Source organism: Schistocerca serialis, chromosome 7, assembly GCF_023864345.2.
Source record: "Schistocerca serialis cubense isolate TAMUIC-IGC-003099 chromosome 7, iqSchSeri2.2, whole genome shotgun sequence".
Taxonomy (NCBI): Eukaryota; Metazoa; Arthropoda; class Insecta; order Orthoptera; family Acrididae; genus Schistocerca; species Schistocerca serialis.
In genome coordinates this window covers 316020944-316093032 of record NC_064644.1, presented here as the reverse complement: position 1 = coordinate 316093032, position 72089 = coordinate 316020944, and positions in this window count along the sequence as shown.

The window sequence follows — 72089 nt, the reverse complement described above, 5'->3', positions numbered from 1 at the left end:
GAGTCTATAACCTGGCAAATTACTTCTATTTTCTGTCTTAGGTATTGGTGTGACTTGTATACTTACATCGTCTTCTTTTGTGAAGGTATTCCGGAAAACCGTTTTTAGTAACTCTGCTTTAGTGGTACTGTCATCAGTAACATCACCATTATTATTGCTAAGTGAAGGTATCGATTGTGTATTTCCGCTGGTATACTTTTCATACGACCAGAATCTCTTTGTATTTTCTTCCATATATCGAGATAAAGTTTCGTTGTGGAAAGTATGTAAAGCATCTCTCACTGAAGTTCGAGCTACATCTCGAGCTTCTGTAAAACTTCGCAAATCTTGAGGGTTTTTCATTCTTTTAAATTTAGCATGCTTTGTCGTTGCTTCTAATCCATTGTCCGCCTATCTTCTTTCCAAGTTCTCTCATCACGAGTTATATATTGCCTTCTTTCATTTGCAAGATATCAGAGATTCTTTTCTTCTTTATAATAATAGCCTCACGCCGGGTAGGATTCTCCAGATTCCTTCGACGTGGTACTTCTTATTTACGCACGTTACGATGACTCTTCTTTGAGTTGGTGAAACCCGATCAGTTAATCTTTACTTTTTATCTGGAAGTGACTTCTTGGAGAGTTAATGTTCTATAGCGTCTATCGACAAGCATCTGCTACTGTGCGTTGACCAAGCGATGAAATGACTTTCTTTTTATTTTGTTGGATCTGTTTACCCGTGTTTGTTTCTGTTTTAACTTGCCTTTATAATGTATCCGAGATATTTGAACTGTAGAACTACGTTAATTTTTTCTTTGTCCGTGAAGACTTTACTAATACACACATGTCTCTTGGACGTAACTTCTGTTTTCTCAAAGGGTACTTCTTATCATATTTTAAAGCGATTTTTTGGATACTGGCTTCTTCCACGTTAGGAGCCTAGGTAGTTAGATCATCCGCTGACTAGCCAGTTTGTACTTAGTGAAGGTTTTGCTCCCCTTTGATTTTAAGTGGGTTTGCTTTTGGCTCCATTTTCATTATATAATGTAGCGTTATATTGACAAGCACTGGACAATTCTTCCAGTGGGTTGTTGGTGATAATCTCTTCCCCAGATTTTCTGTGGTTATCCATGTTTTTTATGAATCTGTTTGGTTGAATTTTCTTCTGTTTTATTTTACTGAAAGTATTTAAATTTGTACTATAAGTGTACCCATGTTCCTTAGATAATGTTGGGAAAATAAAGTAGCATCAAAACATTTAAAAATGGCAATAACTTCAAGAGAAACGCAATCTGTATGTAACTCCGAATAATAGTCTGTTGCTGGCTAGGGGACCAATCCACCTGTAGACCATTCCACCCAGGAAACGACACCCATTCACAGATGGGCCGTACCTGCCACCAACAACAGCTTTTCTTATCGGACTTGGGGATGACTGAAACAACTAGAATTGCATTGGTGCGTTTCTTGAAGTTTCCCCGCGATAATGAATATTCCATGAGGTAATGGGACTGCAGCAGAATGACGTCCACATTTTGCCACGATATGTCTGCTGAAGATCTTGGTTTAATGAAAGCTGGAGTCTATAGAATACCACGCCAGTGTTGGCAAAACTTACACTGAGCACACCATATGCACATATGTGTAACGTGCATTGAACGTGATCGTCATACTCCTTCTGAAGCCGAGCAGATCTGCCAGAGGTGTTACCTGTCGCCTGTAACATGTTACCCATTTCCCGATTCTTCTTTTGCATGAACCGTTTCTTGTTGCCAGTTGCCCATTTTCCGTTCCTCCTTAAAGCATCATCTATTGCCTATTTTCTGTTTCCCATACCCCTGTAACTGACTTCCCCAGTAGCTGACACCCCACAGAAAATGCTGGTAAATTGTGCAAAGGTGCAGGTAAGATGCACGAAGTTCCCAGAGCAACTCTCAGGTATAAAGTTACAAGAAAATATCCAGTTGAGGAACAGTAGTATCCAATGTGTGACACCTTGATTTACTATTATCAGCAGAAGACAACCAAATTTTTTACTGAAAAATAAAGGTGATAGCCTAAAATGGAGTCCCAAAAACGTTTAAATGATATTTAAAGTAAGTACTTCCTTATCGTTATAAAAGAGTATTATTACTGTACTGTAACTTGTAGCATTATCAGCAGAAGATGGCAAACTTTTTTACTGCAAATGAAATAAATACTTTAGCGTGGATTCACCCTAATATAGGGCTGAATTTGATATCGATTTTAGGGACGATTTTTTCCTCCCTCTCTCTCTCTCTCTCTCTCTCTGTCTCTTTCCTTCTGCCTCTCTCTCTTTCTCTTTCTCTCTTTCTCTTTCTTTCTCTCTCTTCCTGTTACACTTTTTTTACGTTGACCATTTTCGACACTGGGATTAAAAGTGTTTATCTTGGTAATTGTCATCGACAAGTATACTGTAACCTATGTGTTGGTTCAGCAGTAGTACTGATGTGTATTTCGCAATGTTACATAACTTCTTTTTATGACTTTTGATGAAATCAGTGCACGATTTTTTTTTTTTTTTGGTCATCAGTCTACTGACTGGTTTGATGCTGCCCGCCACGAATTCCTCTCCTGTACTAACCTCTTCATCTCAGAGTAGCACCTGCAACCTACGTCCTCAATTATTTGATTGACGTATTCCAATCTCTGTCTTCCTCTACAGTTTTTGCCGTCTACAGCTCCCTCTAGTACCATGGAAGTCATTCCCTCATGTCTTAGCAGATGCCCTATCATCCTGTCCCTTCTCCTCATCAGTGTTTTCCACATATTCCTTTCCTCTCCGATTCTGCGTAGAACCTCCTCATTCCTTACCTTATCAGGCCACCTAAATTTCAACATTCGTCTATAGTACCACATCTCAAATGCTTCGATTCTCTTCTGCTCCGGTTTTCCCACAGTCCATGTTTCACTACCATACAATGCTGTATTCCAGACGTACATCCTCAGAAAATTCTTTCTCAAATTAAGGCCGGTATTTGATATTAGTAGACTTCTCTTGGCCAGAAATGCCTTTTTTGCCACATCGAGTCTGCTTTTGATGTCCTACTTGCTCCGTCCGTCATTGGTTATTTTACTGCCTAGGTAGCAGAATTCCTTAACTTCATTGACTTCGTGACCATCAATCCTGATGTTAAGTTTCTCGTTGTTCTCATTTCTACTACTTCTCATTACCTTCGTCTTTCTCCGATTTACTCTCACACCATACTGTGTACTCATTAGACTGTTCATTCCGTTCAGCACATCATTTAATTCTTCTTCACTTTCACTCAGGATAGCAATGTCATCAGCGAATGGTAACATTGATATCCTTTCGCGTTCTATTTTAATTCCACTCCTGAACCTTTCTTTTATTTCCATCATTGCTTCCTCGATGTACGGATTGAAGAGAATCTATCCCTTCTGCCTTATTTGACCGTAAGTCCTCCAAAGCTCTTCTAAATTCCGATTCTAATACTGGACCCCCTATCTCTTCTAAATCGACTCCTGTTTCTTCTTCTATCACATCAGACAAATCTTCACCCTCATAGAGGCTTTCAATGTATTTTTCCCACCTATCTGCTCTCTCCTCTGCATTTAACAGTGGAATTCCCGTTGCACTCTTAATGTTACCCCCGTTGTTTTAATGTTTGTACTTCCTCCTTTCATCAATCAACTGAAGTATTTCTTCTGTTACCTGTGGTTCCTTCGCAGCTACCTTCTTTGTACCTGTGTTTTCCTTCCCAAATTCTGTGATGGCCCTTTTTAGAGATGTCCATTCCTCTTCAACTGTACTGCCTACTGCGCTATTCCTTATTGCTGTATCTATAGCGTTAGAGAACTTCAAACATATCTCGTCATTTCTTAGTACTTCCGTATCCAACTTCTTTGCGTATTGATTCTTCCTGACTAATGTCTTGAACTTCAGCCTACTCTTCATCACTACTATATTGTGATCTGAGTCTATATCTGCTCCTGGGCATGCCTTACAATCCAGTATCTGATTTCGGAATCTCTGTCTGACCATGATGTAATCTAATTGAAATCTTCCCGTATCTCCCGGCCCTTTCCAAGTATACCTCCTCCTTAAGTGATTCTTGAACAGGGTATTCGCTATTACTAGCTGAAACTTGTTACAGAACTCAATTAGTCTTTCTCCTCTTTCATTCCTTGTCCCAAGTCCATATTCTCCTGTAACCTTTTCTTCTACTCCTTCCCCTACAACTGCATTCCAGTCGCCCATGACTATTAGATTTTCGTCCCCCTTTACATACTGCATAATCCTTTCAATATTATCCTCATACACTTTCTCTATCTGTTCATCTTCAGCTTGCGACGTCGGCATGTATACCTGAACTATCGTTGTCGGTGTTGGTCTTCTGTCGATTCTGATTAGAACCACCCGGTCACTGAACTGTTCACAGTAACACACCCTCTGCCCTACCTTCCTATTCATAACGAATCCTACACCTGTTATACCATTTTCTGCTGCTGTTGATATTACCCGATACTCATCTGACCAGAAATCGTTGTCTTCCTTCCACTTCACTTCACTGACCCCTACTATATCTAGATTGAGCCTTTGCATTTCCCTTTTCAGATTTTCTAGTTTCCCTACCACGTTCAAGAATAGGAGTTTACACAAAATTGAACCCTGAGGTACAGCTTTTGTGATTTTATCCCAATCATTAAAATTTTCCGCCAGTCTCAAATTGGGTGAATTATTCAGCACAACCTTTGTCACTTTTTTGCCATGTATGATTCAAATCAGCTGTGTGTAAAGCTATCGATTCCATGAAATTTGAGTTTTACTAAGAGAGTATCCTGATCTACACAGCTGAAGGCCTTGTGGACGTCACGAGAAAACAGGAACTGGTAAGACTTTTACTATTTGATAAGTGAATGTTTAAACAGAATGCTCAGTCAAGCAATCTTTCTGGAATCCCAACTGTTATATGCTACGTCAACTGTATCTACCTAAGTGTGCGACTGCTCGGGAGTATATTACTTTTTCGAATATTTTGAAAAAAGATATCAGTAAGGAAATTAAACAATAACTTTTTAACACCTTATGAAATAGTTTAGTAATTGCGTATTTGAACCAGTCTGGACATATTTGTTGTGTGAGTGTTGTACTGCATATATCACTAAGAACATTACTTACTAAGTTGGAACAGCTTTTAAGAATTCCTTTGAAGTTCGGTCATATGTGCAAGAGGTCTTATTTTTTGAATTCTTATTATTGTATTAATTTCAGTGAATTTCAGTTGCTCTTGGTATTGTGGAATGACATTTTAATACATTCTCTTGCTTCTTCAGCTGAACAATTCAGTTCTATATTCGCTGCCATGTTTAGAAACTTATGGTTAAAGTACATGTTACTTGCGACTTAAGTCACAACGTTGCAATTTATCTGAATCGTTGTGTATCTTCTACACTTAGTCGCTGTCCTGTTTCCCATTAGATAATGGTCCATATTATTATCTGCGTCATCTGTTTCTGTCAAAATGTTCCTACTTCCAGAGACTTTAATGTCTTTCTTTAAAATACTACAGTATTTTTTGTATTATGCTAGTAATGTTGGTTCTTTACTTGCTCTTGCCTTTACATAAATTTCAATCTTCCTCTTATATTGCAATTTAACTGTGTTAGCTATCCACTGCTTACCTGTCTTTTTTTTATTGATGGATGTTTTGGATAATTTTTTAGGAAAGCAACTTTCAAATGTTGACACAAATTTATTATGGAATAAATTCAGTTTCACATTAAAATTTTTTCTACATGTACCTCATCCCATACCACACCTTTTAGTGCTCTTAAGGCACTATATCCTACACTCTTTAATAAGCCTCTCTGCTTCATATGGGCCTGTCCCCAGATAGCAAGATGTCACAGTGTTTATTTCCATTAGTAGTGCGAATAAGTGAGCTGTGCAGATTTTAATAAGCTATGCAGACAATTTAGAAGTGGAAATATTTCATTTGAAGGTTTGTTGTACTTGCAATGCGCGGTACAACAACATTAATTTGGTTGTTAAGAAGTGCTGTTTAAAATACAAGTTTTGTAAATAGTGCCAGTATGCATGCCAAATGAATTTAAAAAAATTATAGAGCAATGAAATTAGAACAGAAATTCCCTGTATATTTTTTCCTGTGAAACCTGCATATTTTGAGAAATTTGGATTTTAAATTGCCCTCCATTCGCCATGTTTGATTTTTAAATTTCCTGCCTCCTGCTATTTTGATATCAACATTAGCTTAAAGTTATTGATGACGTCGTTGCCCCTATCATGTAGGAAAGCCCCTGCCCATTTTTGCAGGCAACCCTATGGGCAAGCGTTAAAGTGGGTCAGGTTGTAGATGGATATATTACTATTTTTGATTAAGTCATCACGAAACTGCACTCAAATTTCACCCATCTCTCACCTTAACAAGAGCTACAATTCTCCATTAGTACATTACACAATAAAAATCATTGTGCAATCCTACCTTTTATAGAAGATGTCCAAAGTTTTGTCCTTACTGTTAGTTCCAAATGTGTACTCTTCTCTGCAGTGAAATAGAATTCTTTCAAAAACCCCAGGATCATCCTGTTAATTTTCCACCTCGGTAGCTGCGCGGTTATCGCTGCAGATTGCTAAAGGAAGAGGGCCAGGCTCGATTCCCGGCCGTTTCTGAGAATTTCTTCGCTCGGGGAATGGGTGTTGTATTGGTCTTGAGTTCGTTTTGTCATAAGTGATATTACTCTGCTGAAATGGCTGAAAGGACACGACCTGAAAGTCAGTAAACTGAAAAAAAGGTCTTGTACAGCTGAGTAAAAACTCAGCTGTACAATTCTCTGTTCCAGTTCACCCACATTATAAATGGAAATCCTGTGAATCTGACTTTTGTGATTACTCCGGACAGATAAAACCATACGATTGAGGTCACGAGATCTTGGACGCCAATGGACAGATCTTGCTCAGTGAGTTCATCTTGGACTGTATTATCGCGTTGGATTTCGTCTTGTATGCGCAGCGAAAGGTCATGTTTACCCCATTGTGTACATACCACTTATCCCTACCAAGAGCCATGGATGAAAATTGACACCAGTACTATACATACTTAATCGAAAAAAGTCAATTTCAAACCCCTTCTTTCTAACTAGCCCAATACTTCTCACTGAAACCACTGGTTGTTCGTAACCAAACAAATGTACAATTATCTACCAAACGCCTCACTTGCAGACGCAAGTTTAATGGAAAGTCTTTGCTAGTACTATTGCATACTTTCAAGCAGGAGAAGGGAAGTCTTGCATATAGACGTATTGCGTAAAACCAAACAGAAATTATCGTTGATCCCTTCCTAAACGCCTCAAACTGCTTCCTGTTCTCTACTTATGCATAGATTTTCTAACTCTGGTCAAACGCCAGGAGGATCTGATAACTATCGAATGAAATGCGTAAGCAATATGGGCTACGACTTTGCTTAGCCTGGTCTACTTTCTTGGGAGTGTGCGACAGGGCGATGTTTTTATGTATTACTTCCGGGTTGGCAGCACCTGCTATACCATGGACCGAGTCGCTTCATGCACGTCCTCTCACTACTGCTTGTGTATGCACTCTTCGTTGGGTAGCATTATGTATCTCTGGGATTCTTTTATTGTTCGATTTAGTTATTCCAATTCAAAACAGGTCGGTGGTCTTTCTTTTGTTCTTCTTCATAACACAATTAAAAATTTTGTCCTATAGATTACCCTATGTAGGTAACAAAAGGTTTTCTTTGCGTCCTCTTCAGTTGTTTGCCACCTGAAGATGAGACTTTGTAGTAACGAAACTAGGATATCACTAAATTTTCTCACGGCGGTTGTTGCGGTTGGTTATTTATTCAAATGAAATGATTGAGTTCTTTGAAGAAATTGGAGCTATACCGTATAAATTGAGGGATATTTTGTTTCCCACAGCAAACCATAGTCGTAACAAGTGACAATAGGCCAGTTTCAGCTATCTTCGTACATAGGTTGTAGTGCATCCTAGACAGCCTATCTGTACAGTAAGCAAAAGGTTACCATTGAAATAAAATATCTGAATACCACTGGATTATCACGAGCATTTATGTGGGGTACTGTTACAGTATTATGCGATCGATTGAAAAAGTTAAGTTGGTAACACATATCACTTATTAAGCATTTCTCATTACATCATCTGATGTAAATGCTAACTAATCCCCGCAGCACTGTCCCTGATGAGAGAGGAATATTCCCTTAGGTGGCAATAGATGAGACGAATCTACTAGATTTGCACTTATAAGGATATCCTCCTACATAGTACAGGTGGGCAGGAGTAGTTATTGGTAAGGATCTAACAATTTCCAACAGAGCAGCAAGAGCGAGAGATACAGGATGGAAGGTGCTAGTTAGTTAGTTAGTTGGTTGCATGTTCCATTTATCAATCGCACGGTACGGTAGCCGTTATGATGTGGAATGCATCAAGTGCACAAGACATGCACATATGAAACAATATTTTACATATATATATATATATATATATATATATATATATATATATATGTATATAATTTATAAAATGTATCCACTGTTTAAAAGTCCATAACTGGCAAATTAATTGACAGAGTTGGCTCATTTTTGGTGAAAGCGTAGCTTACAGTCCAACTTAAAGATATCACTGCAGCTTACAGTCCAACTTAAAGATATCACTGTAGGTGTTCGAAATGGTCACCATTAACATCCACACACAAACGATGCCGCCGAACTGCAGCATGAACTACTGACTACAACATGTTTAGCTGGATATTTGCCCAAGACATCTGTTGATATGTTATATTTATTGAAGGAACTTGTAATTTTTGCAGCATATAATTGGATGTACTGTGTTTTTTCAAAGTTTAGAGCAAGCCCATTTGCAGAAAACCAAATAACAACTTTTCTAAAGACCTTATTTGAATCATTTTCAACTGGACTTCCTTTTACTGGATTAATAATGATGCTTGTATCATCAGCAAACAGTGTCAGTTCAGGTCCCTGTTTCAGATAGGATGGGAGGTTGTTCACATATATCAGGAACAGAAGGGGACCCATGATTGAACCCTGTGGAGCACCTGATCTAATTTCGCCCCAATTAGATGAAGTGGCAAACTTATTCAAGTCACATGTCCAATATAAGGAAGCTTTTGGCTTCCAGTTCTGTAGATATGACTTATACCACTCATATGCTATTCCATTTATACCACAGAATTGTAATTCCTGTAACATAATGTCATGGTTCACACAATCAGATGCTTTGGACAAGTTAGAGAAAATTCCTATTGATGACATTTTACTATTTAAAGACTGTATTATGTGGACAGTGAAGTTGTGTATTGCTGTCTCAGTGGAATAGCATTTTTGGAATCCGAACTGTGGTCTACTAAGTATCCCATTACTGTTGAGATGGCTAACCAATCTTGAGTAAATTACTTTCTCAAAGATTTTTGAGAATGCTGTAAGCATGGACACTGGCCGATAATTATTGACATCTGTGGTGTCCCCCTTCTTGTGGAGAGGCCTGACAATGTTTATTTTAACCTGTCTGGCAAAATACCTTGAGTTAGTGATGCATTACATATGTGACTCAGAACATCAGCTGTAGTTGCTCCACTTTGTTTTAATATCTTATTAGAAATGTCATCTACTCCAACAAAACATTTATTTTTTAGAGATTTAATAATTTTAATTGTTTCACAAGAGGTTATTGGGTGAAACTTAATCAGACTAAATTTTTTTTCAAAATAGACTCCCACATTTGTGTGCTCAGTTTCTGCTCCTATTTTATCCATGTCACTCCTAATACTATTTCTTCGATTCCTAGCCAGGCTGTTTCCTGCTCCCCAAACTATAATTACCTGATCTTCCTTCTCAAAGTCTCTGCATACCTGACCTAAGTTTTCTGTCACCTGGCTAAGGCTAGCACTTGGTTTCACAAAATTTATGACCTGGTACCCTGCACCTAATTTCTCCTGAAGCTGCTGGCTCACACCCCTCCCATGACTGCTGCCTATAAGCAGAATTCTTCTTTTCCTATTCTGTTTTGATCCTGACCTGTCTTTTTTCTTTAAGCTAATATTCTGCTTCAACCTACTTTCAACTACATCCACTTCACATAGCAAGCCAAACTGATTTACTAATTGAATTTCTGGAGTTTTTTCAACTGTTTCCCTTTTTCGCCCTTTGCTTGCTACCTTTTCCCAGTTCCCAGTCTCTTTTTCCTCCCTTAACCTACGTAATTCCAAGTTCACGTTTTTTAATTCAGCGTTAAGGGCATAAATTGTTGACCCTGTTTCGTGATTTTTCTGTCCTTTTTACATAACCTACCCTACCATGGAGTACCCTCATTTTCTACCCTCGTACTTGACTTCGAGCGATAACAACATAGCCTAGAATGTGCCAACAACAACATTATGGCACCGAATACAGTGCAGTCTACAACTATCGATGTTGATAAAGCGTATTGGGAGGACTTTGTGCCGATGTCGATCAGCTGATTTAGGTGGAGAACTGCCTGCACAACACATTCAAACATCTAAAAAGCGTACATTGCCAAGAGAGAGGTGGTATACCGGCTGAAATACCACACGGGACAGATCTTCCACATGTAAGATCGAGGCTTCTGACAAAAAGGAGAATGTACCAGCATTCAATAGGACAGGGAGAAAATATTAGAGTATGAAGCTTTGCATAAGAACTAAAAACATCGATTTCTGAAACCAAACTGACACACTGGGTAAATTATATTGTGGACAAAACGATGTTCGATATTCTTAACAACTCTATATGTTATGCACGGGAAAAGAGGTCCATCTCTGCTGTCCAACCTCAGAAGAGCAGAAGGCAATAGAAACTAACTGAAAGGACTCAGCAGAGTGTCTGCTTTGCTCACTTGTATCTGGCGATGGCACAAACACAGACAAGGCCGATCATGTTAGACTCAGGGAAGCATTACAGCTGGATTATAACCGGCCAGCTGTAGTAATAGTAGAAAGGAGACTTGACGGATAGAAAGAGGGGAAGACGGAGGGTGGGGGGGGGGGGGGTAGGAGCAGACAGGGAGAGGGCAGGAAGGTGAAGATTGAAAATGAAAGGGGGAAAAGGTGATGAACAAGGAGGGGGGGGGGGGGGAGGAAAGAGGGGCAGCGGTAGATTGAGAGAGGTGTGGAGGGAAAATATACACAGAGAGAGGGGAGGAGACGATGAACAGAGAGAGTGGGTAGGAGATGGAGATGAACAGAGACAGGGACAGGAGGAGATGGACAGGGACAGTGGAGTGAAAGAGACTAAGCTGGATGTTCAATTCACATACATATCACAGACTTGTGCTTTGTCCTCTCTTTTCTTCATTTTAATCAGACTGAGCTACAGCAACGCGTGGCTGGGAACAGATAGTGGTACTATACAATAATAAGATGGCAGGTCTAGATTGTGTGACATTACGATGTCAGTTTCACTAAAAATTATATGAATGCTGAGTTGAGCGCTTTGTGGCAGTTAACCTGCATAACGTTGTCGATCCTGGTGAGTCATGGTAGATGCTGGTTAGTGGAGCCACGCGGTCGTAGCAGGGCTGGGGCAGGCCTGGTGCTGGGCAGCAGGTAACAGCGAGTCGGCGACTTGGAAATACAGACGGCGCTGAAACGCTGCGTTTCGCTAATGGGGTAAGATGGTGAAGTCACTCAGTGTATAAAGCCAAAACGTGAGACATTCACTGACAGCACGTGTTACAGGAAATCATAAAACGTTCATTTGTAGAGGTGAGTCGAACTTACTAAACTTATTACCATACTCATAAAATTATTATTAACAAATTTATTTATTTTTAGGTTATAATAGCTTATAAAATTAATAATAAATGATGCAGACATACAATGTATGAATGTGGTATGACTGCTGGAAGCTCTTGATGCCATTTAGGAAATGCGTAGTCTCTGTTATTGTTGAACAAATAAGCAAATAACTATAAACTGTCTTATCGAAGAACATGAACACAGCTGTCTAAACCAAGTTTCTCGCACATGAATGCAATTTTTTTAAGAACTATGAGAGTCCCATCCTATAATGACGTCAATTCTTACGCTTCTTTTGTGACATTTCAGCAATATTGTAACCTGTCTAGTGTAAGACTGCAGTGCCAAGATGTATAAAGACATTGCCTTGAATAGTCTTAGCTACAACCCCGGGTATAGTGAACAAAATACATTCTTGCCTCTAAATTTAGAGACGACGTTAGAAAGAAGAAACAACTTGCGTTAGACTGAAAACACTATGAAAGCTAGCTCTCCTCTTATGTACATTTCTTGATATAATTTATGATCTCTCATTAAACTTTTGAATGAATTTGCAAATAATCTCAGTGATCATTACTCACAGTGATGACTACCTGTGCTGTACTTGACAGACTGGCCGACTCATGCTGTCCTACTTTAGATGCCCGTATGCCGTTTGGTCATTCAAACACAAATCCATTAGCTATAATCCAAAGCTAACCAACAAAAATAAATTTCGCGCAACGAATAACGTCTTTTGGAAACAATTTTCTTCCAATGTCGGCAAACAAGCGAATCTCCAAGTTAGTGTCATGAGCAGTGTAGAAATGTTAATTAATAATTAAGGAAGAGACTGGACAGTTCTCACAGGTATTAGAGCTCAAGATCGTCACAATTAAAAGAGCCCTGATTTGTTGTACGTCACTGGGATTGGCAATAGGTGGTTAAACAGTTGGCGTAAGAATTACTGCAAAACTTTCCGTTAGTATTTCTGATTTCTTACTATTTCTGCACGATTCTTCTACAATTCTTAGCACTGAACAAATCCCATTTCTTAGCTCGAATTGATCGCGATTTGGGAGTTGATATTGTTTACTGAATAAAGTCATAAGCTGTAAAACAGGTGATAGTGTTTGTCATTTCAGTACTTATTCCAAGCCTTACCTTTTGTAATAAGATAATTTTTATAACGTAACCAGGTCAAGTCTTCCTTTCAATTTGGCCATCCGACAATCACTCTTCTTCCTGAATACTGTCCCCCAATGCCAAACAACACTCCCGTTTGGGGCGTGACAGGATTCTTATCCAATAGCAATGGCAGACGCTACATGGGAGTTGTTTTTCATTACGATGTGTCCTACTATTAAAATTTCAGTGGCGTAGTTACCCGTAAAACCAATGTGTTGCACATGCATTTTGTCAAAAACACATTGATGGTGAAGTTAGAAAGATTCGAGCTAACACACAGGCTTGCCAACAACAGCTCTTTCCGCAAAGCATGAACGACTTGAATGGAAAGAAGGTAAGCGACAGCAGTACAGAAGTCTCTGTAAGTCCGTCTTTACTTGATGGTTGTGAGGCTTCGGCTGCTCAGTATCAGTTGTCAAACCAAAACACACTCAGCGATCTAAATTTCCACTTCTATTTCACTTTTGCCACCAGCTTCAGCGTTACATTACGCCGTCTTCAGACCCACTGACCGACATGTAGGAAAAATACCACCTCCTGTACAACGGAAATAGGGGCTAGCATACAGTCACTGGTACCCGAGTATTTATTTTAACAAATCTACCTCTTCGATCATCACCTGCAGATCAAGGAGTGCCCTATGCCACATACCATGAGATAGCTTTCAGAGTATAGGCCGAGGGGATCGACCGGAGCAAGTGGTACCCATAGTTTAATAAGGATTAGTCTGATAACTGTGCCTGCCACGTTTTTGGATGCACCACCTGGTGCAAACAAGTAGTCTCTCACATATTACTAGGAAACGGTATCTAGATACATACAGGGTGCGTCAAAAATGTATACACACTTTGAACTGTCATAGACAATTCCCTTTCTACAAGGTTAAATATCTGTGAGAAAGTAATGTTATGTTTCTTCAACAGGTGGCAGCAGTGGCAAGGAAGCAACTGCAGCATGGTGGACGTGCGTTTGAGCTTTGAAGCGCGGAAGCAGGTAATTAAGTGGTACTGGAAGTTTGAGAATGTAGCTGCGGTTCGAAGACAGTGGAGATGTGAGTATGGTACAGAACCACCTTCAAGATTGACAATTACACGCCTACGAGAGAAATTCGAAATTCATGGAACAGTGTGTGATGTGCATAAAGGTCAATCAGGGCGACCTCGTACAGCTACAAGTGATGGTTCCACAACTGCGGTCTTGGAACTGTTTCAGTGTTCGCCTCAAAAATCTTCAAGGCAGGCGGCACGTGAGACTAATGTAAGTGCTAGTAGTGTGCTACGCATTCTGAAGAAAGGCAAGTCTCGTGTGTACATTCGAGGGCTGGTGCAACAGCTAAGTGACGAGAATCCAAATCGAAGGTTAGAATTTTGTGAATGGGTTCAGGAGATGGTGAGACGTGAACCGGGATTTATGGGTAGCATAATTTGGTCGTATGAATCCTAATTCAAACTCAATGGAACTGTCAATAGGCACAATTGTGTGTACTGGGCTGAAAATAATCCTCACATCACAGTCGAAAAGGCTGTGAATTTGCCTGGTGTAAATGTGTAGTGTGGTTTGTTTGCAAGGGGACTCATTGTGCCTTTCCGCTTTGAAGGTACTGTTACTGGAGAAACGTACCTAACAATGCTTGCTGACTCCATATTCTCTGCCATTCGTGCATTATACGGTAATGATAAGTTTTATTTCCAACAAGATCGTGCCCCGCCGCACTATCATAGGGACGTACGAACATACCTGGATCACAATGTGCCAGTCCAGTAGATAGGACGCAGGAGACCAATCGAGTTTCCTGCACGCTCTCCAGGCCTCACGCCGGTGAATTTCTTCTTATGGAGCACAGTAAAAGATGAGTTGTACAAACGTAAACCACGTAACCTGGACACACTTTTGAATGAGATTCAGGCAGTGTGCGCAGAAATCTCATTGGACACTTTGGTACGATGTACGGAATCAGTGGTGACTCATACTCAGAAATGTATTGATGCTGAAGGCCACCAGTTTGAACATTAATCACATTCGCAAAATACATTTATTTTTCCAATTGGACTTTAAGCTTTCCATTTCCAGAAATTAGCATTGTAGAACGGGAAATAATTTTTCTGTGACGCTTCAAAGCGTGTATACATGTTTTTGACGCATCCTGTTTTCTTCTCTCTTATTGTATGTGTGTTATTGTCTTTGAATTTAAATGAACATGTAACTCAAATTGCTCTTCTATGGGTTAGAACATTCTCTGCCTACTGCTTCCATTAGACGCAGATCAAGGTTGAACGGCGAATAATACGACCACTAATGAAGCACCAGAAATAATGGCGGTTGTATGTGACAATGTAGCATTCTGTTGTAAGGATGTTTCTAAAGTTGTGCAAGTCATTATCAGCGCACGACGTACAAAAGGACGTGAATGGGCTTGTATAGCACATCGACACATGCGTGAACAGATGGACCGTTGCCGATTGTTCATGTGGAACAATGAAAGCGTCCCAAGCGTCTACTTGTTTGAGTGAAACGCGTTTATCAGCTGCCGTCACCCGTCCCCATGGCGGGACCATAATACATTTAGGAAAACAAAGGAGTCCGGCAGCACGTCATTTCGGGCATTCATAGCTTCTCAGGGAACACTCAGCAGGCGAATTTGCACCGATAATTAGTTGGCCATTAAATTGCCTTCCCCTAATTGCGTTCGCGACTAGCAATTTTCATCTCTTGTTTTGTTTCAGTTACAGTTCCGCACGGCTTTCCGACTAATTGTCTGTCCTTTGGTTGTGGGCGGTAGCGTCGGCTCAGCGCAACGCGAATAATGAACGAACCGGAGTGGAATTCGCAACTACGCGAACAGTCTATGTGTATACTCCATTTCTAATTATACATATGTATAGAAAATTTTGTAACAAAAACATCTAACAAGATTCTATCAATTTGTTGCCTGATAATTTGCAAACGTACCGGTGTACCGAATTCCTCTTCCTTTAAAATTACAGTTTATAGTGTATTTATTTGTATTACCTTACGGTGTCTCACTCCTCCTGTCTCACGATTTATTATCTCATGTTCTCTCTTTCCTAAAGGTGATATTTATACTTCAATGTCTGTCAAAAATTTTAATGGCTATTTCATATTTTTATGCATTTATTCTTAGATCCCAGAACGATTTGGTTTTACTTGAATTACAAGTACTAGGTGAAGTACCAAGGTCTCGCAGATATAGTATTCACACTCCTCTTAGTTTGGATGCTGTGGTCGAGATAGTACATGTCAGAGATTCGCATCAGAACGCCAGTGCTAAGTCGCACTGATGGTGACACAAAATGAAAAAGGACAGTTTGCATAGTGTTATTTGGTCCATGTGTTCCAAAGAAATATTTGTGTCCAAAAGAAGATACTTCGGAGTATTGTACAAGCTGTTTCTCGGTTTAGTATGGGATGTAGGGAGACTGAAGAGAGCAGGAGTCCTAGCACTCTTTATCATCCTCCAAGAAGAAGTCCTGCTTATCTAGAGATCTATGAGGCCGTCCACGAGATGCTGTCTGGAGAAGGCAAAATTCATGGAAAAGGCTACCGTTGTCTTGAAATTATAAGAACAAGATTCCTGATAGCAGCAGGATGGAAAAACGTATGATGCTGGTAAATTTTAATGGGTACGTATCTTGTATTAGCGATCACTTTTTGATTTTCCTGTAAGTTTGTTTACCTATGTTCAGTGCCAACATTTTATCGGAAATATTAACCAACCTCAGTGAAATTTTTTTAGGACATAGTCTTGTGGCATCAGCATACTTTTGTGCAGTAATGTGATGGTAAAGATGGTGTGTCCATTTTATTATCATTTATGATAGGATAATTGAAGAAAATTTAAGTTTGAAATTTGAAAAATTTCTGATAGCAGTTTAATGACACTCCTCATAAAATGAGTTCACAGTGCTATTGAACTATGTGTTGTGAATGCACCTATAAAATCCGACATGTAAGATTGTGGTCTTGGCACCAATAGTTGGTTTTCAAACGTACCATCAAAAATCGCAATAAAAATTAAAAAGCCAATGAAATTATGTACTTCAAAAATTGATTATTGTCGCATCTTTACAAGATAAAAATAACTTTAAAATTTCATCGAAGTTGGTGCGATAGATGAAAAGTTACATTTTTGAGCGGAATCTCCCCCCTTAAACAACAACCTCTCTAACATCATTTAATGCTTATCACAGATTTATTCCTTATTGGCTTGTGGGGGTGGGGGTTGAAGGGATCAGACTACAAAGGCCATCAGTCCCTTATTCCACGACCATGAAACACGCACAAAGAAGGGAAAAAAAGAAACGGAGATGACAAGGGACGATACAGAACAAGAAAGACATAGACAAAGACCAGAAAAGAGGAATTAAAAGCACACAGAGTCTTACAGTAGTTGGTTGACCATGGAAACAAAAAAAGGAAAAGCGAACAACCAAGAGACACACTAAAAACCCCAATCTAAAACCGTAGGCCAAATGCCAGACTCAAAACACAGAAGAGACAAACCCTCAGATTGAGCGATAGAAGCCCTCTGCACGAATAAAACTCAAAACTAGGCCTGCCAGTGCAGCGTCATCCATTAAAAGTGCAGGGAGCGTATTACCAAGCGCAAACTTCTGCCTGACTTCAGTTAAAATTGGACAGTTCAACAAGATGTGGACCACTATCAACACTGATCAGCAGCGCCGTAGAGGTGGGGTCTCGCGGCGCAATAAATGAGCGTGTGTCGGCCAGGTGAGGCCAATGCGTAGCCAGCAGAGAACAACTGAGTCCTTGTGAGAGGCTTGCATGGAGGAGTGACACACACCTGTACTCTTTCATTATGACCTGAAGTTTTTTGAGTGAAGGCAGGGTGCGCCATTCATCATCCCAAGTACCAAGGACTTTCTGCTGCAGTACTGAGTGTAGATCACATTCCGAAAGGCCAGTCTCCAGAGCTGGTTCACTGATAGCCTGTTTGCCCAGTCTATCAACACGTTCATTAGCCGGGATGCCAACATGCCCTGGGGTCCATACAAAAACCATAGAGTGGCCACAACAGGCAAGAGTATGGTATGGATGGGCTCCTGGATAGCTATCACCAGACAAGAGCGATGATAATACTAGTCGATAGCTCGTAAACCGCTGAGGGAGTCACTACAGATGACAATGGACTCACCTGAGCAGGAGCGAATATATTATAGGGTCCGAGAGATTGCTACCGGCTCGGTAGTGATAACACTGCTGCCATCCAGCCATGAGCGTTGTTAAGACTGATCCCCAAGGGTAAAAGCATAACCAACTCGACCAGCAACCATCGAACCATGGGTATAGTCTATGTCAGAGCCATGAAACACGTCAAGGATGGTAATAAAGTGTTGGCGGTGGCCCCAGAAAGGACTAAGTCTTTTGGGCCATGCTCCAAATCCAGCTGAAGTCATGGTTGGGGCATACACCATTGGGGTATACGTAGATGGGCCTGCAAAAGAGGTAAGAGAGGGAAAAACTCAAACCAAGAGAGAAGAGACTGGATGCGAACCGCAATCGTACACCTTGACTGGAGCCGCCATTCTGGAAGATGGACAACCGAGTCGGGGAACAGGAGATGGGAATTGGGATGCCTGGGCAAGCTACAAACATGCACAGCATAAGTTGCTGGCAGTTGTTGGCGAAGGATCCGCAATGGAGGGACCCAGTCTCCACAAGTAGGCTGGTGGCAGGACTCATGTGGAAAGCTCCAGCGGCGAGTCTGATCCGGCAGTGAAGTATGGTGTCAAGGCGAAGACGAACCATAAGTCAAGCTCCCATAATTGAGATGGGACTGAGCCACACAATCGGAGAAGGGTAGACCGATAAGCATCCCGGCTGGTGTGACTCAAGTAAAGAAGAATATTAAGATGGCGCCAGCACGTTTGTTTAAGCTGAGAATATGAGGAATCCAAGTCAACTGGGTATCAAAGAGCAAGCCCAAAAACCAATGCTCCTCCACCACGACAAGAGGTTCGCTGTCAAGATAAAGCCGTGTCTCAGGGTGAACAGTGCAACACCGGCAGAAATGCGTGACGGAAGTGTTGGTAGCTGAGAACTGGAAGCTGTGTGTGACAGCCGAAGACTACGCCCTGCAGATAGAGCCCTGTAGTTGGTGTTAAGCAACCGCAGTGACAGTGGACATATAATACATGCAAAAGTCATCAGCATACAAAGAAGCCAATATGGATGTTCCCACAGCTGCAGCTAGCCCATTGATAGCAACTAAAAAGAGGCAGACACTCAAGACAGAACCTTGCGGACCCCATTCTCGTGGATTCGGAAGGAACTATGCGAGGAACCAACTTGCGCGCAGAAGGAATGAAGCGACAGAAAACTTTGAATAAATCTCGAAAGTGGGCCCCTAAGACCCCACCCATGAAGCGTAGTGCGGATGTGATGGAGCCATGTTGTATCACATGCCTTCCACATGTCAAAAATGATGGTAACCAGATGCTGACAGTGGGCAAATCCCATACAGATGGCAGACTCCAGGCAGACCTGATTATCGGTGGCATTGCGGCCCTTACAGAATCCACCCAGAGCCAGAAGTCCCTGAGACTCAAGTAGCCAACTCAATCTCTGGGTCACTATGTGTTCGAGCAAATGGCACAGAACATTGATGAGGCTAATGGTGTGGTAGCTGTCCACCTCCAGTGGGTTCTTGCCAGGCTTCAACACTGGTATGATAACGCTTTCCTGCCATTGAGACAGGAACTCTCCTTCAACCCAGATATGGTAGAAAAGGTCTAAGTGTCGCTGGTAGTCCATCGAGAGGCGGTTGTGCAACTGAAAGACGATGCGATCTGGCTGGGAGCCATATCAGACCAAATGGCTAGGGCACTTTGGAATTCCCACTCACTGAATGGAGCATTGTACGATTCGAGGTGGTGTGTATGGAATGAAAGGCTCCAAAATTCCAGCTGCTCCTTCAGGGAGCAGAAGGCCAGAGATTAATTCATAGAAGTAGAACTCTGAGCATAATGCTCTTAGCGGAGCAGAGCAGTTCTGGAATCTTGTCTGATTCAGTACAGACTGCTCCATTCACAGAAAGCCCAGGTATGCTGATGGGGGTCTGATAGCCACAGAGTCGCCTAATGTTGGTCCAAACCCGAGATGGAGAAGTGCAGATGCCAATGGGGGAGACATACCTTTCCCAGCACTCCTGCTTCCATCGGCGAATAAGGCGTTGGGTGCAGGCACGGAGCCGTTTAAAGGTAATGAGGTGTTCCAGTGATGGGTGCTGCTTATGACGTTGGAGGGCGCACCTGCGATCTCTAATGGCCTCAGCAATCTTCAGTGACCACTAAGGGACAGTCCTCCACTGAGGGGACCCAGAAGAACAGGGAATGGCAGATTCCCCTGCAGAAACAATGCCAGTGGTTATCGCATGAAGCACTACATCAATGGCATCATGACCCAGAGGCTCAGTACTGGCAATCGAGATGAACAAGTCCCAGTCAGCCTTATTCAAAGCCCACATGGAGAGGCTCCCAGAGAGTGACGCTGTGGCAGTGACAGAAAGAACAGAAAATGGTCACTACTATACAACTCGTCAAGCACACTCCATTGTACAGATGGTAGAAGGCTAGGGCTGCAGACCGAAAGGTAACTGGCTGAGTACATGCAATGTACAACACTGAAATGTGTGGGGGCACCATTATTTAAGAGGGAGAGGTGGAGCTATGCCGACACTTGCTCAATGATAGTGCCATGACCCGTTGCCACCAATCCACTCCACAAAGGGTTATGGGCATTACATTCGCCCAGTAACAGAAACGGTGGTGACAGTTGGGCTATCAGTACAGCCAGTGCATGCTATGTGACATCACCATCCGCTGGAAGATAGATACTGCAGACAGTAACAGCCTGAGGTGTCCACACCCGAACAGCAACAACCTCTAAAAGTGTTTGAAGAGGTACACGCTTGCTGTAAAGAGAGTTAAGGCAGTAGACACAGACTCCACCAGATATCCTTGCATGAGCTGCCCAGTTCTTACAGTAACCCCAATAGCCATGGAGGGTGGGGGTTTGCATCGCTAGAAACCTAGTTTCCTGGACAGCAGTGCAGAAGGAAGGGTGAAGGCTGGTTGATGAGTTGTAAGAGCTCAGCAAGGTGGAGGAAAAAACCACCACAATTCCACTGAGAGAAATAGGTTCTTGAGGCTGGGAAGGCATTGAACATTCAATGAGGCGGTTTACGGCTCAGGTTCACCTGCTTCCATCGACTTATTGCCTGAGCACTCTATGTCTGCTAAGGATCTGGCGAAATCTAGGTCCTCAGTGGACGCCAGAATCTCCACCTCATCCTCAGACGCAGAGCTCATAGGTAGTGGTGGTGGGAGTGCGACCGCAATTTCCTTGTTCTTTAGGGTCTTCGGTTTCGATTTCTCGCGCTGTTCCTTGAGTTGCTGTAGCTGGGAGGACTTCTTTGATTCAGTGTCTGGGACTGACTGCGATGCCCTATGACCAACTACCTGCGGCTGCCACAGCCACTGGTTGGTGTCCCCTTTGCCACTGGTAGGAACCTGGTAAGGCAGTGAACCAAGGGGCTCCTTCCTAACGAGATAAACTGAAGAAGACTTATACTTCTTGGGCTTAGAAGTGGGGACTGATGTATCAAATGGTTGGGGGGCGGGGGGATTCTGCTCCTTAGGTAGGTGGTGTGGGAGCAACATGGAGTAAAGTACCCCCAACCATCAAAGGGGCAGGTGTAGTCTTATGGCTCTGAGAGGTGACTGGAAATGGTGCAATGGATGGGGCTGTACCAGTAGTGACAGCGGCAGTGTAAGATGTTGTCATGTGCATGGGATGGAGCCTTTGAAATTTCCTTTTAGCCTCAGTGTAGGTCTGCCGGTCCAGGGCCATGTATTCAATTATTTTCCTTTCCTTCTGTAGAATCCTACAGTCCAGTTAGCAAGGGGACTGGTGATATCCCCAGTTGACACAGATGGGAGGTGGAACACATGGAGTATTGGGATGGGATGGACGACCACAAGTATTACACATGTGGCTTGAAGTACAGCATGAACTTCCAGCTTAAAGCACTGCTTCTGGGGATGGATATGTGGCTTCACATCACAGCAGTAGACCGTCACCTCCACCTTCGCAGGTAATGTGTCACCCTCGAAGGCCAAGATGAAGACACCGGTGGCAACCTGATTATCCCTCAGACCCTGATGGATGCGCCAGACGAAATGGACACCTCTTCGCTCTAAGTTGTGTGCCTCCCATGGTGTGTCCAGGGAGGGGAACGATTGGGGGTCGAATTTCTTAGCATTAACTCATCATCGGACTGTAAAAGAAAATCTCTGTGGAAGATAATACCCTGGACCGTATTTAAACTCTTATGTGGTGTGATAGTAACAGAAACATCCCCCAGCTTGTCACAAGTGAGTAATGCCCGTGACTGGGCAGAGGATGCTGCTTTCACGAAGACTGATGCAGACCATATTTTCGACAAGCGCTCCACCTTCCCAAACGTGTCCTCTAAATGCTCGACAAAGATCTGAGGCTTCATGGCCACAAGGGATCCCCCATCAGTTCTCATACATACCAGGTACTTGGGAGAGTAAGATGCGCTGCCATCCTGAGCCCAGTGTGTTCCTCCCATGGTGTGACCAGGGAGGGGAACGATTGGGGGTCGAATTTCTTAGCATTAAAGGTAGACCTCGACCGTTTAAAGACTGCTGATGGTGGACCACCAGCAAGAGATGACGTACCACACTTCATTGTGTGTCATCCACCCTGATGCCACCCACTCTGACCAAGGGACCTCCCCATGGGCGCCACCCAGCCACAGCAAGGGAGGCCTGGCAGGATGGCCATTGTTGGGAGTCCCGATGCCCCAGGGAGACAGGCATCTGCTCCTTGGAATACGTGGGTAGGTAACGGCGTAGGCATCATCAGAGTGATCCCATTGTTGTCAGGGGGCTACAACCAACAGGTTAGATGGCGGACCCACCACAATGGACAAGCTACCATGTTGGATATCAGGTGCAAAGAAATCCATAGTCGTCGTCGGTGCAGAAAGCGACACTGCATAGTGCATGACAGAAAACGCACCCAGGAATGGATCCTCGCCCAAGAGATAGAGAATGAGAGGGACTGCAATGCGACGACGAGAAAGGGGGCTTAAGATCTTAACCCACTATGCACATGATGCACTATGTAAGGCGCCCTTCTCCAATTGGCTCACTCTTTGAAAAATTTTGAAGGATGGAGGTCAAACTCCACAGGTGACCAACACAAAAAGACTGAAACGTATGAGACTCCCTTTTAGTCGCCTCTTACGACAGGCCGGAATACCGTGTGCCTATTCTTATCGCCGGACCCGCAGGGGAGAGATTCATTCCTCTAAGATGTTAACTATCAATATCAGTGTTATCAACTATATTTCCAGTCTTAAATTTACGTAATATTTAATTTTTCCTGATTTATCAAGTACGGTATTGCTGTTTATAATATCTTCCTTTTTCGCGCTGTATTTATCCGTTCTTCTCAATTATACTATTTCTTTTCTTTCCTACGCAGTAACCTGTGGGATTTCATATTAATGTGTTACATACTGCTGCCTTTTATAAGATCTGTGACAGCAACAAGCTGGTTACGTGTTGATATTATCTTCGGTTAGTTACCGTAACATGAGAATAAAAGATGTGCAATACACGATACTGAATAGGTAGAGCTTCTATCTCATTTCAGCAAGAAACTTTTGAAACTGGCAATTTACCATAACTGGCCTCAAGGGCACATTGAAGTACAAATGAAACCAGCAGTCGGGAAATCAAAATTTTTTTTGATTCTTCACATGGACGGAAAAATATATATTGTTATAGAGCTGTCGAATTTTCTAATACGTTGGAAAAGTGGATTCTACCGCAAAACGTTGTGTAATAAAATCGGTATTTGGTGCGATGAGACAAGCTTCTTCTGTGAAATGAAATCTGACAGAGAAAGGAGATAGGATATCTGAGAATTCGTTTTCATAATTACCTAATTAAAAAAATCAGTCAGTATGACTGCAAACTTACAAAAGGCTAAGTAAAAGGAATGATATTTAGGTAGATAAACGTAGAAACGTTACTCTTTCAGGCAACTTATAGACGTAGTATATATTTATCTCGAAACAGTTTGTGGGTGAGTGGCCATATGTCAGTGTCCAGCGGGAACAATAGTTTCGTAAACGACCACATTATCATCAGGTGGAAATAGATCATGGGTGAAAGGCCGTTTGTCACCGTCCAGCAGACACGACAATTCATCGCTGTGACTTAGTGGAAGAAGTTATTTCTCTTTTCCCGTATGCGGTATAATCCTCCGATACGGTGCCTCATCAGATACCACATTCTTTGGCTACCATGGATACAGAAGCACCCACCAAACGAACGCCAACAATCTGCCCAAGTTTGAATTCACTTGGTTCAAAAATATTGCACTCGCACCTACACAGAACACTGTATGACTATGACTAACACTTGCCACTTATTGAGGCACGCATAAGCTTGCGTTTGTGGTCAAATGCTGTAGTGTAGTCTGTATGCTTGAGTACCATTTGCATTTATATTCAAGCATGTATATCTCGCGGTGTCTCCTTATTTTTCTTCACCCTCCGTGTATGCAGTGGATCTCTATTGCAGAAAGAGCGTGGGCATGGGGATTGACATAGGGAACCAGTGTATGTATATGCTTTTCTATGATGATTATCATGTCTTCGCAGCAAACGACGAATCCTCCCTCAGGCATGGATGTGTGTGGTGTCGTTAGGTTGGTTAGGTTTAAGTAGTTCTAAGCTCTAGGGGACTGATGACCTTAGAAGTTAAGTTCCACAGAGCTCAGAGCCATTTGAATCATTTTTTGCATTGATCGTCAGAACGAGGTCATAGAAAGGGAAGCAGCTGTAAGCTTGAAGACCAGGCGGCATTGAGCAAGAGGCGTATTCAGAGCGAAAGAACACCCATTCGGAAAGGCGAGGCCGAGAAATATGCTAAACAGCGTCCATGAAAGTAAAAGTTGGAACATTTTACACCTCCGGTAGTGCTTCTGGAGGAATGACTAAACGAGAAAACCTGAACAAATGAAGTCGTCACAACACAATAGCAACTCCCATTTTAGAAACCTGCCGGCTCACATATATAACCGCCTCCCCCCCCCCCCCCCTCCCTAAGCGAAATTATTAATCTCTCATTCTCTGATGTTTATTGTACCCAGCAGTATTCGTGTTTGTAAGTATGTTATGCGATGCTGTATATCACAGCTAATGAATACGTCATGGGGAGACCACTACCAGTACCAGACGATGCGCTATACGACATCCATGGACACCACCAGTAGCTGCAGGGTCTTGCCTTAGCTGAAGTCTGCTTGCGGTCAAGTTAGCGCTTCTATTCCGCTGGGTCACCTGCTATCGTGGACGACCATTCTCGTCGGCCATGAGTTAGAGCCTGAGCAAGTTTGCTGCCCTGCTACACTGTCACTTACAGGGTGGGGCAAATAAGAGTTCCCCAGAGAACACAGTTCCAGGGTACAAACAAACACCGCAGAGGAAAGGAAATACGGTATGAACCTGACATTGTCACATACTGAAAGTTACCAACATTCATCTCTGGGCACTTTGGGGCCCTGGTCAGCAATTTTCTGAACGCGGATCTGGAATTGCTGCAGTCTCATCTAAATGTTCTGCTGAAGTTCTTAAAGACTATGGGGGTTGTTGTGGTACCCCTTAGACTTGAGTGCTTCCCACAAATAGTATCTGCACACTTTTAGATCTAGTGACTTGTGCGCCCATCAAGGGCAACGGCCAGACTGACTGCAAACGACTCTGTCAGCTGTGAAGATTGTGTAAATGTGCTCCAAGGTTCGGGCAGATGTACGTGCAGTTGCTCCATCCTCTTGGAAGTAGCTGTCTTTTCCTCATCCAATCCTGATGTGAGCCACTTTTATATGTCCCACCCTGTATGAATAATAAACGTTCGTATCACAGTTTTTGATTACCGACCACCAGGTTAAATCTAAAATGGAGGTCTTCTTCAGGTATAGGTTGAACACCACAAGATAATCTGCAATGTTGGTTTATATATTACTAGCTGGTACCTGCTGCTCTGCACAAGTATCAGTAGTTTTGTTACGATGAATGATGATGAGGAAGTAAGCAACTGTACATGCAATAGCGTCAGCTGCTCTAGCGCACCTGTGTGTTCATGTAATTATAGCTCGTGATGTGCATCCTGTTCTGTCCCGACCAGTCAGATGTACGGCTTCACTACCAGGCAGTGCCTACACAGGGGTATTGGTAAGAGAGCGTATCTATGGAGTGTGCTGCTCAAGTAGCTATTCAGTATACAACGCGTGAAAGTAGCGATGAAACATACTGAAGATAGTGTAAGCATTGTTTACATTAATTTTAATCGTATCATGTACCACCTATCAATCAATAAATACTTTTTCTTAAATAGGGTAAAGATATAAAGTCAAAGAGCAAATAGATTTTTCAAAGAGTAAATATTTTTTCCCAATTCGCATAATATCTTCCTTATCAATACATATCTTGTACTACAAACTTTCTAAAGCAGTCTTTGTTCTGCATCACTGTTCAAGCTATCCCCATACCATATTTATTCTAAATCAGTACAGCAGGTGAATCATAAATTGTAACTGGCAGAATTACTTTCGCATTTGTAATGTTCGTGTGGATAAATCTGTAATTACGATGTAATTTTTTTCGTCATCCAATTTTGATGACGTACGTTTCCCCACCCTCTGCCCATGTTGCCAGTGTAAATCTCATAAAAAATTGACTTGCAATTTTGAAGATTTGTGTGTTGAGACGGAGAAACATATACTACGGTTTTAGGTAAACCTTTAAGTCACGATGTCTTTAATTTTGTGATCCAATTTTGATGATCTAATCCCCATGCAGTTTCCCAAAATATGCTCAAGTGACCTGCAAAAAATAAAAGTATGTCTCGTAGTTTCTAAGAGGGTGTTCAAGCAGTCAAACAGACACAACCGTTTTACGGATTTATTATTAGTATAGGTATAGCTACCAAATGAAATCACGGCTCCTGCAACAGAACGTTAACTGTAAGGTACACTGTAGCTGCCAGTTGATTCGTGCGGTACTACACTGTTGCTGACGACTGCCCAGGCTGCGTGGACTTCAACTTTGGTCACGGCAGGCGCTCTGGTTTAACGCTGTCTATGTCTGTATGTTGTCGCTGCATTTACGGAGGGGTCGAGCAGTAAAGGGACTGGCGCTGTCGTCCGTCACGGATAGCACGTCGCTTGTGTGAGGATTCTACGGCTGTGCTGACGCCAGCAGCTGATGCTTCCCACAGCGTTCTCTGCCTGGCGGGCATACCGCTGGCGCAAACACACTGCGCTGCCAAGGTCATTTACCTCAGAGAGGAATCACACCTTCTCTCGAGTTGTAACTCCTTCGCTGTAACTGACATCAATAACGGACTATCACAACTAAGGATATTTTATTGATGGTTCACCATCAGATTAAATTATATAAAATTTCTAATAGTTTTAGTTCAGCAGATACAAATGCACAAGGCTGAATGAAACATGCTTTACACTGAAGTCTCCATTTAGAGACTAATGACCTGGTAGCGAAGTGTTTACTTAAGACCGGTGTTCAAACGACCTCTTATTTGCACAAATTCCCAATGCGACGCGCTTTCTAAACGATCTACAGACGAGATATATTGTTTCTGCAAGCAGTGAGAGTCATGTTTCTTTGATACACTTTGGAATCATATTCTGTTCGTTTATGAAATGCATCCTTGCACTAGTCAGAACGTTCAAAGAAACAAGGTTCAGTCGGCCAGGAGTACTAATATGGAATAAACATGACATACCCATCTAACGAGAATGTTGACACGCTTATGATGTTCATCGAACGCCAACAAGATGCTAATGAAGCACAAATTGCTAATATCCTGGTCGTATAGCTCTATCAATGGTTACGTTTTTCTGCGTTGATAATTGACTTACGGAAGCATATTACGTCAGGGGTAGCGGCGGTAACAGACTATTACCAGCAAGATGTGAGGATATGGAAGTTTCAGCTGTGAAGATCCACTTATCAGCTTCAGGATGACGCGGCAGTGACTGTGGTCAGCCTTACATCTGTGTGATGAATAGTATATGATCACGTATTTCACAATACCACATGTCACTAAAGTGGGGATCGTGGTCCAGTGGAGCTAATACCAACACATGATATCATTTCCTATTTGTGCATACAAAGGCTACCAACCCAAAGCCCATGCCTTTCTGTCCTTTATCTCTGTCTGTCTATCAAGTTGTGAGGGTGTGTAGAATCCGTCTGTGAATGTATAACACTAAGAAACTCATTAAAGAACATTTTATAAGGAATTATTCAAAATACAATTTAATTATTTAAGTAGGGCACCTATACATAATATGAATTTGGCATACGAGTGGCCAGCCGCTGTGACCGAGCGATTCTAGGCCCCTCAGTCCGGAAATACGCTTCTCCTGTGGTCGCAAGTTCGAATCCTGCCCTGGGCATGGATGTGTGTGTTGTCCTTAGGTTAGTTAGGTTAAAGTAGATCTATGTCTAGGGGACTGATGAAAAATGTTCAAATGTGTCTGAAATCTGATGAGACTTAACTGCTAAGGTCATCAGTTCCTAAGCTTACACACTACTTAACCTAAATTACCCTAAGGACAAAACACACACACCCATGCCCGAGAGAGGACTCGAAGCTCCGCCGGGACCAGCCGCACAGTCCATGACTGCACCGCCTGAGAGCGCTCAGCTAATCCCGTGCGGCGAGACTGATGACCTCAGATGTTAAGTCCCATAGTGCTTAGAGCCTTTTGAACCATTCGCATACGAGTGGACACTATCACACACACTAACTGCTTAAGATAAGTTTTACAGGATATGTCGAATTATTTTCGGCCAATTAATGCTTTAGCAGCTACAGGTGTCCTAAATTCGCTATAGCACAATAGGAACTATAAATAATTTAGTGAACTAGTGAGATCTTGCAAATTATATTGAAACGCCCGCTAAACCCGCTGGGCAGAACAGGTGATTAGGATTGTGGAAAGGGCCAAATAAGTTGGGGTCAGTTTCACATTAAAATCGATACTGATTGTAATTTAATAACACATTTACATCCAAAGCGGCACATAGCCAAACTTTCCAACTACGAGTTTCAAACTTCAAATCTTTCACGGCTGAAGGCCTCCAAACAAGAGGTCTTAAAAAGCAACAAGATAAAAATGCAGTTAAAATTGCAAATAGAATAATTAAAATATGTATATTTTTACAGTTACGCTGATAGCCTCAAGGCAAGGGTGGATAGATAAACATAAACCAGATGCAATACCAACGGATGAAGGCCCACAGTAAAATTTTGAAGTTTTTAGCAATACATTATTGTATCCTTGCAAAGGCAGAAGACCGCAATGTTTAAGGTTGAAAAGTAATCTTAAGAATAAGGTTCCAAGGCTGAAGGCCCACAGTTAATTTTCCAAAATTTGAAAAAATTATAACCATAAGCCTTAAGTTTTAAGTAGCTGAAACTGGACTAAAAGAAAAGACAACACAATGGAAATAACCTTTTAGCAAGTATCCACTTGCTGGAATTCAAACTTACTTACATAAAACGAAGAATTTTTCTTTTATCACTGTCTATGATAGATTATAAACAGACAATTAAACACCGGTGAAAAAGACAGTAAAGACAACAATACTCAGAAGCTTCCAGGGGGTCCGTCTGCCCTCCCTCGTTCACTTAGGTAAGACAGGTGGTGGTGAGTCCAACTACACTTGATCCGTCGGAACCCAACAAAGGGACAGCCACGGACCAACCGACAAACGACTTGCTTGCTACCAATCGGTACACAAGAATTCAAACAGAAAATGTTAAGGGCGTGATTAACCACAATCAAATCTGTATATGTATTAAGCTGTCAAAAGTACACACTGTGTTGGACAGCAAAAACAGGTGAAGATAGGACACTGTCTGAAATTACGTTAGTGGCCAGGGCAGGTAACCGGAACAGTAACGGTCACAAGGCAGAAAATTCTGCTGGTACACTTGAATTGTAGTCAACCAATATAGTTAGTTCCACCGCATGGCGGCTAAATTTCAGCAACACAAACACTCGGTGTTACTCAAAGGAAAACCTCCCCAACAGCGAACCACGAAAACGAACCACACAACAGGAATGGAAGTCGCTTGGGTACTTGAAACCACTATTCAACTTTGACGTCCTGGGTCGGTGAAACACGAAGCTCTTAGTGATCGGACAGCTCCACACACGCTCCGACATTGCACAGGGACCACCAGCGGACCCTGCCTACTGCACTGCGAGTAGATAACTTTCCTGGTCCCCAGCAACCGACCGATTGCCCGCAGGCCCCCTAGCCGGTAACTATATGCACAAAACCAAAGATAGTACACTGTGCAGATATCGATACACATCGCTGCTGCGACACGTAGAAGGAAGAAGAACCACGGCGTAGCCGCAACAAGGGCGGGAAACCAAACACAGATAGACAGCCAAGTTCACGAGAACGCATAGTTGGGAGTGAGCACGGCTCATATATTTTTATTAATTCTAGACTAAATGTATATTACACAACTAACATGAACATTCTGAATTAATTAGTACAAAAGCGTGTGGCCTCAAGGGCAATTATACAATAGCTTCCTTTAATAAAATAGAAATTATAATTTTTGACTGCGATACATTCTGAGATTAATGACAGGAAATTGGGGAAGTAAAGACCAAGGGCAGACTTGATTCTGCAGAGCAGGCAGTTTGGAACCAGACCAGGAGCAGGAGCTTTTTGCAGTGAGTCGGCCACTCGTTTAGGTGTGAACTTCGAATCAGATACATGTGTGCCTTGAGCACTTGTGAAAATTCCCCTTCTGGGTCGTAGTTTGAGACTATGTTTATTTGATGATTTCGTTGACTTTACCAATTCCATTTAGGAAAACTTGGAACATTTCAGTTCTAGTAATTATGGATGCTGGTCAAGCGTTGTTCTTTTCGCCAAAGTCGGTTATAGGAAGTTGATACTTGAGGAACAGGCAGAATGTGTATGCACTCCGTTGTATCAGTTGAGTCTTGTAATTATTAGAATTAAACGCAGACGCGACTTGTATATATTGCTGTGATACAATGAACAGTCGGGGGTCGTATTTACTCTTCGTTTGCCGAACAGTGATTTACTTGCAACATCAGCGTTCACATATCACAAACTTTATAGTGTTATCCAGACTGTTTTGGCGCTCACAAAGTCAATGTATGGACTTAAATATTTTGATATTAGGATACTTGATGCAGGACGTGGCAGGTAGTACCAATACAGAGTCATAATGAGCACAAGTGTACAGGTTTTTGTAAATATTTTAAATAAAATTGCAGTTTCATTACAAGCAAATTACCTTAAATGCAGTTATTTATAGTACTTCGTCACTGAACTGAAAAGGGCGGTTGAAACCATTCACCTACCAGCGTAGAGCCATCGAGAACTGTTTGGTTGCATTCCAGTCCAGCCGTATTCCACGAGACAGTTCAATTTATTTTTAGGAACATGAGTCATTGGAGCGTGGTGATTCCTGAGAAGGGCGAGTCTCATAAATGGGGAGGTAATGCAATCGATATAAAACTGGTTTATGTTGGTGGGTGAGTTGTGACATAACGTATCTTTAATCACGTCACCTGTAATACCGAGCCGTATCTTTTAGTGTATGTTTTTTCATATATGACCAAATTGCTAACAAAACTAGCCGATATCTATACCCATCAAAGGTCTGAAAAACTGCAACTTCTTGTCCAACCGCACTCTGGCACCAGAAAACCGACCCCCTCAAACTCCACATGTCTCACTGGTCCCAGCGAAAATTAAACAATGTTGTCAGTAGATGACGTTGTAGGTTTGTATGGTTCTGTTATAAGATATGTTACAGAAAACAGCTACCAACCTTGTACATCATATTTTTCTTAACAATATATTATTGTTTCTTGCAGTTACAGGTTTCAAATGCTTTCTTCGTCTTCAAATGGCTTACTGGTAATAAAGGGACTAACTATTTATCAGCTGATTAATGCCTTGAGTGCCACAACGAAAATGTATCAGTTATAAATTTCCTAAAAGGAAATGAAAATCTAGGATAAACTCAGGTTTAAATTGTATAATGAACATAAAGATAATATAATTACAGTGAATGTGTCGCAGTTGTTTTCAATGCTTACAGCTTTTTCGTATACAGTATATACTGTATCGAATAAATGTACAGCTACGTTCCAGGTTTTTTTTCACCGCTGTAACGAGTGTACAAAGTTGAACGTGGATCAACATTTAGACCAATAAAGTGATCATTCTGATTTTATGTTGATATCTGTATTCTGCAAGCACTGGAGACAAGCAGATATGCCACAAGGCAAAGATATATGTTCGGTACGTTAGTTATGAAGAAGTGAGTTTAAAGAACTAACAATAATATCGTTTTGCTGTCAAAAACTATAGTTATATTATTTAATGAATAACAGAAAATAATTAAACATACCTGAAAGGGGGGGGGGGGTGTTAGCTTGATACATGTGATGTAAGCTGCAAGTAGTACATTATTCTTGCATCTTCTTGATCAGAGTCATTTATTTTGGTATTCTGAATGTGGACTTGCGAAATTTCTTTCCATAATTCTTTTGCTGCTTATGGTTTGCGTAAACTATTATGTAGTATCTAAAATAATGGAAATTTAAAAATATATTTTCCATAAATTATTAGCTCTGTATTTCAAACAGATTTTAATGCAAACAATTTACACTTCTGTTTATATTATAAATCGTGAAATTTGTTTTTGCCTCCTATGAAATTACATTTTATAGAAAAAAACCTATTAGTTATTTTAAGGTTTTTCGTTGAGAATTTTGGATAGTGGTATTTGTTAATAGTACTTACCTGTATTTCTTCTAGGGTAGCCATAATATTGCCCTTATCTGCATAGTAAGTGTTCTTCACGTCACTTTAAAAGTTAGTTTGTATGTACCAGGTCCTTTACAGGGGTGCCTGGGGTTATCTATTTACGACCATATTCGTGTTGCCGCTTATTGTCTGTGAAGACAACTGTTTTATAATGTTTGCACTTTTGAAGATAGTGGCCAACTTATGATATAGCCTTCATAGAAACGGCACTGCTGTATATTTGGTACTGTTTTTACCTGGAAGTCGACAGAGAGATGGTATATGTAATGCATGCCGATTTTTTATCTGGAAGCATGGAGACTAGGCGAATATTGTAACCATTATTCATCGCAGATGGACGAAGCTGGTACTGGAGTGTAATCTGAGAGAGCATCGGAGCCTACAGGAAGACCACCTGACAGACAGGACACCGATATTGAGAAGATGGCTGGTAGCACCTGGCAGAGAACTACCCAACATCGTTCCACTTGGAGAGGACTGCTGCAAGCCTACCTCAATCCACGACTCGAAGAGGCCACATAATTTAATGATTTAACTGGCTCGTTGATGATGATTATGTTCATCTTAATAATATATCTTAATAATATTAATTTTTTTGTTCTTCTGTGTTATCAAATGGCATTTTATGATACGATTTGGTATTTTTACGTTGACCTGTGCTAGAGAAACTTATGTTGTTTATGCATACATCACAAGGAAACCAACTACATAATCTACAGGTAATCTTATCTTGAGGCGGTTCCGACTGGACAAAGGTTTACCGCAGCCACAACCAGCGTCTTCTCTTACTTAAACCTACAAAACTATAGCCTCGATATCACATCCCTTGAGGAGTAGACTCATAAATTGATATCACTGTTACACAATATCTTTATCCAAAGCTATATCTACATCTACATTCGGGATTAAGTGCCTGGCAGGAGGTTTATCGCATTACCTTCAAGCTAAATCTTCCCATACGAAGTCTGATCTCTCTTGTTTTATTATGATGATCACTCATCCCTACTCACACGGGCACCAACAAATTATTTTCGCATTCTGAGGCGAAACCTAGTGATTGAAATTTAATGAGAAGATTATGTGACAGCGAAAAACGCATTGGTTGTAATGGCAGCCACCTGAGTTCCTGTATCATATCCGAGGTATTCTCTCCCATATTTCACGTTAATACAAATTGTATGAATACAAATGAATCATTATGTGTAATATGAAGGCGGATCAATAACTGAGAAAGAAACCAATTGGTCAAACCCAGAAGGAAAAGACTATTCATTAAAACTTAAATCAACTGAAGACGAAAATGAAGAAAAAATTTGCTGATCTGATTGATATATCTTCTGCAAAGCTACTGTAGGTTTCAGAAAGACAGATGTCAAGCACGAAAGCTCATTAGCTGCAGTCGACTCTAACAAAGATCATCAAAGAATTGATCCTTGCAATGCTACATCATGAAGGGAACAAAGTATTCCGCCTCAGAGACAACTGTTTTCTACAAAAAAGCGGAGAAAAATAGCGCACCATAAGCATTTCGAGAAACCATGTCTAGCCAAGGAACAAAGCATTATGTTTTTCTACTACAAGACAGGCAAAACACAAATTGTGTTTCCCTTCTTCAAACTTTGTCGACATGCTCCCTTTATCTTATCTGACAAAGTTCCCATACTGCGCAGCAGTACTACAGAAGAGGACGGGCAAGCTTAGTGTAGATAATCTCTTTATTAGACCTGTTATATTACTCTGTTTTGCTAACAAATGGCAGCCTTTGGTCTTTCCATAGAGGATTATCTATGAGATCATTCCAATTTTAGTTATTGATGCCACTCGTGGTAGCTGCGCGGTCTTAGGTACCTTCCACGGTTCGCGGGCCTCCCCCCGGCGGACGTTAGCGTCCTCGCTCAGGCATGTGTGTGTGTGTGTGTGTGTGTGTGTGTGTGTGTGTGTGTGTGTGTGTGTGTTGTCCCCAGCACAAGCTAGTTTACATTAGATTAAGTAGTGTGTAAGCCTAGGAAGCGATAACCACAAATTTCCAAATTTTAAGTTACTCGTGACTGTAATCCTTACGCGATTAGTTGAATTTGTTGTTGTTGTTGTCTTCAGTCCTGAGACTGGTTTGATGCAGCTCTCCTTGCTACTCTATCCTGTGCAAGCTTCTTCATCTCCCAGTACCTACTGCAGCCTACATCCTTCTGGATCTGCTTAGAGTATTCATCTCTTGGTCTCCCTCTACGATTTTTACCCTGCACGCTGCCATTCAGTACTAAATTGGTGATCCCTTGATGCCTCAGAACATGTCCTACCAACCGATCCCTTCTTCTAGTCAAGTTGTGCCACAAACTCCTCTTCTCCCCTATTCTATTCAATACATCCTTATTAGTTATGTGATCCACCCATCTGATCTTGAGCATTCTTCTGTAGCACCACATTTCGAAAACTTCTATTCTCTTCTTGTCCAAACTATTTATCGTCCATTTTTTACTTCCATACATGGCTACAATCCATACAAATACTTTCAGAAACGACTTCTTGGCACTTAAATCTATACTTGATGTAAACAAATTTCTCTTCTTCAGAAACGCTTTTCTTGCCACTGCCAGTCTACATTTTATATCCTCTCTACTTCGACCGTCGTCAATTATTTTGCTCCTCAAATAGCATAACTCCTTTACTACTTTAAGTGTCTCATTTCCTAATCTAATTCACTCATCATCACCCGACTTAATTCAACTACATTCCATTATCCTCGTTTTGCTTTTGTTGATGTTCATCTTATATCCTCCTTTCAAAACACTGTCCATTCCGTTCAGCTGCTCTTTCAAGTCCTTTGCTGTCTCTGACAGAATTGCAATGTCATCGGCGAACCTCAAAATTTTTATTTCTTTTCCATGGATTTTAATACCTACTCCGAATTTTTCTTTTGTTTCCTTTACTGCTTGCTCCATATACGGATTGAATAACATCGGTGAGAGGCTACAACCCTGTCTCACTGACTTCCCAGTCACTGCTTCCCTTTCATCTCCCTCGACTGATAACTGCCATCTGGTTTCTGTACAAATTGTAAATAGCCTTTCGCTCCCTGTATTTTACCCCTTCCACCTTCAGAATTTGAAAGAGAGTATTCCAGTCAACATTGTCAAAAGCTTTCTCGAAGTGTACAAATGCTGGAAACGTAAGTTTTCCTTTCCTTAATCTATCTTCTAACATAAGTCGTAGGGTCAATATTGACTCACGTGTTCCAGTATTTCTGAGAATCCAAACTGATCCTCCCCGAGGTCGGTTTCTACCAGTTTTTCCATTAGTCTGTAAGGAATTCGCATTAGTATTTTGTAGCTGTGATTTATTAAACTGATACTTCGGTAATTTACAGTCTTTAAATTGTATGATTTATCGAGTAACCTAAATGTAGTGGATTATTTTTAGTGCTCATGTGGATGACTTCACACTTTTCATTATTTAGAGTCAATTGCCACATTTCGCACAATGCTGATATTTTGTCATATAGATTTTGCGATTGGTTTTGATCAACCGATGACTTTACATGACGTTAAATGGCAGCAGCATCCGCAACAAATCTAACAGGGATGCGCATATTGTCTTCTAATTCGTATTTGTTGATCAGGAACAGCGGAGGGCCTACAACACTTTCTTAAGGAACACCAGATATACTTCTGTTGTATTGTTTTATTCGTCGAGATTTCTCCACTTACTACGAACTGTGACCTTTCTGAGAGGCAACCACGAACCTAGTCTCACAAGTGAGACGGTCTTCCGCAGGCACGCAATTTGATTAGAAATCGTTTGTGAGGAGGAGTGTCAAAAGCCTTTTGTACATCTAAAAGCCAAGAATCAATTTGACATTCCCTGTCGATAGTACACATTACTTTGTAAGAATAAAGAGCTAGTTGTGTTTGACAAGAACGATATTCGCTGAATCCATGTTGGATATTTGTCAATAAATCGATTTCTTTGAGATAATGCACAATGTTAGAATACTGTAATGGTTCCAAAATCCTAATGCAAAACCTCGTTAATTATATGGGTCTGTAATTCAGCGGATTACTCCTATTTGCTATTGGTGTGACTTGCGCAACTTAGCCGTCTTGAGATATGTATCTTTCAAAGTGCGAAGGGTTGTGTAGGATTGTTAAGTATGGGGCTGTCTACCAGTGTATTCTGAAAGGAATCTGACTGGTGTCTAATCTGGTCCGGACGACTCGCCTCTTTTAAGTGATTTAAGTTCTTTCACTACATCGAGGGTATCTCTCTGTAAGTTGCTCACGTTGGCAGTATACTTGATTCGAATTTCTGGGCCAGCCGTTGTGACCGAGCGGTTCTAGATGCTTCAGTCCGGAACCCCGCTGCTGCTACGGTCGCAGGTTCGAATCCTGTCTCGGGCATGGATGTGTCTGATGTCCTTAGGTTAGTTAGGTTTAAGTAGTTCTAAGTCTAGGGGAGTGATGACCTCAGGTGTTAAATCCCATAGAGCTCAGAGCCATTTGAACAATTTTTTCGAATTTCTGGAATATTTACATCGTCTTCTTTAGTGAAGGAATTTCGTAACACCGCGTTTAGTAACTGTGCTCCAGTGGCACTGCCATCACTGAGATCATTGTTATTGCGAAGTGAAGGTGCCGATTGCGTATTACCGCTGCTGTACTTTACATACCAAAATTCCATTGGATTTTCTGCTAGCTTTAGAGTCAGAGTTTCGTTGTGGATATCATTGAAAGCATCTCGCACTGAAGTTTGAACTAAATTTTGTACTTCCATAAAAGTTCGATAATCTTGGGCTATTTGTCATCCATTTTTCGTTGCTTCTGAAACAGTGTTCTGACACTGTATTATGGATCACACTCGACACAGACATACGCACACACACACATACACACGCACACACACACACACACACACACACACACACAGAGAGAGAGAGAGAGAGAGAGAGAGAGGGAGAGAGAGAGAGAGAGAGAGAGAGAGAGTAAAGGGGGGGGGGACCCTACTGTCTTAAATCACGATTATAAAATTAATGAAGCCAACTCCTTTCGCCTTGAGCCTTGAGTATATTCTATTACCATGTAAATCTGCAAGACACATATCTTGAGCATTGTGAATATTTTAAACTGATAAGATATATATCTTCCTTTACTCTGATTCCTTTTATAAGACACTTGCCGCCAGTGTGCATTCACCTACGGCTGGCTGCTGACGACGCCACCCTGGGGCTCTACTCGGCAGTTGTCTGGCGCGGCGGCAGACGCAGCCTCTGCCTAGTGCTCGCCTTGACGCGCCCTGCGGCCATTCCCAGCCCCAGGGCGCCTGCCAGAGCCCGCTGCCGCCGCCGCCACATTTCAAACAGAGAGCCGACGAGTGTACGCGGCTCGCTCCACCCGCTGCTCACTAACTCGCCCGCTCGCTACGCAGTTGTTCTGCTTCTCTGCGCACAATGATGCTTCCTCACTGCATAGCACTCGAGTCCTCGAAGTACTCCAGCCGCCATCTGGAGAGCACTCAGTTTATTTCGGGCACTCTGTTCTCCACAACAGTAGTGGAGTTGATGTCAAACATTCAGCACTTAACCCCTCCATTTCAGCCACTGGGCTTCAATCTACATCTACGTCTACATGCTTACTCTGCAATTCACAATTTAATTTTTGTCAGTGGGTTCATCGTACCGTCTTCAAGCTATTTCTGTAGTGTTCCACTCTCTAACAGCGTGTAGGAAAAACTTGTAAGACGTGTATATTTCTATTGTCTATTGTCAAACCACAATTTATGAAAGATGTTTATATTTTATTAATAGGGTTAAGTAGGAATAATTAATATTTGTCATTTTGGAAATAATTGTGGTAGCATGGAATTTCTGCACCAAAGTATTGTTGGCGAGAGAGATCGCACATTGCTATAATTTTATAAAGAGCGGGAAAGACCGCGCATTGATACATTTTGTCATGGTAGCAGGGATTGTCTGCACCAGAAAGCATTATTGGTGGGAGAGACCGCACTTTAGCGTTCGTAGGAACTCTGTAGTAAGCGAGATGTCAAGCGAGTCGGTAGTAGGTCTGAAGCGAGAGGTTGAGAGGAGCGGTGTGCCTGCCAGCCACCAACTACGACTTACAAGAGATCATAAACGGATGTACAGAGACATCAGCTAACTATTATGATAAGAGGAACTAATATAATTGAATATATATATATATATATATATATATATATATATATATACATTTTTTTTTTTTTTTTTTTGAGAAACAGCAGAAGGTATGTTTGCGCAATGCCTGTTGTAAGATTATTGTAAAAAGTAAGTCCCATTTGAACGTTTGTAAAATCATTTCATTACCAACAGTAAATAATTGAAGAATCGTTTTCAGAATGTAATTAATTTTTGCCAGCAATATTCCATTACTGATTATAATCCATCCCAAAAACCAGCAACGTAAAACTTTCCGAAATTTTATTGTTGTCAAGAAAAAGTTTAACTATGAATTACGTAAGTTCAGTCAAATGAATTAAAGAATAACGTTAGCTTTCCTATTAAAGAATAACGTCAGTTTTGGTAATAAATATAGCCACTTATTATGACAGCCCACCAGCAGCTAATAGCGTATGGTAGAACAGAGTAAGTGTATTCATGTCACAGTTCGATGTAGCAGCCAGATGGCGATCCAGTAACATCACGGGCGGCTTGGGAATTCGTGTGTATGTTTTATCCTCAGCATTGCAGGTAACGACTCAGGGCCACGACTACGACACATTCCATGTTTCGTCGAAATAGTCAGCAAATCACTTTTAATAAGCAGCATTTAAATTTGTATGTGAAGATTGCACTTGTTTTTATTGAGAAAGAGAGTTAATTTCAAATGGAAGATATCATTTGTTATCATTAAGCAAGAGATAGAAATCCTAAGGGAAGGTTTCATAGGTTATTGTAGAAGAGAAGGTTGCGTAACAAAAGAGATATAGAGGAGAGGGGAAGGTTTCAAACTACCACTTACATCTTGAAGTACGAGCTCTGATTGCTCTTCTTTTATTACAATTGTCGTTTTTCCCTTAGCAGGTGGGCTCCAAGAAAATATTTTACACTCCCACCCCTGTCCGTTTCAAATCCATGGCACTCTCTCCCCTGTTTCGTGATACAAAACGAACTGACGCCCTCTGTCAGTCACATCCGAGGTGGATCAGACACCGCACATCACTCCAGAAGTGGGCCGACAAGCATAGTGTAAGCAGTCTCTTTAGCAGACCTGTTGCATTTTCTAAGTGTTATGCCAATAAATCGCAGTCTTCGGTTAGCTTTCCCCACAACATTACCTGCGTGATCGTTACAATTTAAGTTACACATAATCTAATTACCTCAGCAACACCTGATTTAGTACTACTACAGTCCATTATTCTTGTTTTGCTTTTGTTGATATTCATCTTACATCCTCCTTTCAAGAAACTGTCCTTTACGTTCAAACGCTCTTCCAAGTCCTTCGCTGTTTCTGATATAATTACAAAGTCACCGGTAAACCTCAAAGTTTTAATTACTTTTCCCTGTATTTTAATTCCTACTTCAAATTTTCCTTCTGGTTTCTTTACTGCTTGCTCAACGCAAGATTGCTTAGCATCGTGGATAGGCTAAAGACGTGCCTCACTCGCTTCCCAACCATTACTTTAGAGAGTCGATGTAGATTGTAAAGTCTACGTAGTTTCAACTTTCTGCTTTAAGAGAGTCAGCAGCTCACTTACGATGAGCGTTGTCAACTGTCGATCACGGGCGGGTTGGGAATTCGTGTGTATGTTTTATCCTCAGCATTGTTTCACCATCATCGACGTGCAAGTCGCCGAAATGGAGTTGACTTACACCTAATGTCCGAACTACGCACTCCATGCCATACGCACACACGCGTACTTTAAGAGAGTTGAAATTATGATCTGCGAGATTACGTCTATTGTAATGTATAAACAAAAGACTCATAGCAGAAAATTACATGTAAAATAAGTATGTCCATTGACAGCATCAAACGTTACATCTGTTGAGGGTGGGAAAGTTTAAAATACACGTACGCACGTACGTATGTATAAATAGCCTGTCTCAAGTATAGTTTCTAATTTATACAATTCCGGGGGGAGTCGTGTCCGTAGCTCTTTTACTTTTGAATGCACAGGAGCAAGTATTGGTCACCAGCGGCCGTAGTTGGATGGAACTTGGTGTCAGCGAACACGTTATTGGAAACCGTAGCAGTCTGTGAACATTAGTATTAGCAGCCTTAATCCTCCCAATAAAAAGAGGGGGGAGGTCCTTTATGCGCAATATTGTCATTTAAATAATTACTTTATATTTTAAAATTTTGAAACAAATTTTTATTGTCCTTCTACCTGCTTCCGTAAACGTTTGAAAAACTTTTCAGCTATTCTTGACTCAAGAGTTTAAGTCTCTGTGCGGGCTCGAAACTCTCCAATTTCATCCTCGTAGTCCCCTTGCAGTACATACATGACAGGAATCAATAAACTGATTGATAGTCCAGGAACGCATGCCCTCGGAACTTCAACAACAGACCATAACATGACGCTGAGTGCCTGTCTTGCAGTGTCTGCCACCGGAGCCGGCAGAGCATCTCCACGACGCCGTCGCGCCCATCAAACGAACCAGCACCCAAACGCGCCGCTTCTCCTTAGATCCTTCCCACTTATCTGGCACGGATCCAACACACACGAGTAACACTCAAGCATTGGTTGAACGAGTGCTTTGTATGCTACCGCGTCCCCCTCCCCTCCATGTTGATGTACCACTCTTCCTGAGGGCTTCTCAAATGAATTTCCGTCTGACATCCGCCCTGCTTGCGATTAACTTTATGATGTGTTCCACTTCAGATTGCTGCGAACGCACACTCCCAGGTATTCGACGGAAGTAGTAATAGTTCTGTAGTTTTGTAAGCAAACAGTCAAGGGTCTTCCGTTCTAACTTCTGTTCTGACGGCTATCTCTTGTACCTGATCATAATCCTGTCCCAGCAACTCACTATGTGTAGATCAGCCATTTCTGTGTTATTTAAGCCTTAGAAATCAGACGACCACGTATGGTATTCCGGACTCCTTTTCAATCTCCTGATGTATGCACTTCAAACAAACTATGATCGTCTTACTGCGTCGCTCTTATCCAAACGCCCATCCTGTATAACCTCAAACATCTTATCTTTCAGATCTTCCGTTTCGATCCAGACGTTCATTAAAGTTATGCCAATTTTCTAGTCTCCTACAGCTTTTAATCTGCCAATATGTCTAAATCCTCATCCTACCCTGGAGGTACTCTTGCGGCGCTCTACCTGAAAACTAGGAATTTTACCATCCTCTTCTAGTGTCTAGCAACTGGACGACGATCCGCCTCACTAATTACAATGGAAGGTAAAAATTCGTACCACTCAGTCACGTTGTAGGTAAGGTGTGAGGGTGTGATTCCTTCTAATCATGACCCCGGTAAAAGCGAAAATATATGTGGCAGTGGGGCGAACAATAGCTCGGAAGGATGTTAATTAGGTATATGTGTATATAATAGATAACTTCTAATTGATAATTACTTTTGAGTTGAGGAGACGTCCAGCAAAATCCTTTTATCTCTTGACTAGTAGACAAATGCACTTGGTGACAGTTTGTTCCAGTTTCAGATACAAAATTGAATCAAGACTCACGTCACTGACAAATTACGACACAATTGACACAGTACGTAATTCTAAAACTCAGTCAAGGCGCAGTAAGCGTACCTCAATATAACGCGCGCTGCTCATCTCACATTAATATTTTTCAACAGGTACCGAAACTGCATTACTCCGTGCCTCTCTCTGATCCTGCCTGACACACATCCGTGCTCCGTACGCTTTGAAACGTCATCCCTTAATCCTTTATATCCATGGGATCAAGTGAGGTCTCCACGCCTAAGTGCCAACTTTGTGTCCACCCACGCAGCACCAGCATAACTTATGGGAAATCCCTGAAGCCTCTCGCAACTCGCGGTATCTTGGAAAATCCCTTCGCTGTCTCCGCAACAGTTTCCTGAACTGAGGACACTGCCTAAGTGCCGTGCTTTTAGGCTCAAGACCTAAGCTAACTCACTGTTCTTGTTGTTTCAACACTGTCATCACTTTTAAATATATAAAGGTCTTGATGGCACAATTCTTTATTAAGTGTTACGTGTTTCGAAATTTCATCATCATACTGAAATTGTGGAATAAAGTGTACAAAGAAATTAACATAGCAAATATGACCATAATAACGTAAGTACTCATCTTATTAAACAAAGTACAATATTTTCAGTAATATGGTACTTTCATTCAAATAAAACTTTAGTAAGAGGTTCACAAAAGTGAAATTATGGGTTGATTATAATAGAGATGTCATCTCGAATACGCATATTTGACAATGCCGTAGTCTATTCCAAGAGAACCAGTCCCAGATTAAGAATTAAACGAGGGCCGGTAGGTGGCGCTAGCATAGACCATAGAAATGAAACCAGAGATTAAACAAAGAACTGTACATTGTGATGAATAACTTGACAAAGATACATTAATGCTAGTTTTAGGGAGGAGGAACTCATAGCAGGCCGATGTGGCCGAGCGGTTCTAGACGGTTCAATCTGGAACCGCTCGACCGCTACGGTCGCAGGTTCGAATCCTGTCTCGGGCATGGATGTGTGTGATGTCCTTAGGTTAGTTAGGTTTAAGTAGTTCTAAGTTCTAGGGGACTGATGACCACAGATGTTAAGTCCCATAGTGCTCAGAGCCATCTGAACCATTTGAAAAATTCATAAATTGATGGTAAGTAAAATTTACAGAGCACGAAACATGCACCGTTAGGTAACATGGGAAAAACGTAACTCAGATAAGTCGTCAGTCAGTAATCAAAGATCGATTAACGGTTGCCAACCTGACGCCTGTTTTGATTATTGACTAACGACTATCTCTGTTAGGCTGTTCACATGCTACCTCACGGCGCACGTTTCATGCTATGTAAATTCTACCTAATGTTAGCTGATGATTTTTTCCTCTATAAAAGTACCTTAAATGTATCTCTGTCAAGTTTATCATCAAAATGTACAGTTCTTTCTTTACTCTCTGATTTCATTTCTATGGTCTGCGCTAGCGCCACCTACCGGCTTTCGTTTACTTCTTAGATACCTTAATCGCCACGGACTGTTTGGCAGTGGTTCTCTTGGAAGGTACAAAGGGATTGTCAATTACACTATGTGACCAAAGTATCCGGACACCTGGCTGAAAAAGCCTTTCTAGTTCGTGGCCCCCTCCATCGGTAATGCTGGAATTCAATATGGTTTTGGTCCACTCTTTGCCTTGGTGACAGCTTCCACTCTCACAGGCACGTTCAATCAGGTACTGGAAGGTTTCTTGGGAAATGGCAGCCCATTCTTCACGGAGTGCTGCACAGAAGAGAGCTATCGATGTCGTTCGGTGAGTCCCGGCACGAAGTCGGCGTTCCAAAACATCCCAAAGGTGATCAATAGGATTCAGGCCAGGAGTCTGTGCAGGCCAGTCCATTACAGGGATGTTATTGTCGCGTAACCACTCAACCGCGTACCGTGCATTATGAACAGTGAGAAGCAAAAAGGTGCTTAAAACATCAATGTAGGCTTGTGCTGTGGTAGTGCAACGCAAAACAACAACGGGTGCAAACCCCTCCATGAAAAACAAGACCACACCATAACACCACCCCCTACAAATTTTACTGTTGGCGCAACAGACGCTGGCAGTTAACATTCACTGGGCATTCACCACACCTACACCCCGACATCGGATAGCCACATTGTGTACCGTGATTCATCACTCCACACAACGTTTTTCCCACTGTTTAATCTTTCAATCTTTACGCTCCTTACACCAAGCGAGGCGTCGTTTGGCATTTACTGGCGTGATATGTGGCTTGTGACCAGACGCTCGACCATCCAAGTTTTCTCACCGCACGCCTAACTGTCGTAGTACTTGCAATGGATCCTGATGCAGTTTGGAATTTCTGTGTGATGGTCTGGATAGATGTCTGCCTATTACACGTTACGACCCTCTGAAACTGTCGGCGGTCTCAGTCAGTCAACATACGAGGTCTGCCTGTACACGTTTGTGCTGTACATGGTCCTTCACGTTTCCACTTCACTATCACATTGGAAAATGTGGGCCTATAGATGTTTAGGAGTTTGGAAATCTCGCGTACAGACGTATGACCCAAGTGACACCCAGTCACCTGACCACGTTCGAAGTCCGTGAGTTCCGTGGAGTGCTCCATTCTGCTCACTCATGATGTCTAATGACTACTGAGATCGCTGATATGGAGTACCTGACAGTAGGTGTCAACACAATGCACCTAATATGAGAAACGTATGTTTTTGGGGGTGTCCGGATACTTTTGATCACATAGTGTATATTTATATGAGACGAGATCTGTATTATACCCAGTCTATACGCTCACTTTTATTACTAACGTTTATTTGTAAGTAAGCGCAACATAACGGAAAATTGCATATTTGGTTTGATAAGAAGCATACTTACGCTGTTATGTCAATATTTGCTTTCGCTAATTTCCTTTGACATTTTTATTCCACTGCATCAGCCTGATAACCGAAATTTTCAAAAGCGAAACTCTTAGTAAAGAAATTTACAATCAAGACCTTTCTATATTTCAAATTTGTGCCAGATATGAACGGTCGCGCACCTCCATCAGGGATTTCCAGTCAAACTTACGTAGCATGTATGTTTGTAATAAATCTGCTGCTTCCCTGCGCCAGTGACTGTGCTTCTGACACAAAGCCTTCATAAAACTTTTAAATGCCAATATTCTGACATATTTTTTATTATTTTATACACATACTACCTGCAATAAATGACTCACGGCAAATATGCAACTGATATATGTCGCTTCCACACTCTACACATCCTATCCCAACGAAACATTAGAGGCCTGACCAGGTAATACGTACAAATTTCCCATGTTGTTATTGAATGTTAAAAATTAAAATGATGAGAGGGTATGCACATGCATTCACCTTCCAATCAATGCATCATGTTGTAAAATACTTTCACTACGTTAGAAAAACGTAGTGCTGCAATACAATTTTTAGTCGACATGAAAGCACACTCATCAGCTAAGTATCGTGCCAATACCTGCTCCCGTTAATCAGTAATTTCAGCAATAAAGAATAATTATCTAACCTGCTCCCGTCACTTAACAGTAACAATGTAAAATACTATTAGCACAGTCAGGCAGCTGCAATGGGCCGAGACAGAAGCAGCCATAGGTAAGTAACCGATTTTGTGACATTTCCAAGTTCCTAAACAGGAGCGAATGGTGTAATTTCATCTGAGTGCTTCGGTAGTTCGGGCTTTGAATCTCTGCGTATTAATCTAATTTATTAGACACAGCTCTTACTTTTTTTGTCGGGGTCTAGAGTAGAGTCCCACAGCTCGTATTCATAGCCCGTCTCGTTTCGGTTACACAGCTTGAAGCTGCAGCGGTTGGGCACCACAGCTGTGCGCCGGCCGTTGGGGATCGAACGGACGTCCAGCACGTCAGAGTCCTCCGATGGGTCCTCACCGGTGGCCTGCCCAGTTACTGCTCCCAGTGAGGTTCACCCCTCACCGGTTGTTGAGTGGGAGGGCGCCTCGGAGCATGGCAAGCGGCGGAAGACTTCCTAGGGGGCCGAACGTAATGTCTCCCTTGTTAGTGTGACAAATAGGTTCCAGGTGCTGTCTACGGCTGACACTGCCGCTCAACCAGATGCACTCACCTGTCCTGTTTTAGAGGAAACCTCTCAGCCTGCAACATCCAAGAAATCACGAGGGTGGGATTATTCGTAGTTGGGAGCTCCAATCTTAGGCGTGTTATGGGGCCCCTTAGGGACATGGTTGCCAAGAAGGGGGAGGAAGCCAATGGACACTCCGTCATTACAAACATGGAACGGGTCCTTCTGGATGTCACGAAGAGTGCATGGTTCTGCCAGCTGTAGGTGGTGGCTCACGTCAGTACCAATGATGACTGTCACTTTTGATCGGAAGATATTCTCTCTGGTTTCGAGCGGATCACAGAAGAAGAAAAGGTTGCCAGTGCTGTTTGCGAGATGAAAGCAGAGCTGACCATTTGCAGCATCGTCAACAGGGCCGATTGTATACCTCTGGTGCAGGGCCAAGAGGAGAGTCTGAATCAGAGGTTCATACGGTTCTGCGACCCTTGTAGGTTGCAGATTACTCTACTTGTGCCACAGGTTGGTTGGGTTTCGGGTTCCGCTGAATAGGTCAGGAGTACGCTATACGCAGGAGGCGGCTACGGGGCTAGCAGGTGCTGTGTGCCGTGGACTGTCCGGGTTCTAAGGTTAGAGCGTTTCGGGAAAACACAAAAAAAGGTGCAGGCCGAACACAGGAAGAACGCAAATACAGGAACCATCGATATAGCAGTTGTAAACTGCCGTACCTGTGTTGGGAAAGCACCAGAGCTCCAAGCTGTAACAGAAAGCACTGATGCTCAAATCGTTATAGTCACTTAAAGCTGGCTAAACCCTTAGATAAGTTCACCCGAATTTTTTGCGAAGAACCTACCGGTGTTCCGAAAAGATTGGCTAAACACAGTTGGCGATGGCGTGTTTGTTGCTGTTACTAGTAATTTAGCTTGTTGCGAAATTGAAGTAGATTGTTCCTGTGAGTTAGTATGGCCAGAGGTCATTATTGGAACCGGAATAAAATAGTAATTGGACCATGTTACCGACCTCACAATTCAGATGATACAATCACTGAAAGGTTAAAAAAACTTGAGTTTGGTTTCAAACATGTATACGACTCATACAATTATAGTTGGTGTTCTCCTTAATTTACTCTCGATATGTTGACGAAAATACATGTTTCATTCCGGAGATACGCATGAAACATCATCTGAAATTGTGCTGAACCAGTTCTCTGAAAATTATTTCGAGCAGTTAGCTCATGAGCCCACGCGAGTAGCAAATGGATGTGAAAACACTCTTGAACTCTTAGCAACGAATAATCCTGAGCTAATAACGATCATCAAACCGGATACAGGGATGAGTGAACATAGGGTTGTCGTAGCGAGACTGCATATTTTAATCCCCAAATCCTCCAGAAAATACACATATAGAAAAACGCTGATAAAAATTCACTTGACGTTCTCCTGAGAGACAATCTCCGCTCCTTCCAAATTATCAATGTAAGTGTAGCCAAGGAGCTACCTGTAGTGTCTTCTCAACGACAGCTGAGCGGCCGTTACCTCGTATGGGGCTCCGCCGCAGGCGCAGGCCAACGAGATGTACGGACCCTGCAACGAAATTGTGACGTAAGACTAGTCGGCTTGTCTGCACACTTCGGAAACATTCGGTTACTTGCAGGGCCCACAGGAAACCAATATGTAATATAAAATGTACGCATTGATGGCCTTGATTTTGTCGTGGGCTATCGAGAACTAGCCTGCATTTAAACACACAGTCAAGAGTTATTAAACTCGTCTGAGATAGATACTCTCTCGCCGCCGGAGACGGCTGTTGGTACTCTTTAAGACCTGCAGTGTCACGTGCTGCGACGCACGCGCAACGTTCTGTTCCTCGCGTAGGAGCCTTGTTCATGCACACACGCTGACTGCTGTTCGTCGGCGACGAAGGCTGGAATTTGCACGCCAATGCCCCAACTGGACGTCCACTGAGTGGCGACAGGTGGCCTTTTGAGGCGAATCACGTTTTTCGCTCCACCGGACAGATGGCCGTTGGCGTGTACGGCGTGAAACGTCTGAAAGGAAACACACTGCAACAAGCGTCGTAAGGGGCCAAGCAGAAGGAGGACGCGCGGTCTAGAGAGTATTTTCGTGTAATTCCTTGGGTGATACCGACGTTCTGGAAAGAACAATGGATTAACACAAGTATGCATCTATCCCTGTAGACCACGTCCATACTAAGACGCAATTTGATTTTATTAATTATGTTAGACTCTACGAGCAGGTCAAAGCAACGTGTCACACAACTCGAAGTATACGTGCGTGACTCGAAGAGCATCAGGGTGTTTACCGTATTCTCCTGGCTACGAAATTTGCAGGATGTTAAGCCAATCGAAAATCTGTGGGATCAAGGCCTTCCCTCAGCCAAGAAATCGACCGCACCAGGGATCGGCGATGGAGTCGTCAGGGCTCTACAACCCTTTCGGTATCTTCCCGAAAGTCAATGACACTCTTCCTGTTCGTCTCGCAGCAATCTGCGCTGCAAAGGGTGGTTATTCGGGCTTTCGACAGGTGTTTACATTAATGTGCCCGGACAGTGTATAAGTAAAAGACGACACTTAAAATGAAACAGGCGTTCTTAACAGATTATTGGGCAGATCATAATAAGAAAGTGGCGAACAACGTGTCCTTACACTAGCATCTAAATTTATTTTCTGCACGGTAGATACTACTTGGGAAATATTTTGAGATAAACTGGAGAAATCATCATCGTCATGATCTTCACTTCATGCATTAGGCTTTGCTTTTCTTTTGCCTGTTATAGTTTCATAGTTTCCTTGCTCTTAGAAACGTCATCTCCATTGCGTATAAGCGACTTTCTTGATCATTTACTTCTAGCACACGATTCACTTCTCTAAACAAGCATTGCAACTGCCTTTGCGTTATAAAATTTCGGTTTTATTTCTTTCTTCGTTTTACTATTAGTATCCCAAAACTTTCCAATATCTTCTATATGTGTTCGTCATATTGTAACCTCCCTCTTACTAATTGGCCTATCCTTCTTGCGACGTAGAATGTGACCGTGGATCGCATGTATGCCTAATGGATTTTTTCTAATTGGATGAGGCTACCTTTCCCGAGGATGTGATACCGATGAGTAGGAGGAAACTGTACAACCGACCCTTCTGATGGAAAGTCTACTAAAAACAAAAAGTAATTAAACCGAACAGGGCCATAATTTGGAAAATGAAAGTTATTTTGTGCATTCACTCACGAACAACACTGGATAGAAAAGGGGTACCACTGATGATGAACCCAAAAGTTACAGTAATGAACAAACCGGAAATAATTAACGGTCGCCAGCCCACTAGGGCAATTTACATCCAGAATCCTGTACAAGATGATGGGAAAGAAAGACATGTATTACTAAACACTGACGTGGTAACTGAAGGTTGTCACGTTTTTTTGTCTTTTTTTAACACTAATTTTTAGTGAGTATGTAAAGATAAAACAAACTGAGAAGTCACTCTTACGTTATGTTTGTCATTACATTTTGAAAAAGGAATCAAGTAATGATTTGAAAATATGCATTTAAACTGTGTGTTAGTATTGAGTTTCGTTACGTGAACAATGACTCTCAGTGACCTCAACATAACATCATGAAAGAAATTTAGAAAAAACAACAAGCACATTTTATTTTGCAGTTACCTATTTTGCAAATTGGATTTCATATTATTGTCTGAACAACTGAGCTTTTTTTATTGACTTGAACAGAGTTAAATATTAGAATACATACCAAACCAAACAGCCATGCGTTCCAAGCTATATGTAAAATAAATAAAACTTCTGCACTCTTCATTTGTGTATTTCTTTAGATTTCGATTTTTTCCAGTGATTGATTCTCAAACTTGAAAAATGAAATTACTTTACTTTAGTCATATACAGAAGCCTCTGTTGTACAACAGTTAATTGAAAGTAGACTGAGGCTAAAATTCTTAAAAGTGAAAGTATTCATTAATAAACTGGCTGTAACTATTCAGTTTGTTTCTTATGGCACTCAGTTAGCATATAGGGAAAATGAATCAAGTATCCTGCTTGGTAACAATGTCTGGGGGCAATAAGGACACAATCGCCCTGAGTTTAACTGATTATTATTTAAATAAGTTTTATCAATCAAATCACATTCAATTGTGCTGCTGGGTTAGCTGTTAATACTTTCTACCATTGAACAGTCTTACTTCAGCGCTGTGCATACGACGAAACTCGGAGCCGACGAAGAAACTGTGTTGCTGGAACTGCTACTGTTTTTGAAGATGCTAGCATCTTGTGTAGCCACGGCTAATTACAGTAACGGGCAATCGTAATTAATATAGCCTCTTCCGCCCGTCCACTGTCGGTACTCCTGCTACTAGACATCTGGCTGGCGCGCGTGCATGATGCCGCCGAAAATGGTACTCTCTACTGCGAGAGCGTTAACACCACACTACGGCACACTACAAGCGCTCCACGCAACAACTCCCTACCCCAAGATTCTACAACGCACAAGCACTGCAACTATCGTTGCTAGTCGATGCAAACAACAATTCCTTTTGCTTTTTCCCATAGCTTATAAGTTTCACAGTAAGACACAGATAAATACGATGAAATGTCAACAGACTTCTACCTACATTTACACATACAGTGAAGCAATGTCCTTACTTATTAAAAGAAAGCATTTAAATTACAAATTTTTACCTACAATTCAGAAAAAAATCATGTATCTGTAGCAGGCGCCATGCATCCTGCACTTCCTGTGTTACAATATTCACACGTGATGTCACAACCCAATTAATTAAAACGTCTTACCTGTTCTGCTGTTGATCAAAATTTTTGTCCGTATCGGATTTTCCTTTTAACAGCTATTTATTTTGTCGTATTTTATGAAATCGTCAAAGGGTACTTCTCACAAACCGTAACTGAAAAGTGTATTCCTCTTTCTAGGTCATCTTCATTATCCGCTAGCGGTGTGGCGTTGTCTGTATGTCAAAGACAATTCAAGCAGGAGTAAATGTTAATTTTAATTACCCTGTTAAAGGTCTCCTTCCGTTTCGAAATTGCTTTATCCAATTAAAAGTAAAAGCGTGTTGGTAAAACGCTGCACCCTTGTCTTACTGCTTTGTTTGTGGCTTTAGGCCTTGTGAGAGAGCCGCTTATATCTGAAATTACAGTTGTGTGTCTGTAGAGACATTTTAAAACGTTTATTAGGTGTTACAGATATGCTCTTTTCCTCATAATTTTCCACTCGTTTTCTTTATGTACATTATCGAATGTCGTAATAAAAGGAATGAGCGCTAAATTGGTTTCCATAATATACTCTCTCTGTTTTTCGATTAATTGTTTTATTATAAATACCGTTTCTGTTGTTGCGATGCCTCTCCGAAATCGCATTTCTTCTTTACCCGGTAAACTCTCAGCTACAACCTATAACCTCTTGTTCACTATTCTTGCATAATCTTTGTATGCGGCGTCAAGTAACCTGATTCACCTATAGTTCTTGCAGCTATTGTGGTCTCATTTTTTAAATAGTGATATCACTTTAGCTTGTGACCATGCTTTTCGAACAGCTCCCTTTCTCCAGCACATAGGGAGCTATTCCAAAAGCGTAGTCACAAGCAACTAGAGGGGTAAGACATACAATTGAAGTAATGAGAGGTCGAAGTATGTTACGAAGGGAGGTAACTACGTTTTCTTACCACAAGGCGACGTTGAGGTTGGTTTGGAGCATCCTGTACGCTGCTATAACATTCCTACCCGAAACAGCTTCCCGCTCCACGTAAATTCTGTGCCGCTTTGACAGGGGCGTCATTATGCGTGTAGTCAGCTGCTAAACTGTAACGTCGCTCTAGGTGACAAGTGCCTAGAGCCGAATGAGGCTCTATTTCAAGAATATTAGAAGACAAACACGCGAGAGAGAGGCCGTGCAGACCAACATCCAGACTAAACATAATCATGACACGAACTAACTGTAGTAATTATACGGAAAATGAAACATCGCATCAGTATGATGAAAGGTTATAAATATGTTTTTCGTAGCGGACAATCCAATGTGTTATTTGGGAAAGTTTCAAGAGTGGCCCATTTTGTGTATAAGTTATTGCATGTTTGTTAAATTTATTATACTTAAATGATTTAGGCGTGCCAGTGATTGGACTACCTGGGAAGATCCTGTACAACAGCGCCTCCAGGACTGCGAACTCGTGTCACGTTTGTTCTGCGCACATTCGCATGACTGTAAAACGGAACTCATTAGGCTTCTGCTGGCATAACATGTAACATAAACATAGCTGCAAAAGTACACAAATGTAGACCAATATTAGAGACGGCCATACATACATAGGAACTTACGAATAAGGAAAATACGGATCAGAAATCTTTAATTCGGATGACCAAATCCCGAGATTTAAGAATACAATCAATCAGCACAACTCATTATCTATACAGAATTGATTAACCGCAATATACAGCCAAATTAGATAAATATTTGTAATGTGAAACTCGAAGACAAAGGATTTATGCAATTCAAGGACATCCCCTATCGATGAATGACGGAGACGGGCAACCATCTTATCTACCCTTTTCCATCTTTCTTTTACCCTCCGCTAAAATGCTAACGTATTTACTCAACACGCCTCTTATTCTTTTACTTTTTCTTTTTTCAGTTTCCCTAAGCGACTGGCATTCTTATACAACGTATTTGACAGTGCTAGCGGCATCCATGACATCACCAGTCCCCTCGGGAAGTAATTTGTGCAGCCCAGTTGTCCGAGTTTAGCGTAGATCTCACGTTTCGTAAGTGTTTGCATATCGTGTATCCGACACGATACGTGGTTTTCTGCACCGGATTTAACTAGGTGGATGTGAGAAATCGACTATAAACTGCATTCCGGCTGGCTGGCTCAGTAGATCTCGCTAATTCAATTCAGGGCGGGCTTGCTTGTCTCAATAGCGTATGCGTTAGTGCTCTCGGCTATGTGGACATATTAGATCACTTAACACCCTCCGTTTCCTTTAAATAACTTGCATCTCGTGTTTTGCTCTATTTTATTTGCAATATGATTATTAATTTGATTTTTACCTTTGTGCTGAAAATAATATTTACTTGTAATATGGTACTGCTAATGTAATTACATGGTGAAAATTGTTAAAATACTGTGTAGCACATCTCTAATCGTGAAATACACGAAAATAAAGATAAAAAAGACATTGGGCTCTACCAGACTTAGCACACAGATGAAACCGCTAATGTTCGAAGAATAAGAAATGAAGCGCTTAAAAAAAAAAAAAAGGTAAAAAAAGAAAAAAAAGGCCCACTCGGACTCAGGAAGCAGTTAATGCCTTCCTTTTTTCAGAGGAGGTTGTTTCCATATCAAGGTGCCTGTTTCAAGCAAAATTGTCGATAGATCCTGTCGATTGTCACCATTTTGGAGAACCTGCTTACTCACATCATGAACATATCATACATCAGTCTCAACGACACTGCTCTGCAGTATGTAAGGAACTGGTTATGATTGTACCTTTACTCGTCGATTTTTCTTCGAGGAGGAAATCTGAATACAAAGTATGTAAGAATCTACATGAAAGTAATATTCAAATAATTAAATGCGTCAGGATGTTGCTTGTAATGAGGGTATCAATATTCCGTAAGCATATAAATCTGACTATAATTAACTGAAACTTATTTCTTTGTTGTTTCATCTCTCGCGAGGCTTATGTACGCTATTCAAGATGTGGCAAGACTGTCTTGAAGTAGAGTGTCACACGTTAATCCAATTTGCGGATCTAGCCCTGTCTACGTACCAAAGAAGTAACTGCTTTGGTATCATTCTTGACACAATATAGTACATGAAATGGTCAGTGAGCAAGGTGCTTGGGGAGAGGTAATGTAGGCCGTCAGATTCCCGTGGATCGCATAACAATAACACTATTAAGGTGTACTAGAACTGAGCCCATGAGTAACAAAATACAAAAATATACCAAGAACGTACAACACAATTATAAATACCAGTAGAAGCCTAACTAGTTTCATTTCACAACCATGAAAATGTGGACTGGACAAACATGACATGAGTTCGCGGCCCTGTAGGCGCCGTTCGACAGGTTCGCCCAGATAGTATAGTCAGTGGTACTTTTAGATCACATAAATAAAATAAATTTAATAAACCAATCCACAAAGTGGACCAATCTTCTAAGCTCCCCCAATAACACATTGTATTGACCACCTCCTAAAAATATATTTACAATAACCATTTATGATATTGATACATATTCTAAACCACACAACTTAGTCTAAAAGTGCATTACAACAATTGTACTGGTACCTGATGACAACGGCTCCTAACCTTTCAATCATCAACATCCAACAACAAGTCCCGGTGAACCTAGTACAAGCGTAATACAGCTAGGATCAAACATCCAAGAACCAATGCAAATCACGGAAGTCCAACCAAATAGAATCAAACAAAGGTACAGTATCACCTAAGACAAGTTACAAAATATTCACATAATAAAAATCTTGAAACAAGTCTTATTCAGAGAGCAATATCGAACGAGAGGTATCACACACATTCAGTCTCTCCGTCGACCTCGGTATTCAAATAAATAGGCATTTTGAAACTTAAGACAAAACATTTAATTCCGACCAAGGATTTCAAGAACAAATTAAACTAAGGAAGCCATTTGACACGAAACAATAAACAATCCACTCCTTTCAAGTCTCTCAGAACTAATAATAGACACCAGTCAATAGGATCAGAGTTCAACTCAACGTCCATCAGAGAGCACTAAACACATTGGAGTGTACTTTGAAGTCGATTGTATGGCACAAGTGCAAAACAGCAGATAATGTTCTGAAATATGCTCAGCAAGTTTAGTTTTTCTGGTTGAAAAGAGGATTCCCCAAGTGGCAGATGGTACATCAGTCTTGCTTTGACCACGTCCCACAAACCGAGGATTCCTTTGCCCGATGTATGGATGTCCATTTCGCCTACTGTCAGTATACTCCCATAAGCCCCCGACGTCAACTTTGGGCACTCATTCACGCGCGTCGTTGAAGATGGCCGCCCGCTTGTCAACTGGGAGTGGAGGAGACTGCGCTGTTTTTACAGCTTGGAACTGCCCTCTTAACCGCTGGACCAAGACTCCACCACGTGAGCCCGGTAAGCCTGAGAAAGTCTTGGTAACAAACAGCGTAACTACGTGCAATACTGATACGAGCCCACAGGGCTCACTCTTCCCCCTTTCAACTAAAATCCCACCAGGTAAATTTACAAAATATTTTGTACCGGCATTATCTTACTCCACGTGTCTTACCCATAAACTGGCTCTCAACCAGATGGTTATCTGAGTAAATACTTTGACGATCTTACAATGTCTCAGGAGAAAGGTGTAGCAACTTACTACACATTTGCTCATCAGCGTTTCCTTGGCAACTAAAATTCTTCATGAATGCTACGTCCCAGTTACACAATTCGACCGTGTGCCTATCCTGACTCCGTCGCTCACCCTCATTTTGAAGTGTCCACTCACTATTAATCTTTGCCCACCTCCAATTACTCTGAATGCCATAAGGAGTAACCTGCTCCTGGAAGAGGTCGTTCATTGATCCACGGCTGCACAGGAATCAATGTAAGACTAAGTAAACATTAAATCTGCCTGGGCCATCATATGGGCCTCGTGAGTAGCGGTGTTAAAAGCTAGATTCAATCAAGAAACAGACCTGTTCCATTTTATCTTTACTCTAGAATGGAATATTGATAGAGCAGACTTCAAAGTCCGGTTTACTCTTCAACGAACGAAGGCTGAGCGTAGTAAGGGATGGTCGCCATATGAGATATACGGCTCTAAAGTAAAATCTCTTAACCTCTGTCGAAACAAAAGCATGTGCATTGTTATTCATTATACGCATAGGTGGCTGAAATATGCTTTTGGAAGATGTCTAATCGTTAGTCCAGCTGCTACCACTCCGCTGGTGATCATCACTAAAAACGCAAAATGGTTTCAGTGACGCCAAGTACATAATTATACACTTCTGCGTACAAGGCTGCAGCCCTGTAACCAATAAACATCTTGACCACCAGTCTCTAAGTCAATATGGTATGAAGTAAGTCCTAGCATGTGTTGGAAATAGGGACTGATTCGACAATCTCCTCACGCCTTAGTTCAGGGATGACCAAATGAGATATTTCAAAAACTTCTTAATTGTGTTATATATTCTCCGCCAAGCACGAACCCTCGAAAACGTCTGAAAACTATCACCAGCTCCCGCAGAAGAGAGATTTTCAAACTGCTATTTCAACGAGTGTAGGTGGTAACGAAGCACTACCTCGTCAGTGACAAGTCTGTGTTTCACCTCTCGATGTCTAGAGATCTTGTTCCCGTCTTTCTTAGAGATCTCCGAATGACGAGGGTATCTTAGCTAATGCAATGGAAAACCAAACCTTACCCATGGTGTCTAAGGGATTACAGGTTCGCCGACATACTCTTGAAACACGCGGCTTAGAGCATCGGCCACCGGATTCTTGGAGCCTCTTTTATGTTTTTAGCCCATTGGGAAATGCGACCTGTTGTACATGGTAGAGCACGGATCGAGGTTATGGGCTGTTTATGTGTGCCAAGGAAAAACTCTAGAAGCTCAAGAAGAACTTGAAAATAAATAGCGTAAAGATGACCGCCAACGCTAATTCACAAATGGAAAATTTTACCTCGGCAGTAGAAAAAGAGCTGGAGACTTACGCTACAGGACGTCTGTGACCGTCTTGTTCCTGCAGCAAGACTGCCACAAGGCATCAGTCTCGACTATGAATGCCCGATCGAAATTTGGGATAACCAAAACAGAGACGTTCCTTCTGGCTGACTTCGATGCGTCAAAAGCTGCCTGTTGGCTTTCAGTCTGGTGAAACGTCCCCCATTTCTTACGTAACTGATTCAACGGTGTGGCCATCTGGTTCAAAATGGTTCAAATTGCTCTAAGCACTGTGGGACTTATCATCTGCGGTCTGGGGTCATCAGTCCCCTAGACTTAAAACTACTTAAACCTAATCGGGTACAGCGCGCCGTGGAATTTCATTCCCCGCCAGACGTCATGGACGTTGAACACCCCTAGAGGTGTCTGCACCATCGCGTCGTAAGCTGTGGCGGCGCACCCCTCCTGGCCCGCATTTAGTGTGAGGGCGCCACAGTGGAACACGTGGTTTCATCGGCCAATTGCCGTTCTCCTGATAGAGTATTTAAGCACCTACCTCTCGCTCAGCCAGTGACTCTAATCGTTGCGTGAGTCTTGACATATCGCCTCGACCACAGCAGCGTGTTTGACGTTCTTTGTCTTCATTACTAGTGGACGTTTTGGATTCGTTTAATTGTCTGTGTCACTCCGTGGCTTCTTGCGTGTTGTCGTAAGACCTCTCTCCATCGTCCGTCGTTGTTTCGTGTCCGTCCTTTCCGATCATTTCTTTGTTCGCGGGCAGCTCTCCGTTTGGTCGCCCCTCGCATTCTCGGCCACCCCGCGACCGTTCCGTCAGCGGTTACAACAGGTTACAACACCTAACTAACCTAAAGACATCACACACATCCATGCCTGAGGCAGAGTCGAACCCGTAGCCGTAGCAGCAGCGCGGTTCTGGACTGAAGCGCCTAGAACCGCTCGGCCACAGCGGACGGCTGTGCCATCTTGGAAAATTTTGGAACCAACTTTCGGAAGCAATTTACCATTCCTAGCAGAGGGTGATTCCTTTCTTATCCTTAGGTGTCTGGAACTTCTCGATAGCTTCAGTTGGCTCCTGGTCTACATTAACCCCACAGGCCGACACTAAATGCTCTAAGAAGGCGACAGACGATGAGGGACTTGGGGCACCGGCAACTGACCTGACAGCTGTGTGATATACTTTATTTGTCCATTACCCATGCCTTGTCATCAGTAAACTCCGTGAGCACCCGGAGTCACGACTACACCTCGCCAGGTTGTAAATGACCAGGTTCAAATACGGTAGGTTGACTGGACACATTACACTCCCCTTGAACACCTCTATGTTCAGATAACTTACGCAACTTATCGGGTCTGTAATCTAAAACAAATAAAGTATCCTGAATAAAATCATAGTTCTGTGGTATGTCCCTAGCCACGAATAACCTTACAGGCCGTGACAAGCCATCAATTTACAATAGGCTCGTACCCACACCAGTAATGATAATAACTAACGGTGCGACTACCCGGATTGACGAGTTTTAATGAAGAAAACGTACTTGAGTGACGATTTGTTAAATACCAGGTACAATCGAGAAGAGAGACGCTGCTCCCAAAGCCAATAAGTTACATACATGTTCTCGGATGAAGAGCGCACACACAATTCAGGTCTACGTTTCGTCACCAATTCACCGTATTACATCCTCTTCCCAGACCCAACGCAGCGGTAAGAAGCTCCTGTAGCCGAGGTAGCACTACCATTAGGGTTGCTTCGCGTGCTCAACGGAACCAGAAGCATACCTGTGATCACGTCTTTCATCAGCAGACTTGATATTTTCTACGGAAGAGGCTATATTAGCCAAAAGAGTAAAGGTTACAAGTTTCTAAGAAAATAATATTCCGGAACCGTCATCCTGCCGAATCTCCTCTAAGACGTTGTTTACAGCCTCGTCCTCCTTAACCTGAATATTCAGAGCCACACTGGCCGAACGGACTTGTTGTACACACTCTGCTAACGTCTCGTTAAACATCTGCACTTGATAGAAATATCGACTAATGAAGTCATTCCTAACCCTATAAGACAGTCCCTCCCATTCAATCATTTCTCATAACTCCCCTAATGTGCGACAATCTCAGCGGTACTAATCATTCTGCTCACAGACAACCACGACAGAAGGGATATAAGATCTGAAAAATAGCTGAGGGCTCAACCTAAAAAAAAAAAAAAAAAAAAAAAAAAAAAAAAAAAAAAAAAAAAAAAGTCCGGTTTTTTAAAGTAACGGAAAATCACAGAAAACGTGACTGTTTCTTGAACATTCTAGACTGAGAGACTATCAGCATTGAGGACCATCGTCAAAATCTGACGTCCTACATATTTAATAAGACTCACTCTCATCGCAGTGTTAACCTCAGCCGTGTGCTCACGAGAGAGAGGACCTCCCCATTGTCCTCAAATGAAGAGTCTCTTCTCTGTAAGGCATTTAACTTCATTTGTAACTGTATGAATCAATTCTGCAATTCATTAATCAAGGCAGTCTGTTAACTAATGTCAGATCTTGAATACGGCTGTACCATTCGCTAATTAGCACTTTCACGCGATTTATCCGTGCACTAGGCGGGTTACTACGTTCGAAAAGCTGAACATTTTTTTCTGCGCTTGAGAAAGAGTCGCCAAAAGCAGATAGACTGACACGCGTCTCAAAATATTGCCCACGGTAATGTGAAGCGGACAAGTAGTAGCCTCGTGAAGCTGCGCATAGCTCATCAACGCTTAGCTCTCCCGACTGGCCACGTACTAATAGCGCATATTGCAGCTGCTCCTTCTTTAAATATGTTCTGTCCCGAATATCCCATGGTTCTGCAGCACACCCAAGTATACCGAAAACATACAAATCCACTAGTAACCTCCTCCTACAAATACCTAAAATCATTTCTTTAGTTTGTTGGTGTCAATAGGCTTTGTCAGATGCAACATCAGTGTCCATGGCGTGTAAACGTTTGATGTGAGATAGTAAACCATCAGCTCAAAGGTCCGTTTGTCGTAGACGGAGCACTGAACGTGCACAAATATCGCTGCCTCGGAACACACCATCTTCCACGGATGCTAGCAGATGTTCCTCTGCAGACTAGGAGGAACCTGCGGTATCAACATGATGGCACATTCTACGTATTGTTACAGTCTGTTTATTGGCTAGCAGTACGATCCCCTGACTAGCAATCCATTCTGCGGAAAACGCACATGAATAGCACTTTCCATATCGGAGATATTTGTGCTGCAAGTCTTAGATGGTTTACCCTGTACAAGCGGCGTAGCAGTAGCCTACAGACAGCCATAATTGGCCAAGGAGTGCAGTGCTTGGCCGAGAGCCCGCATAATTTTAATCACCTGAGGCGGCTGGAAACCCGAGAACTTTTTATTCAACGTTATCGCCGCGAGACTCTGCACTCTTTCACCACTGCACAGATTGCACTGTATGTTAAAGTGAGGTGCGCGGCACAAGCGCACAGCAACAGGTTCTGTTCTGAAAAGAGCTAACCAAGTTCATTTTCTTTGATTGGACAGGAGCTTTTCCAAGTGGCTACTGGCCACACTTCCCGACCCGACGATTCTTTCGCCCACTATATGGCTGCCCACTTCTCTTGACCCCGACGCTGATGTGCACTCGTCCACGCACTGCTCTGACGGCGATGGTCCAGCTTGTCCGTTGAGAGCGAAGACGGCGCTTTTGTTGCCAGCCCGTAACTTCCTTCTTGGCCGCCAGACAGCCAGGCACGTCAGAAAAAGTATCAGAATTCGCTGCGACCAGGCTCTGTCACACCACGTGTGAAGCCGTTCCTTGGTAACGGTGAAAGAGAGCAACCACGCGCATCATCGACAAGAGCTGACATGGTTCATTACAGCCTTGTACGTTCTTAATTGCAGAAGACAGCTGCGATTAAAGTTAGAGACTAGTGATCGAAACCAATACCCTGGGAACATTTTTTTGACTGTGACTCAGCTGATGAATGGCAATTTCTGAGGTAGCAAGTGGTCTATAATGTTTCGTAGCTGATGTGTCCCGTCGAACTTCTCCATTAACCATTTTATATGTACTACATACTACAGAAATGGGTTATTTGGAATTAATCTTTTGTAAATTAAGTAAGTGTAAATATACGCTTTCTACGTATTATTACAATCTGTTTATTGAATGAAGTTTTCACTCCTCAGCGGAGTGAGTGCACTGGAGAAATGGTGATGCCAAACTCTTCTGTGCCCCAAAACAGAAAAAGTGAGGGGAGTAAGTCAAACGGTAAAGTCATGGTGAGAGCTCACTAAAAGATGCTTGGTTATTTTCAGTCATAGTGTACCGTATAAGAGTTACATTTGTTGCAGGTGAATAACTTCAATCCCAATATTTCACATGAAACTCGCGATTTGCGCCTTCTCGTTACCATGCAGTTAGATAGTGTTGTCCAATACACGTATAAAATGAGGCAGGGGGTCTTGAATTGTCAATATAGAATCAGTAACAACAGAATAGGTAGGTCACGAGAGATAATGACTTCAAAAGTAGAATAGTCATCAGATGCTGTCTGAGAAACAAAAGCATTAGCGGCCTGTCAATCCTTCTAAAGCTACGAACGAACAACCACAGCTAAATGAAGAGGAGAGCAGACGTCATGCACTGTGCGGCAGGGAGCATCGAGCACTGCAGAGAGCGATGGGAAAAAAGTGGTTCAAATGGCTCTGAGCACTATGAGACTAAACATATGAGGTCATCAGTCCACTAGACTTAGAACTACTTAAACCTAACTAACCTAAGGACACCACACACATCCATGCCCGAGGCAGGATTCGAACCTGCGACCGTAGCAGCAGAGCGGTTCCGGACTGAAGCGCCTAAAACCGCTCGGCCACAGTGACCGGCAGCGATGGGAAAAAATTGCGAGAAATCATTGAAAGGTATCATTCGTGAGCTCCAGAGTGCTGAAAGCAATCCAGCTAGCACGTTTACTATTCTTCGGGAGTTAAAAGAATGGGGTACAATGCCGATCAGCTTTTTACAAGCCATACACGTCTGTAGTCATTACTAACTGACGCACGAGTCGGTGTAAAGAGCGACGCCGGTGAAGTGTGGACGTTAGAAAACGAATGAATTGTAGTGATGAACCATCCTGTAACCTGCGGCAATCCGATGGAAGTGTTTGGGTTTAGTGAACGCCTCGAGAGCGTTTTCTGTCATAGTGTGTATTGCCATCATTCAAATATGGTGAAAGTGGTGTCTTTCATGGTTCGTTAACTTTGATTTATACCATTTAAATAAAACATTAAATTTTTGCTGTGAAAATGCGCTTAAGAAAATGCTAAAATCGGAAGGTTAGGACCACATTTTACTGCATAGTGTGGTGGGCATAGTTGAGGAGCAATTCGGAGACGATACTTGTGTTACGACGACAATGCAACGTGCCATAATGCAGCAACTCTTAGGCACTGAGATTGTTGGACAATAATTCCTGAAACTAACAGGATAGCCCAGAGTACCGACTTGAACCCAGTGGAATACATTTGGGATGGTTTAAAACGTTGACTTCATCCTAGACTGCAGCACCCTTCATTACTACCTTGTTTGATTTCGGATTTTGAGTACGACTACGCTGGCACTCCTCGACAGACTTTCAGACCTTATTGAAAGTCTTGAAGCCGTCATAAAACCGAAGGGGGGACACATCCAACACTGCTGTCCACTAATAGTGTCCGGGAACTTTTGATCAGTTAGTGGATATGCAAACCGTCAACTAAAATCTTGTTGGTAGCTTCGTTGAGTCTCTCGAGAAATGTAATTTCTCAGTATCACACAAGAGACCATGGATTTATTGTATGAAAACACTATCACGCGTGACGTCAGTGTTCATACAACATGCGTAACAACGATATTATCAAATATTTCTGCGTAGTCCTGAATCGCGTCTGCTGATTAACTACTAAGAAGACTTTTCTGTGTGATAATATTATGTTTTATATCAAATCCAAGTACTTTCTGCACCTGAAACTATTGTCTGGCTGTCGGTGTTATTGTGAACGGTAAAAAATATATGAGTCGATCACGTGAAACGTAGTTAGGAGATGACATTGTAGCTGGACGCGCAGAGCGAATGAATTACTGAAGCCAAATGCACTACATACAACAAACATTTTAACAATCGAAATGCGTGAATGATAAGTCTAAATAAGTACAGTGTGTCTTTCTTTTCGTTTTGTACTAAAATAAGTGTGATGGAAAGTGATATTTATCGTCGAATGCAAGCTGTGTACTGGGAAGCTGTCTTCAAATGTAGCATTATGTAGAAGTCATAGCCATTATTCTGGAAAACAAATTTTCTGTATCTTGTGAGCAACAAGATAAAGTTAAATTATAAATAAATTTCAGCTTATAAATAAAGTTCAGCTAAGATATTTATTGATGGACAACTCCTACTCGACTGATTCTTTTCTTAGTAAGACTGATTGATGTAAGTAGGTACTGACCACAATATCAAGTTGTGACCAACGTATTTAAGTGCAGTAACTGATTTCCAACAGCTGTCATGTGTGGCTAGAATAGCCTAAGTTTAATTGTTTGGCCTCTGTGTATGGTATTTTTACTTGTTTTATGACATAATTGTTATAAGTTCTTAAATAAAATTATATTTGTCTATCTTATGACGTACCAAAGAAGACCATTTCACGCAGGACGTATGAAAAGGAAATTAGCATATCCCGCTTCGGAAATACGTAGAATGTATTCATATTTCTTTCGGGAATGGAGTGCTAGTCATAACTCTGAAGAATGGTGGCCGAGCCATTTGCTGTAGTTGGAAAGATATGGCGAGGCTTTTCAATCTAGTCCAGTGGTTACAGATGTTTGGATGAATGTCCCTGGGGACCACCATCAACGCTCTTGCTTTCTAGAAGTTCAAAAGCGCCACTGAGATCAAATGTGCACTTATGTGGTCAGAGGATTTGATTTAGCTTCATGGTGTCGCAAGGGCCCATACTTGTCTATTTTTTTTTCAATTATAATCCGGCACAAAAGCAGGACTCATCTACCCATCATCACACATATAAAGTCTAATATATTGTAGCGTAACGTACACATATGAATTAGTTCATTGTACATCAACATCAACGTAAAATCGTATTAGTAGAATCACATCAAAAGTTGATGTCTGTCGTGCAGAATTTAGTAACCTGCATCTGATTTACTTTGGCGTTATTTTTGCCTTTGTATTTGGAGGTGTCTTGTAATTTAGTATTCCCCTTTTCTCTGACTGTTAAGTTGAGAATGTTCGCAAAGTCTGTTGCTGGCAATTCCACGTTTCCCCTCTCTCCATCATAGAGGGCTTCTTGCTAGTATGTCTACTGTTTCATCTCCATGGTTGCCACTTCGTGGTTTTACAAAGCACTTGGTGAAAGATTACCGCCAAACATCCTTGCCTTGGGACGCCAGATGAACGTTGATGTCGTCAAGTCCTGAATGACAATTGCGCAACAGATAACTGGGGAGGGGAGCTTGAGAGCGCTACCTAGAGAGCGTGCCCTTTCTGTACAATACTAGGAAAGGGGTTCGATGTCTCGTACGCTGATGTGTGGGTCTCTGCATTCTATATCTTTTATTTTAAATGAATTCCTTTAACTTGACTCCTTTGTGAATTTTGGGATATGTTAAAGATTGATGACAATTGATTATCCATTTATTTTACACATTATCACTCGACTTTACAGCGATTGCAGCAATTGTTCCAGTTTACAGATATTACAATTTTACAACTTATAGCTCGGGTATATTGTATACTAATCCGCACGCACATTTCTACGGGCAAGACGGAATTGCGTTGGCCAAATGAATACCACCAAAGTCTCCCAATATTTTACATGGGACATCCACTATGTGAGGAGGATAATGGGCAAACTGGGGACCAGATACAGTAACACAGGGGGTCAAATTTCCAAAATTAAAGGAGAACATTCATTTTCTTACACAGTCCGAAGCTGTAAATAAAAGAATTAGTGCAAATATTCAAATACCTCTCTTCCACGTGTGACCATCGAGACAGACGCACTGAGGGCATGTCTGCTCACTTACCCGTCTTCTGTAACACACCCCGAATATCGCGGGCACCCAGCGGTCTTCCTGGGCCCCGGTGGAGGGGATGGTCGAACCATTTGGCCGTGACCCACCTGTACACCCCAAATCTTGTGACACTGGAACGTCTTTGACTTTTACCTGCCTGTGCTGTCTCTCTGATCCTCTATCCTGGAGTAACGTTGGCACTACTATGCTGCAGAACTACTTCCCAACTAAGATTTGGCCACGCTTTATGGAAAGATTCACATTCATGTACAAGAAATGCATAATACACGACATATATAAATATGTATTATGAAGCCTGACACATTTCTTTCCACCCGTCCACATGGGTTCTGTTGCACCCGCGGCCTACCACGTCTTGCAATAGAATTTTCGGCGGAGCCTCCTCCGTTTGTATTTCCCTGTGCGACCGAGCAGCGAAACCTGCTGCTTATGAAGCGGAAACTACTGCACCGTTTCATCACGCCATGCGTGGATGGAAAGAAATGATCCGGAATGTTCTCATGGGAGGACAATTCTGGTTAATTTCTTTTACCAGTGTTATGTTCTACGCTTACGTAAAAAGAAAAATGGAAACAATAGTTTGTGCTATAGAATAGGTTAAAAAGAATTTGCAACGTCCTGCTCTCTGCTATGAGCGAATATTCCCGCTACGAGCGGAGCAAATATGGGACCACTTGGCATAATGAGGTGACATTTAAACAACATAGCAAGTGAATAACATAGGGAATGTATAAATTAACATCCTAGCCAAACAAGTGATGACCATTCAAAAACATTCATCGTGTGATGAAAATTTTATTTAAAATGAACCACAGAAATGTCATTCGTAAAATCAGATGGTGCTGCCATGCGCATGTAAAAATGTAAGTGAAAAGTGCAAGATCAACGAACAAATCCAATAATGTAAAAAAAAATTAATGAAAGAAATTACATTAAAAGGAACCAAAGAAATGTCATTTACAAAATCAAATGGTGCTGACATACACCTAAAAATCTAAGTGAAAAGTGCAAAATCAACAAATCATTTCAATGATACTAAAATAATTAAGTATTGCATGAAATTGAGAGTGGTTATTTGAAAACCATAATGTAGTAATGATAACGTCGTAATCTGTCACCTTACCTGTGGTTGACTAGTGGAACTACCCAAGAAAGCTGAGCATCTTTGTCCTTGATTGGAGGAGCTGAAGTGTATGCTTCCCATTAACTTATATTGGAATATCCCGAATTGGGCTTAAATGAAATGTTAACAGGTTAACTCAATTGCCAAAATGCAGAGACCATAAAGAGCATTGTAACTGACAAAAAAGTTTTATTATTGCTATTTTTATATATATATTGTAACTCGTCAAACACTGTAACTCCTCTCTGGGACCTTTATTTCACTCGTCAACACGTAAATAACCACATATACAAAGTAATACGCAATAGAAATGAACTCATAGACACCCTATTATTCTGCAGTTTTGTCACACGGTAGTTTCACTGGGTATTTCTGTGGGTGCTGGGGTGGACGTCTCTTCTAAAGGTGACTTCGAGGATAGGCTACTAGGGAACCACCACACTGAAATGGGGAGCTGGCGGCAGCGTTGAGTGTAACGTCCGTTGTTTCACCCAGGTCGTTTCCTCTATACAGCAGTCCGCAACATTGTCTCTCGCCCGGTTCCATCTCCTGCGACGATACAATGGAGTGGGTCGGCGTTGGAGATTTGCAGGACATCGCTGTTCGTCGGCCCTGTCTCGTTATCGACAAGCCAGCGTTGCAGTTGTCGTCTGCATATTCTGGAGGTATGCGTCTGAGGACACACGCCCCCTTCTTCGAAGCTTCGTCTCGTGATTGCTGTCAGCCGGTGCGTGTGGTATTGGCGACACGCCCCCTTCTGCTGCTATGCGTCAGTGGTGAGACACGCCCCCTTCTTCTGTTGCTGCATGCCATTGGTTCAAAACGGTTCAAATGGCTCTGAGGAGTAGGGGACTTAACTTATAGGGTCATCAGTCCCCTAGAACTTAGAACTACTTAAACCTCACTAACCTAAGAACATCACACTCATCCATGCCAGACGCAGGATTCGAACCTGCGACTGTAGCGGTCGGGCGGTTGCAGACTGTAGCGCCTAGAACCACTCGGCCACCCCGGCCGGCATGCCAGTGGTGAGACGCGCGCCCTTCTGCGTCGCATCATCTCGTGGCTGCTGCCAGCTGGTACGTGTGGGATTGAGGAGACACGCCCCTTTCTGCTGGTGCGCGTCAGCGGCGAGACACGCCCCCTTCTCCTGCTGGTGCGTGCCAATGGTGAGGCACGCGCCCTGCTGTGTCGGATCGTCTCATGGTCGCTGTCACCTGGTGCGTGTGGTATTGGCGAGACACGCCCCCTTGTTCTGGTGGTACGTGCCAATGGTGAGACACGCGCCGTTCTGTGTCGCATCATCTCGTGGTCGCAGTCAGCTGGTGCGTGTGGTATTGGCGAGACACGCCCCCTTCTCCTAGTGGTGCGTGCCAATTTTGAGACACGCGACCTTCTATGTCGCATCATCTCGTGGTCGCTGTCAGCTGGTGCATGTGGTATTGGCGAGACACGCCCCCTTCCCCTGGTGGTGCGTGCCAACGGTGAGACACGCGCCCTTCTGTGTCGCATCATCTCGTGGTCGCTGTCAGCTGGTGCGTGTGGTATTGGCGAGACACGCCCCCTTGTTCTGCAGCTGCGTGCCAATGGTGAGGCACGCTCACTTCTGTGCCCGGCGGCGTCTAATGTAAGTGCGGCGCATGTATGTGTTTCATGTACCGTCAGACAGCAAGTAGGCGCCCTATTTACTGTGCGTCCCCTGTTTGGCGCAGTTGCGCAGCGTTATTCGTTGCCGGGCGGCGTTGAGTGTCTGGTCAGCGGGCGTTGCCTTACTGCAGCTCCCATCTTAGCGAGAGCCGCGTTGGGTTCGGTGACCTAGCTCGGCATGCGTCGCGCGTTCCCTTTCGCTCGTCAGGTGAGTGGCGCGGGGAGGGATGCTCTGTCTCTCAACTGGCTGCTGCGGGGTTGTCTCGTGGTGCCGCCGCTGCTGCCCTGACATGCTCGGCGTAGACGCCTAGTGTGAGCTGGGGTGCCGTGGACTCGCGGCGTACTACCTCTGCGGAGAAACTTGTAACATGTTTCCACAAAGCTGACATATCTTATTTTCTTATATATATAACAAGGCCGACTTGGCAAGATAAAATTATGTGACTATTATTAGGTTCCTAAAGCTACAACATTGACCCAAGATAAATATGAACTAATTTCTCTATTGACAATATGCACAGCTAGTCATGAAAATAATGAAGTTAAAATGGTTCTAGTTATCACCAGTGTCATAGATATACGATAATAAATACGTCTTTGAAGACATATAAAACAAAATACTTCTGCCAATGTGGGATGACATTGTTGACAGTTACAGCACATATATTGGAAATGGGATCAAAATGGTGTCAGGTAGCTTTGGAAAAATTCCGTCACCAATCTACTCTATGTTTAGTTCAAAGCTACTCCCACAACTACCAAGAAACATTGAACTGAGCCGGCTACTTCTACTCTACTCGACATAGCATTTAGGCGTGATTACATGAAAAATGCCACTGACTTATACTTCATCGTGTTACTACGCAGATCTAAATCAAATCACCAACTCTTCTTCATGCGTCTAAGATACGTAAATGGAGTTACTGTTAAAGGATAAATCAAGCATAAAATTCAGTGGGCGCCCGTTTTACACTAAGGGGCAAAACAAAACAAAATATTGTCATGGAACGACAGAATACTATACCAACTGTACCACAGTTGTACGTTGTGGGCCTCTTGAAGGTTTCCAGCCTGTAATTACATGATTACCCTTACTTTGTTTTGTCATTGGGATGTTGGAAATGATTTACCGATGTTTTAGCAGGTCTTTGTCTAATGGATTCATTTATTCTCTGTTTCCTTTGTCTCTGTAGGCATAATTCAGACACATATAAATATGTATTCTTATTAGGTGTGTTAGATGAACAACATTTAAAGCACACGGTTCTAACAGTATATGGGCTTACACTCATCATTGAAAAGATACTTTCTTTTTGAGATGTATGTATACTTCCTGTTCCATTTTTGTTTCTGGCTTCTTTTCACAGATTATTGGCGTTGTTATTCGCCTGCCTCGATTCCTCTTTTACTGCGGTCTTGCTCTTATCCTTCCTCTATACATCGGTTGTCTACTTCGCATTCCTGAAACACACACTGCAGGGCTTTCCTTGTATCAGGGTCCCTTCTACAAAATCACGTTGCAGTGTAAAATTCATGGCGCACTTAGGCGCAGACAGCCTCCGTTACAGGCCGTTCATGCTCAAGAGACCAGCGCACGGCGTCTTTGTCGACGGTCAATGGCGACCTTTACGGCGCATCTACAACATAACCTAAACCATATCGCATGTGTTCATTTCTCCATTTCCCCTCTATTAGAGTATCTACGACAGTGTCTCCCATTCCTGCGTGGTTCCAACCTATTTTAGAGTACTTCTATCGCAAGCCTGTCTAGATTTAACTTGGAGGCCGAAGACTTATTACGACAAATCTTGTCGGAGCACAACCAAAGAAACAATCGATTCAGTGGACCAATTTACTTGCCAGTGATGGAATATTTATGAGCAGAGTGTTGTATTAACTGTGGCCTTCCCTGTTTACGTTTGACCTTGCCTATTACCTACGCTATCAGGAGATGCATCAGGTGCAACCCACGACTCTTCCTCGTTCGTATTGTTTCGATTTGCACCGCGTTCGGGTGTACGACGTGTCGTACACGGAATGGTCCGACATATAAATCGAAAACTTATCAAGGTTAAACAGATCAGTGACGTCTGTCTCGCCTGGTCCACTCTCGAAATCTAGCTTCACATTCTCTCCTTCGAGAGTTAATGTTACACAGTTTAGACGGACATCTGTGCACGCCTGGTGTGCATACAGAAAGTCGATGACAAGGATTACTTCCACAGCAAGCGACAGAATCACCAAGAAAACTACTGTGAATGATCGTGACTGACATGTAAAGTTGACCAGTACCTGTCGCTTTACATCTACATATCTACCTGGCACTGCGCCAGGTACTTTCGTACGTTGCAATGGCAGTGACGGCCACTGGCGATCTGTGCATCTTTGTAAAATATCTTCTCGGATGACTGAGGCCTGACTACCTGAGTCTAGCACAGAGGGTACGGTGTTGTTATATATGTTAATGTTCACTACTGGGCACCTTACAGATACTATCTCATCCCCTTCTTCGAGTAGTGCTGCCCTTATATCTTCAAAATTAATACAGCGTATTCCCGTACTGTCTCCTGCCTCCGTTCTTTCACTTTCTATTCCCTCCGTGCTTTCTGTCAGTCACTGTTGCGCTTTTATGTTCTCCCTTTGCCTTTCCTCATTGCGCCGAGGATCGGGTGAGCGTACTTCGACTACTTCTCGCAACTCGTGGTTTCGTACAGGCGCCGTTCGTTCCCAGTTTCGCGGTCTGTTCCTGTTCCTATTACGCCCATTGCCGCGGTCGCGATTCCGTCCCCAACGATCCGTGTTTCCACGTTATCCGTTTTGGCTTTGCGATGACAGTTGCGCCCCTCCCGGTGGAGGCTAGGTTTCGTCTCTTCTACTTTGATTGCTATTTTGCTGCATCCTAGGCTTGCCTAGTTCTTGCAAGAGATGCACGAAGGAGGTATTGTCGTTCAATCCTCTGCCTGCAATCGTTATCTCCCGCCAAAGATTCGGAGGTAACTTTGTCATGGAGATCCTGATTAATTCCAGTGCTGGATATGGCGCTTTAAGTTACTGGTTCCTTCGTACCATGTCTCGGAAGAAGATGGCAGGATCAGGATGCGTTCAATCGTTGTAATCCGGTTACATTAATATCGAGAATTTCGTTCTTTCTTGTTCCGTGGCAGGCCGGAACTCTCTAATGAACGTAGACGGAACTCCGCATACGTCGTACGTAAGTCTAGCGACGGTTGCATCCTAATGGCTGCCTTATCTCTGAGATGACTGTACACGAAACGAATCCGGTAGTGTGTGGACAAATCGCGAAACCCACGCTTTGGCGTGTTGCTGATTTAAGCGGTCGGGGAACGAAGAGAATTTCAGCACCGAGACAAAGTGCTTCTCGCCCACAGGCGTGAGAACACGCGACCACAGCTGATGCAGCACGTCCAGTTTCTGGAGAAATTATACGAAAGGACCAGCCCACACTGTTAATATTTAATTTTTTGGAACAAAAGGTTATATTCTTGGATACATACCGTTTTAACTTCTTTCAATAAAAGCAACGAAATATGCGAAGACTGTTCTTGTTTCTCTGCGGTTTGATAACTTATGTATTTTCACAGGATGCTTAGCTGGTGTGAGGTAACAGTCTTTGGGGGTCGGATGTGAAGACTGCAGTTTCTGTAGTAAAAATCGCGGCAAAGTGGCAGTGGCGTGTTTACATCTAAGATGGGTATGTATCAGCCGCATTGACAGCAGCAGAATCATACTAGTCTCGGCACTGACCGACGGATGGCGGCACTTTAAAATGATTACGGTCAGTTTGGCGTCCAGCCACGTGACGGAGATACCTAACGGCCGGCA